Raw genomic sequence first — 57,111 nt, forward strand, 5'->3', positions numbered from 1 at the left:
TGTTCAAACCATACGGCAAAAAGACCAAATGTGAGAAGACAAAATGAAAGTCGCTAGAATTCCCTTTTGAATAGCGCTTATTGTTTGTCCACATTTGATAGTACAAGGGACCTTGGTACAATTGTTTAAGCGACCCAATCATGTCGGGGAAATGGGTTGGGTTCATTGAATTACGTACGAAATGGGTTGAGGGTTATAAATTTTAAAACTAATTTTATGATAAAACTCTATCAATGTGTTTAGTAGGTGGGTTGAATTGGATTGAAATATTATTAATTTGACTACAACTCACCATCCACAGGTACAAAATTGTAGGGGTGGGCTCGAAAAGTTGCAAACCGAAAAAATCGAACCCAAATTGTAAAAAAAAACTGAACCAATAACTAGTGGTTCGGTTTCGACTTTGATGGTTTAAAAATGAGCCAAACCAAATGAGATATAAATTAATATTTTTTATTTATATAGGTTGGGTATTCATTTTCGAAACCCAATTGCAAGTCAACAATTACCCAACTTCAATTCAAGGTTGGTTGGAGTTTGTATGCATATATATATATATATATATATATATATATATTATCAAGATACTTGATATTTTAATCTTCATATTATTATATATATATATATATATTATCAAGATACTTGATATTTTAATCTTCATATTATTAGTAATTTGGTGCAAATATTAATATGTTATATGGGTCTATTGGTAAAAGACCGAACAGGTATTTGGATAGGCCAAATTCAAAATTTCATACTCATCACTTCAATTTGAATTTGACTTATGCATGCAGTTTCTTAACTTCCTAATACCTATTGGGAAAGGATACTTAGCATCCTATATAATACCAAAGAGGTCAGACACGAAAGAATATAATAATTATAGACATCTACTGCATATAATATACAGATTATTTGGAAGAGAAAGCATTCAAAAGTTTGCTAGAATTCAAAGTTCTGGTGCTGGAACTTTGAATTATAGATGGTTGGATCCTAGGGGACGGATGTCCGTTGAACTACAAGCACGGAGTAGGGCACAATTCTATCTTTAGGACACTGCAAAATTTGCAGGCCTCTATCTTTTTGATAAGTCAGTTTTTCTACTTTCTTGTTTCTTTTAGTTTACAATATTTCAATTATGAATTGGTTGTAATACAATATTGGATTATAGTTATTTCAGTTGTATATTATAATTTGTTATCGACAAAGTTGTATTTTGATTGTTTGTTCCAACAATCTAAAGGCAGAATTGTGATGGATCAAACATCAGTGAATGCAATAGGCGTTAAGAATCCTCTTCATGAGAAACTAGAGAAATTCAAGGGTCTGGACTTCAAAAGATGGCAACAAAAGATGTTGTTCTTCTTGACCACTTTGAACCTAGCCCATGTTGTGAAGGAGGAGGCTCCTGTGGCCACTGAACTACCAGCGGATAAGGATATGTTGTCTGCAATAGACGCTTGGACTCATTCTGAGTTTCTTTGTAGAAACTACATTTTGAATGGGCTGGATGATTGTCTGTATGATGTATATTCATCATGCAAGACTGCCAATGACCTTTGGGAGTCACTGACCAAGAAATATATCACTAAAGATGTTGGATCTGTCATTTGTAAATTTCTGAAATTCAACATGGTGGATTCCAAACCTGTCATAGGCCAAGTTGAAGAACTCCAACGCTTAATCCATGATTTACATGCTGAATGATGCTTTATTAATGAACACTTCCAAGTTGGGGCAATCATTGAAAATTGCCTTCATCTTGGAATGACTTTAAAATCTATCTGAAGCATAAGCACTGGGAGATTGTCTCTGGAAGATTTAATTCTCAGGCTAAGGGTCGAAGAAGATCACAGGAAATGCGACAAAGTTGATGAGTCTTGCATGGAAGCCAAGGCCAACTTCATTGAGGCAAGCAATCCAAGGCCAAAGCATTTCCAGAAAACAAGGAGAAGAATGCTAAAAAGAAATACAACTCTGCTATCCATGCACCAAAAGCAAAGGACTTTAAAAAAATCAAAGTAGCATGTTGTGTGTGCGGAAAACCTAGGGCATAGAGCGCAAGATTGTTGCTACCGAAAAGATATGAAATCTACCAATTCAAACACCAATAATGGTAGGACCAATTAAGCCAATGTGACTGAAGAAGATATGTTGGTTAATGTTGTTTCAGAAATCAACATGGTATCTGATACAAATGATTGGTGGATTGACACTGGAGCAACGAGGCATATTTGTGGGGACAAAAACTTGTTCTCTACCTATGAACCAAATTCAAGTGGTGAAAAGCTTTATATGGGAAATGCCTCCGTTGCAGAAGTTGTTGGAAAAGGAAGAGTTGTACTAAAGTTCACTTTTGGGAAGGAACTTACCTTGCTGAATGTTCCTGAAATTAGGAAAAACTTAGTTTTAGGGCCTTTGTTAAGCAATAAGGGCTTTACGTTAGTGTTCGAATTTGACAAATTCGTGCTTAGCAAGGGAAGAATGTTTGTAGGCAAGGGTTATTTGGCTAAGGAATAATTCAAACTCAATGTAATTGTTGATGTTTCTATTAATAATATAAATAAGGCTTCCGTTTATACTATTGAGTCTATTGAATTTTGGCATGCTAGATTAGGCCATATTATTTATCGATCAATGCATAGAATGGCTAACTTAGGACTAATACCAAAACATGTTATAGATGTCAATAAAAAATGTGAAATATGTGTTGAATCAAAGTTTGCTAGACAAACTTTTAAATCAGTTTTTAATAAGTTCAGTGAGTTGCTTAATTTAATACATAGTGATTTATGTGATTTTAAATCAACACCAACTTGAGGAGGAAAGAATTATTATATTTCTTTAATTGACGACAACAGTAAGTATTGCTATGTTTATCTAGTTCATAGCAAGGATGAAGCCTTGAATATGTTTAAGACATATAAAGCCGAAGTTGAAAATCAACTTAATAAGAAAATCAAAGTCCTACGATCGGATAGAGGAGGCGAGTATGAATTTTTTGCCTTTGCAGATTTTTGTAATGAACATGAAATTGCACATCAAACGACGACATAATATGTGGGGTGAAGCTTTGCTTACTACAAAATGGTGTAGCGGAAAGAAAAAATAGAACTTTAAAAGATATGATCAATTCCATGCTTAATAGTTCCAGGCTTCCACATAATATGTGGGGTGAAGCTTTGCTTACTGCAAACAAAATCTTAAATCAAATTCCACATAAGAAAACAAATCAATCTCCTTATGAATTGTGAAAGGGAATGATATCCACATATAAAACACTAAAAGTGTGGGGTTGTTAGCTGAAGTTCGAGTTCCTTTGCCAAAGAGAACTAAGCTCGGACAAAAAACTGTCGATTGTGCATTCATTGGCTATGCTAATAATAGTGCAGCGTTTAGATTTTTAGTTGTAAAATCTGAGATTGTGGATATACATGTGAACACAATTTTGGAATCTATTGATGTTGAGTTCTTTGAGAAGATCTTTCCATATAAAGAGAATAAATTAAGTTCTTGTAAAAAGAGATCGCATGAACAAATTCATGATGATGCTCCACCAACATCTGATGTCCACGTAAAGTGTTTTTGGAATCCACAAATATTTTCTCTAAAAGCTCTTTCAGTCATTTTAAAAGCATTTTAAAACGAGCTCGAAGTTTCCAATAAGTTTGGCAAGCCATATAAAGGATCGAATTGTATATATAATATAATAGAAATTGTTTGATGCTCATATGTACTAATTATGCACCGAATAAATTAAACTGGTCCCACCATTTTAATACACATCACACCCACTAAGTTATACTCCCTAAAACCTCCGTATAATTTAGTCGAGTCACAAGTTCAACCTTTATGCTCGCATCGCGAAACCTCATCCAAGTATTCCTATCTCTTTCTCCCTCCCCACCTTCGATCAACATCATACAAACAGAAAATCAGAGGTGGCAAACCTAGGCTATGATGTCCTTATTTAGACATTCATGGTGGCGGATGAACTAGAACTGGAGAGCTGCACCCTTCTATAGCCGTCTTCACCACCTAAATCAACTTGTTATGAGAACCCGCATCGTCGCCGCCAATTACCCACTGCTTCTCTATAACTGCTCGCACCATCATCTTTGACGCTAGTGTGCCATTGTTATTGTATCTTGAAACGAGATCCCATGATTGCGAACTATTGCCGCCTTGAACCACTGCATGAACCCAAAACCAAAAAGCACAAAGTCTATTGTGTCACCCCCACATCGTACAGACCTGATTGCTTCGAACCATTGCAGACCACTGCTCTACCAAAAAAAAAAAAAAAAATTCTTAATTAACCTTTTTTTTAAAGAAAAACTAATGAAAAGATCATGAAAACTTTGAGTTTTAACGAAAATGACAAAATAAAGAGTAAAGTAAATAATACCAGACTTTTTAGTGTAAAAATGTGGTTTTTCGTTAAAGTGAACAGTATCCGGAACTTTTCGTTAAAGTTCCTATTTAAAAAAAAATTAGGTTTTGCTCTCATTTGGGGGCTTTTCATTTGCTTCCTATCGTGAAGATAGGATTAGCTTCATGTCAAGATGGAAGAGGAGAGGCTATGGGAACTTATTTTTTATATTTTAAATTCAGTTCAGTGTCAAACATAGTATAAATAAAACGGTCATTAGTTTGATTTGCATCAAACACTCAACTAATTTAATCAGTATTATCCGATGATTATTTATACTATCCAATTGAAATAATCATTACAGTTCGAGCTGCCAAACAAACCCTAAGTGTCTAACCCCAACCGAACCAGATTCCCATAGCACCATTGGCCAACACTAAAAATTCACCTTATATCTTCTCATGTGTTAAATGCTCGTCAGAAGAGAGAAAAAAAGTAAGAAAAATTAAGGCTGGTTTGGTATTGTTGTGCTTTGAAAAAAAATTGCTTCTGCTGTGCTGTGAGAATAAGTAGTTGTGAAATAAAGCAGCAGAGTGTTTGGTAAACTTTTTTGTAAAAGTGTTTTTGAAAGAAAAAAGCAGTATTATAGTGTTTGATAAACGTTTATGTAAAACAGATGTGAAAAAAGCTGGTTTTTCAAAGTTGGGTTTTGTAGCTTTATGTTTTTGGCTTTTTATTCATCCAAAACTGTGAAAAAAAATCGAAGCTGAATGTTTACCAAACATAAAAAAGCTCCCAGCTTTTTTTGCTAGCCACTTTTTTTTTTTTTTCAGAATCACCTCACTATCAAACTAGGGCTTAATTTCATAATATTATATTCTAAAGTAATATAATAAATTAGTAATAAAAATCAGTAGAAAGCGGGTGGTAAGATCAAAGGGCGACAACTGGCAATATAAACACATAAAATAATAAGTGACCTAAAATTTGTGTATTTCGGAGGAATTATTTCGTGTGTGGGTCCAGAGACAATGATAGCGCAACGTAAGCGACGGTGTTGACACATGCCACACATGTAGGTGTTCACCTTGTGGCACCGTGAAAACTCCCCTCATCACCGTCCAATCTGATGACTGCCAAATTCATCGACGGCCCGGATGGTTTCAATTCGCCGGTCTAACTTGTTGCCTTCATAGTCTTCAACCTTAATCAAAAGTTTATTTGATGTCAAAATTACACAATTACTTCCTTACAAAATGTATTTGGCATTTTTGAGAAAAAACGAACGTCGGTTTGGCATCCTTTAGAACTTAAACAAACAAATACATAACGCACCACGTGGGGCCTAGAAAAGCTAATTAACTGAAATTGTTTTAGTAATTATTTCACAATGGTCCCCAAATAATTTAAGACAAAGTTATTATTAATTATTTGTGAGAAAATTAGAATTAGATGCCTCATTTTAGACTTTTGTAGACTAAACATTTATGTTTTTTGAGTTTTTGATTAAGCTTTTGAAACATTTGATTAAGATACTCAGACTTAAACTACTTTAGATTAATTGAAATTAATTTACATTTAAATATTTGCTATATATTTTAAATAATTTCAACTATATTTAAGTCTAAAAATTTAAACTTTTCAAATCTAAATGTAAACCCACGCCAAATGGAAACGTACCAATATTAAATGAAAACGTACCAACATCAAACGAAAACGTACCAACCCCAAATTAAAACGTACCCAATTATAAACTATATTAAAATGAATATTTATCTTTTTGGAATGTTTAAAAATATGTTTGATTCATACACAATGCTCCAGACAGTCTTATTTTTTGGTAGATAAGTTCTCTTGAACAACTTTTAGTTGATCGGAGATAAATCCTTATTATTGTAGATAATGCTAAATAATAACGATAAATCATATAATTTTGAATTAACAAAAAAGGCTATTGTCCGTTAATTAAAGTAATTTAAACTTTTACATTGTTAACGACTCTTTCTATAAAAGAAAAAAAATTTAATTAAAGTAATTCCTCATTATTAGGACAAAAAGTAAAAAAACTTATGTTTTGAAAAAAAATGTACCAAAAATTACCAAAAACTAAATGTACCAAAATTCAAATGTACTAAAAATTCAAAGGAACCAAGAAGCCAAATGGACAAAAAATTCAAATGTACCAAGTAACTAAATGTAATCAAACGTACTAATTTAACCAAATGTACCTAACAACGAGTTTTGTTACATTCTATTTAATTTACTAAAATAAATATTGTAATAAAACATAAAAAAATCTTAAATTATCATAATAAGAGATGCATAAAAATAGGAGAAAAAAAAAGGGAATGCTAACGTGAATAGACTTCTAATGAAATAAAATTAAAGTATCCAAATTGTAGAGAAAATGTTTAATCAAATTTGCAAAAGGAATAAATGTTTAGTCTATGACATTTAAAAACGATGCGTCTATATCAAAACGTCCCTTAATTTGTAGTAACGTTGGTGAGCAATTACTCTATCATTTGAGCATGAAATGAAGTAAATTAGAATATTAAATATTTACCAAACTGCATAAAATAATTAATTTGTAATTAGAATGTTCTTTCTTTAGCTAAATTAGGATCTTTTATGCTAAAAAAATAAAATTAAGATATTCTCCCGATAACAAATGATGACATAGCCCTTTCAACAAAGTTATTTTATTTTAATCTAACTAATTTGAACTTGTAGTTTAAAGTGCAGGTCATGGAACCCTAAACTATGATTCTAAAACTCAGGACCTAGCTTAGGGCACTCGAGTCGACCTAAGAGTTGGTCAGAAGATTTTGAAGCCTTAACCTGACCTTGAAAATTAAGCTTATAAAAGCATGTGTCAATTGAGTCAACTCTAAAGTCTTCGTAGCATCAAACACAACATTTGAATAACGTTTTTCTCTCCAATTCAATCCCACCTCCTTTTCCACTCCAACCTCATTCACAATAATCATGACTAAAAGGGATTAAAGTGAAATTAGATAAATCTACTTGGATACAAATTTAATTTAATTTTTTCTTCATTTTTTATTATGAAAATTAGCAAATTATAATTAAGAAAGAATAAAAGAAAAATAAATAAATAAAATTAGAGGATGTGGCATGATGACCCATCAAATCCATTAAGAGAGAGAAAAATAAAAAGAGTGGACAAGAAAGAAATAAACGTAATGAGTCATCGGTTTCAGACTCTCTCTCTCCTTCTTTGTCCAAGCAGCTCTGAAACAAATGCAGAGAAGAATTTATACGCCTCAAAATTCTCATTCATCTTCCGCACGGTAAGTCCCCAATCCAATCCAGCTTTCTCCTTACTTTCTGTTTGGTCTCCCAGTAAATACCCACAAAACCAAAGTCAACAAATATTGGATCTTATTAACTGTCGCTAGTCTTACACAACAAACTGTATATTTATTTTACTTTATTTTATTTTTGTGAAAATTTAGTTAAAGTTCTTGCCTTTTTGTATAATCTGTGTGCTTTTGTGGATGATTGAAGGTGTTAAAAAGGGAGTAATGATTAGGGAGATGAGCAAAGAGCAGCCACCTGAGCCTCTTGATTTCTTCATTTGGACTGTTGAGGTAAACCAATTTCCAAGCTCCCCCTCCTTTTTTCATGGAATTATGTAGATCTTGTTTTGTGGGTATTGGACAATTGTTGTTTAATTTTGTTGTTTGTTCATTACATTTTGGTGGGGTTTTGTTGAATTACAATGGACAATTGTAAAGTGCTAGGTTTTGGTTTTGGATGATTGTGGAATAGAACCTATTTAATCTGCTAATCAAATTAGAGAAGGCTTTGATTTAATCTGCTAATCATCTTTAATACTATGAAAAACTAGGAAATAATTTTGGGTTATTTATGTAATAGAATGATTTACCAGCAAGCAGTGACCTTTTGAAATTCATCGATTTCGTTGGAGTACATCTCATGTTGTTACTACTAGGAATAACACCTTCCTTCACTCATCAGTTCATCCTTCTCCAGCTACTACGATGCTTTAGAATACACATGATTTTCTTTTTTCGGAATATGGTTCTTTGAGGTGTCAAACGTTTGCGTCCTTTGTAAGCTTACAAATTTGTATATAACAATCCCAAAAGTGATACAGAACAACATTTGGTTGCTGGTACAAGACCTTATTATCCTTTCTGTTTACTTTGCCAGTAGCTCAGTAGTCAGTACCCTCCTCGTATCGGGGATTTGAAAATTGTTTTTTTCTGGTTGTATAATGATGGAAAATGTTCCTTTGTTAGTCTGCTCAAGAAAACAAAAGCGATGACATAAAGCTTAAATTTTGTCTCTGACTTTGAACTTGTGCAACAGATTGCCATACCTAACAATTAGAAACCAATAAATACGTTACAGTGAAATCGTGAGATAAACACGCTACCTCTTGATGCGAGTATTTGGTGACAAAAGAGGGTTATTGAGTAGAAAGCAATTATTCTGATGAAACACAGCTAAGTTAGCATTGTTATGTTTCCCTTGCGCTGTACCATGTCAAGCAGTGTCCGCTGATATTGATCAAGTCTGATGAATTGAAAAGAGAAAAATAAGAGTTCAGTTGCTCTGAACTCTGTGATCAATGCCTTATATTCATCCTTCTTGGCCGTTGATAAATAAGATGTATATGGCCGAGTCACATGCATTCTCATGTTTTTTTCCCTTTGTGTACAGGATGTTGGTTTGTGGTTGGAAGAAATAAAACTGGGCAGTTACCGGCAAACTTTTAAGGAAAATGGTGTCAATGGAGAATACCTGGAAGGCATGTCAATGTTTACTACTGAGCAGATTCTTCGGTTTATAAGACGTTGCCACATGAAATGGGGAGACTTTATCACGCTGTGTAAGGAACTAAGGCGAATTAAAGGTCTGTACTTGCTCTTCCTTCCATTTATTTTTTGCCTAATCTCGACAAGGTTTAGGATCATCTCTGCCATATTTTGTTTATGCGCAACTACAGATGACATCTGATGCATGCAAAATAGAGTTGTTCAAAGTAAAACAGAAAAGCATGTATTTATTTTGATTGGGGAGATCGATTAACAATGCATGCTTCATTCATCTTATGCATTCAATTGGTCTACCGATAGCATAACACCATAACATTACAAACATGGTATTGTATGCCTCATTCAATAGCATTGCCAAACTCACTCTTGATATCGTTATCCTAGCAAGTTCAGACTTGAACCTATCTGGAATATCATCCCCTTGAGCTACATTTGTATTCCTTTTTCCTCTTAAATTTGAATTGCACCTAGATTCCATCTGTGTGTGCACTGAAATCAATTTTATGTCTAGTGGCTTGCCTAAAAGGGGAGCAAAAGGTCCGCAGACCATGGTGGGCTCCGTCTTGCCTCTCAGTAGTATTCGTCAAGGTGGCCAAGCGTAACAGACAATCACGAGTTGTTTCCTTGAAGCTGGAACCGTAAAGAAAGATCTTCGTATATGTACCTACTTAAATTTTCGTTTTTCCTTAGAGAACAGAGAAGTAGGAAAGTACTTTTTTTTTTCTTCCTTTTTCTTGAATCTGTCAAGTTACCTGTTCTTCTTTGGAGAACCCTGTTTAATATATCTTTTTATGTATCTATCGCTGGTCTTTCGATCTTTATATGATTGTTTTTCTTTGAAAACCAGTTAGGCATTTGCTGCAGATTATCCTAATGCTGCTGCTTCATACAAAAGTAATGACATAGAAAGTGGAGTTTTACTCTGAAAAATTTGTTCTTAGTAGCGATTTAGGCCACCTTAATTCGATAGGAAATGTATATGGTCAACTCAACTTCATTACCGAGAGGTTCTTGTATATCTGCATATGACCGCCCTCTAACTAGGGGATTCGCGTGCGGAGCTCCCCTACCATTAGAGGGCTGCCCCAGTGGCGGGCGTATACAAGAATTCCTCCTCCAAGACCAAAAGTTTACCTCTTTTAAGATCTTGGAAGTTGGGGTCGATTAGGTTCAGAGTATGTGCTGATTGAGCATCTGGATTCACTCAGAAACCGATGCCTCTGGCAAATAAGATCATAAGAGACACGGAAGACAAAGACAACATGGTTTGATTCCGCTGTCTCTACGTTACCTAAAAAGGGGATGTTGAGAGATTTGCTCGAATGCTGAGTTGGATGTCGACTCACATCGTCAACACATTGCTGAAGGGATTATGTCTACGTACGGAGAACTTGTATGTAACGTGGTGTATACCCGAGGAGAAAAGTAGCAAACACCCGCAAGTTTTTCCCCTACTCGGGCGAGCATGGAAATGGTCTGCTACGATTCACTTGTGTTTGTTTTTGTCGAAGTCGTAAATTATTTCGTTTCGTGGAGAAGTACGGTTTATCATCTTCGGCTAAAAAAAATGACAACATAGAAATGTACTCTTACTAAACAATTTGGTAAGTTATGTTGCCAAATTGTTAATCTAGTTACTGATATCGTGCTTAATGATTTTGAACTTAGTGGCACTTAATCTTTACTTTGTAAAAAAAAGTTTCTCTTTTCATTTTTTTTCCATAGGAACCGATTCTCTTTGCATTTTTTTCCATTTCCCTTCCTCCCTCTGTTTGAACACTCAGGATTTCATCTTTGTAGAGAGAAGAAAAAAAATACCGCAAAAGGAGAGGAAGGACAGGAGGGAAAAAGGGAGAGGATAGAATCCCGTCATGGACTACTAATGACGATAGGATAATGGCAAAACATGATCCGCTATCCAACCGAAATATGTCACCTTTTTTCGACAGATGAATAATCGTGTGGGGACTTCTCAACTCTTTTTATAGGGAGCACATCTCAATTCAAAGGGACCAAACAAATTAAAGATCTATTTTCATGTAAATCATTAAAATTAAAAGCATATCTCAATTTTTTTAGTTATGCGTAAAGGTACGTGATTGATTTCTAATCACAAATATACATAGAATACATTGAAAGATCCGTAAATATTAGTGGCTAAGAAAGTCACAACTTGCGCAAACGACGGATCTAACATTCTTCAATTGGCTAATTATTTGGATGACAATCATCTTTTATGTAAGTGGTTAGGGTCAACTATTTTTTTAGACCTAGATTCTCAAATAAGGAAAAGGATCCCTTTCCTGGGGATTTGTTTGGACCTGATTTTACACTATCGGCCTGAGTAATCGAGGCCGTTTGAATGTGTAGAATTTTATACCGTCAGATGATTCTAAATATTAAGAGGTCGTGATTTTGTACAGACTCGGCCCGTATACTTTGAGTCATTTGATGAAAGTAGACCATATTTGATATTATCATTTTGTTAGGAATTTATTAAAATGGTAATTATCTTATAGTTGCAGCTTGAGAGTCAAATAAATAAGAGAAGTTGCATTGTACAAGGACTCTGTGTGGTTATGCATCGTGCAACTTGGTTGGTTTGCGTTCCTGATCAATACAGAAGATGTTACTTATCAAAATCTAAAGATAAAGACAACATGCAGAAATATGAGATGTGATCAGGATGAACTTTTTGATAATGCATGGTTTGCATTTGGTTGGAAGTAAAACGATATGGATGAAAGGCATTTTGGTTAAATGTCTACATTCTTATCAATATAAAATGAGTGCTTATCTTGTTTAAGCACGGGGCTGCATGTGGAGTGAATGTGAATCTGGTTGCATTTTTGACTAAGTTCAGAAGGCTGGTATTGTAGGATTCGACCGAAACTTGAACGGTGGAAGAGTTTTAGTAGGATGGTGGAACTTCAATCAGCTTAGAGCGTATCAACCAACACGCATTCAGTCCCTATAAATAGGAGGCACCATGCAAAAATCAAGGGACCTCTAATTCAACACACAACTGCCCTGCGCAAAACCTCTCAAACATCTTGAGATTTTTTATTTTCTTTTTTCCGCCAACACATCTTCAGTGTGGATAAACAATACTGTGAAGGCAACTGGCGAACACCTTCAGTTTGGATAAACAACACTGTCGCCGTAGAATCAGCCGACCAAGGAGCACCTTCAGTTTGGATAAACAGCACTGCGTTGAGGCCGACTGGTTACCTGTCCAAGTCTCGGTCGAGAAGGGTTTCCGAATCCTTATTGGCAGAGGTCATCTTATTAGCCTTCTCGGCGAAGTAAGGTGTTACGAGTTACGGCATTTGGCGTATTGAACGCCGAGTGATTTTATGATTAGATACTCATAAGTGAGTTTCAGAGTTCGGCATTCTGACGGCCAAACCACATTCATCATCAAAACATACATCACCTTTGAATACTTGTGTCCGTACAGTCTGGTGTCTATCCAACGTGCTTATACTCTCATGGATATAATCATTGTGATCGAATCTGGCACCGACGGTTTGTGAACTTTGCAGAACTAGCAGCCTTGTCTTTAGGTTCAAGAATCCAAAGGCCGAGATTTGTTCCTTACTCGGCCACAGTTGTAAGATAAAGAAGTCAGTAACGCGCTCAACGCAACATCAACAAATTTTACTCATCGGCCGACGAAGTTGGCACGCCTCGCATTCAACCGAAGGACGTAGTTAGCTTATTAGTAATTCTGTGATTGGGACTGTCCATCGTGCAGTAAAAAATCATTTTAAAATTTAAAATTTAGTATAAATAGTATCTAATGAAAACTAACCGTACGATGTATGATGAACGATCTCGATCACATGATTCCTAGGATCCCCAAGAAAAGGATCCGATGAGGATCCTTTTCATGCCGGAACCTTTTCCCTCAAATAATATGTGGACAAGAACCACAAAACAAGAAGTAGGTTAAAGTTATAAACCATAACTAGAATTGGAAGAGGGAGAGCCTAGGGTACCCTTTTGGAAAGAATCCAGTCATTGTTATAAAAAGGCAAAAGTTAGAGAGATAACCTTTGCTATGGAGAAGAGCGAGACTGTTGCAAAATATTACACAAATTGATAGCAGATTAGAGAGAAATAAGAGGATACTGAAAATATTCTAACTTATCTTTCTTTTCTTATTGCTTTTGTATCATATATTTTGAACACTCGTAGTGCTCTATTTATAGAGTAACTACTTTGAAAACTTACAAAAACTTCACTATTTAGCATATGAATCTTTACTGTATACATGTGGGAAAACATACCCACTGTTTACAACACTTCATCTTGGATGCCCACATATCAACATCAATTGCCTCGTTAAAACCTTGCTTGGAAAAACCCAATGGGAAAAAATCATAGCGAAGGAAAAAGAGTACAACTTTACTAGGTTTGTTGATATGGTGTTGAGCATGCTTATGTTGCCTTGTTAAAACCTTGATAAGAAAAACCCAGTGGGAAAAATCCTAATCGAAGGAAAAAGAGTACAACATGCATGTATTATGGATGCTCCCCCTGAATTGTATCTCCCCCTGATTCAGCATTCTTCAAATTGTAAGTCGACGTAATCTGACTCCCTGCACTAACTTCTGAAATGTACACTTTGGCAGAGATTTGGAGAACAAGTCTGCCAAATTTTCATTGGAACGGATTTGTCTGACCTCAATCACTTTGGCCTTCTGAAGCTCATGTGCACTGAAAAATCTTGGAGATATATGTTTAGTTTTATTGCCCTTGATAAATCCTTCCTTCATTTGGGCAACACAAGCTGCATTATCTTCATGGATGACAGTTGGATTGTTTGTCTTTGAAGGTAGACCACATGAATTCCGGATGTGATGGATCATTGATCTTAATCAAGAACATTCACTATTTGCTTCATGTAAAGCAATTATTTATGAGTGATTGGAAGATGTAGCAACTAATGTTTGCTTTGTTGATCGCCATGAAATTGCAGTATCTCCATTAGTGAACACATATCCATTTTGTGAGCGGGTTTTGTGCAGATCAGAGAAGAAACCAGCATCTGCATATCCAACAAGAATCTGGTCATTTGTGGATTTCTCTTAGTAGAAGAGACCCATGTCTGTTGTTCCACGAATGTATCGTAATACATCTTTGATTCCCTTCCAATGATGAATTGTTGGAGCAGAGCTATACCTTACTAACAAGTTGACTGAAAAAACTATATCTAGTCTAGTAAATTGTGCTAAATACAATAAAGCACCTTTTGCACTCAAATATGGTACTTCTGGACCAAGGACGAGTTCATCATTTTCCCTTGGACGAAATGGATCTTTCTTAATGTCCAAAGAACGAATGACCATTGGGGTGCTAAGTGGATAAGCCTTGTCCATGCCAAATCGCTTCAATATTTTTTCAATGTAAGTTGATTGATGGACCAAAATTCCATTAACACAATGCTCAATCTGCAGGCCGAGACAATATTTTGTTTTCCCAAGGTCTTTCATTTCAAATTCGCTTTTTAAATATTCAACAGTTTTATTGAGCTCTTCAGGGGTTCCAACGAAGTTCATGTCATCGACATATACTGCCACTATAGCAAATCCAATATTTGATTTCTTAATGAACACACAAGGGCATATGACATTGTTGGTATATCCTTCTTTAATCAAATACTCACTGAGGCGATTATACCACATTCGTCTAGATTGTTTCAACCCATATAATGATCGCCTTAATTTAATTGAGAACATACCTCGTGGTTTGTTAGTTGCTTGAGGCAACTTAAGTCCTTCTGAGACTTTTATATATATGTCAGTATCTAATTCTCCATATAGATACGCAGTGATGACATCCATAAGTCGCATGTCAAGTTTTTCTGAAACCACCAAACTTATTAAGTAATGGAACGTAATTGCATCCATTACAGGAGAGTATGTCTCTTTATAATCAATTCCAGGTCTTTGTGAAAAACCTTGTGCAACGAGTCATGCTTTATATCTTGCAATCTCGTTTTTCTCGTTGCGTTTCCTTGTGAATACCCATTTGTAACCCACGAGATTTACACCAGGCGAGGTTTGGACTACCGGTTCAAGAACACTTCACCTTTCCAAGGAGTTTAATTCTGCCTGGATTGCATCTTTCCACTTAAGCCAATCTTGTCTTTATTTGCATTCTTCAACAGAGCGGGGCTCAATGTCATCGCTTAATATAATTTCAGTGGCTATTGCAAATGCAAACAAGTCGTCGATGATTATTTCATTTCAATCCCACAATTCATTAGTACATGCGTAATTTATGGATTTTTTTTTTTTGCTTTCATGTACTTCTGTCTCTTAAGGGACAGATGTCTCTTTAAGGACATTTTCTTTTTCTGGAGGTACAAAATCATGAATTGTGGATTTATCATTCATTTTCTTTTCCCGAATGATTTCATTTGGGTTTAACTGTGCCCTTATCTTTCTCTTTCGAGGGGCTGAATCTTTTGAACCTGGGGGTCTACCATGCTTCAGATGTGCACTAGATGAATCATTCGCTGCCACTTTATTTTGTCCAACAAGGACATCAATTCTTGTAGGTGCATTTGCAGCTGGTACATGTGACTTTGTCACTTTCGAAGCATCATTAAATGCATATGGCATTTGATTAGCAATACTTTGAAGATGAACGATCATTTTCACTTCATTTTCACATTGAATGCTTCACGGATCAAAATGAGACAAGGTGTGAACAACCCATGTCAGCTCTTGTCATTCTTCTAGAATGGTCTTTTCTCCCCCTAACGACGGGAATACTGTCTCATCAAAATGACAATCAGTAAAACGAGTTGTAAACATATCACCTGTCAAGGGTTCTAAATATCTAATGATAGATGGTGAATCAAAACCTACATAAATTCCCAGTCTACTGAGGTCCCATTTTAGTACGTTATGGCGGTGTAACAGACACATAAGCAGCACAACCAAAAACTAGTAAATGTGAAATGTTTGGCTGATGTACAAACACGAGTTGTATTGATGAATATTGGTGGTTGGTTATGGGTCTTAATCTAACCAATGATACAGCATGTAAGATGACATGTCCCTATGCAGAGACTGACAATTTCATTTTCATGAGTAGAGTGCGGGCTATTAATTGAAACCACTTGGTAAATGCCTCTACTAAACCATTTTGAGTATGAACATGAGGAATAGGGTGTTCAACATCAATGCCCAGTGCTATACAGTAATCATCAAAGGTTTGAGATGTAAATTCACCAGCGTTATCAAGTTGGATTGACTTAATAGGATGATCTGGGAACTGTGCTTGCAACTTAATTATTTGAGCAAGAAGTCTCGCAAAAGCTACATTTTGAGTAGACAATAGGCAAACATGTGACCATCAGGTATATGCATCAACCAAAACCATAAAATATCGAAATGGTCCATAAGGTGGTTTAATAGGCCCACAGATATCTCCTTGAATTCTTTGCAAAAATGATGAGGATTCAGCATCAATCTTTAGTTGTGATGATCTAGTTACCAACTTCTTTTGAGAACAAGCATTGCAAGGGATATCATTTGAGATAATAATGTGCCTACTCAATAATGGATGTTCATTAGAGTTGGTAATGATCATACGCATCATGATGAATCCTGGATGACCTAGACGGTCATGCCAAAACATGTAAACTTTTGAATCTATGAAATTTTGGTTCATGACAACATGCACCTCAATTGTCTTTATGTTGTATAATACAATCCACTCGATAAATCATGCAACTTCTCCAATATACGCTTCTGGGTATCATTAGAAGTAATGCATAAATATTCCACATTTTTTGCACTTTTCATTTCAATGTGGTATCCATTTAGACGTATGTCTTTAAAACTCAACAAATTTCGAGTATATTGAGTAGCGTACAACGCATTCTGTATGAACAATATTGTTCCATTTGGTGACATAATTTGGGATTTTCTTGAGCCTTTAATTACATCTAATTGCCCTGATATTGTTGTTACCTTTACTTTTGCAAGTACCAAGTTCGAGAAATACTTTCGATCTCGAAGTATTGAATGCGTGGTTGCGCAGTCTACAAGACAAAAATCCCTGCCATTGCTCTTGTTTTGAGAATAACCATAATTTTTATCCATGTTCTTTGAGTAAAGAAATTACATTTAAAAAGCAGTTTATTCATACTGGAATACTACTTTTATTGAATTGAAAATGCGAGCATTAAACCACAAGTACAAATAACAAGAGTACGTTAAATATAACTAATTCAATCGGACCCATAAACTTCATTTCCTCTTTCAGTAATAAAGTCTGAAACATTCAGGTGGGTTGTGTTCAACTGTCCTGATAAATTGGACACTAGATCAGGTATTTCCATTAGTTGAGCCTTGTCGAGGAAATTGGTCTTGACAACCTTTTCCTTAAGGGAGGCTTGATACAGATCCATCAGATGTTTTAGGGTACGACATGTATGCGCCCAATGCCCATTGCCACCACACCTATGGTAAACTCCTTCAGGATTTCTAGGAGTGTTCATATGAGCTTTCCTTTTCTGGCGATTTGCATTCTTAAAGCTCGAGCCTGTATTATGCCTTGGAACCTGGTTGTGAAACTGGACACCATGATTTTTGCCTTTTCCTATTCCATCGACCTCGCTTGTGGCTATGTCCTTGTTTGTAATTATTGCCACGAAAGGATGTGGTATTCCCTTCAAGGGAAGTAGCATTCATTTCTGGGAATGGTACATATCCAGTAGGCCAGGACTGATGATTCTTCATCAGAAGCTCATTGTTTTGCTCAGCTACAAGGAGTACAAATATCAGCTAGTTATACTCAATAAAGCCTATTTCTCTATACTGCTACTGCAGGAGCACGTTGGAGGCATGAAATGTGCTGAAAGTCTTTTCCAGCATATCTTCCTCAGTTATTGTTTCTCTATAAAGCTTCAATTGGGAACTAAGTCTGAATATTGCAGAATTGTATTCAGCCACTGTCTTGAAATCCTGGATCCTTAGGTGAGCCCACTCATAATGATTGGAAGAATCACCATTTTCTAGTGATTATATCTATTTTTTCAGTGTCTTCCAAAGGGTTAATGGATCTTCAACTGTGAGGTACTCGCTCTTCAGTCCCTCATCAAGGTGGTGACGGATAAAAATTATGGCCTTTGCTCGATCTTGAGAGGATGCACTAGTATCTTTCTTGATGGTTTCCCCAAGATTTCCTATCTCCAGATGGATCTTGGTATCCATTACCCATGTAAAGTAGTTCTTTCCAGTAATATCCAGGGCAACAAAACCAAGTTTTGCCAAGTTCGCCATTTTCTTTTCTGAAAGAAAAATGAGGTGCGTAAGAACTTGCAATAATATGTATTCTAGAGGAATATATTGTTAGAACTTCTGGTTCTTACAAATTTTGATCTTCAGGCCAAAATAATAAGTACTCGAAACTTCAGGCTCGAGATTTGCATGATTAATGAGAAGGACGATTGTATCGCACCATTCTCATCTAAACAAATATAGGATGAGCGATTATTCCGCACCAATTTAAACAGCAGGAAAATTTAAATATGCAGAGCAGGGTGGACGATTATACTGCACCACCTAAAATTGCGATAAAATTTAAATATGCAGAGCAGGGTGGGTGATTATTCCACATCACCTAATATTGCAATAAAGTTAAATAGCAGGAAAATTTAAATATGCAGGATAGGGTGGGCGATTATACCGCTCCACCTAAAATTTGCAGTAAAATTAAATCTGCAGTCCACGATAGGCGATGATACCGCACCATTTTGGATTGCATAAATAAACATTGGGTTAGTAGTCAAGAGTTACACCAAACAAGAAATCAAAGATATAAGGTAATTGTTAGGTTGAGAACTAGAAGTAAACATGGTGCAAACAGTTCTTCGCAAGGGTATATCCAACAGTTGAGGCAGAGGAAGAAGAAGAACAGTAAAAACCTTAGAGGAAACATTTTTTTTTTTTTGGGCGAAGAGAAATGAGAATGTTTTAGGGTTAGAAAGTCGTGCTGATAACGTGTTATAAAAAGACAAAAGTTAGAGAAATAACCTTTGCTAAGGATAGGAGCGAGGCTGTTGCAAAATATTACACAAAATGATTGCAGATTAGAGAGAAATAAGAGGATACTGAAAATATTCTAACTTATCTTTCTTTTCTTATTGCTTTTGTATCATATATTTTGAACACTCGTAATGCTCTATTTATAGAGTAACTACTTTGAAAACTTACAAAAACTTCACTATTTAGCATATGAATCTTTACTGTATACATGTAGGCAAACAAACCCGCTGTTTACAATAGTCACCAACTAATTCCAAATTAGAAAAAGTGGTTCCTAACTGGCCAATTCTTCTAGTCAAACAGTTTGAAATAGGAGAGGGATCCTCTTCGGATCCCTTCCTCCTAATCCATTAAGTCTAGTGATCCGGACCATTGAAATTTGATCAAATGGGTAAAGTTATTTAACTTTTAAAGTGGCCCCTGGTTTGTAGCCGTTAGATCAAATTTCAATAGTTCGAATCCCCGAACTTGGTGAATTAGGAGAAAAGGATCCGGGGAGGATCCCTTTCCTTTGAAATATATCATTCATGTCTACTTTGGGTTATGTATTATTAATTAGATGTTGGCTACAACAGTACCATCTAGGTCAGCTGAATAGTGTAAAGCACCTTTCATTCTTGATTAATCCGGTCGTTCCACAAAGATAGTGATTTTGACACTCGTTTTTAGAGAGAAATTTTGATCGGACTGTCATACAGACAATTTTCGCATCGTGTGTGATCAACCTTGCAAGGCCAAAGGCCCCGAATGCGGGAGGCTCCATGTTTTGTGGAAGGAGTCTTATAGATGATGTGATCGAAGAAGAGTGTAGAAGGGTAATCACAATGCTAATTTTGATTAGTGACACCTCAAGTTGAAGTTAGTCAAATCTAAACAACCCAATAACAGTGTGTATCCAGCTGATGTGATAATGGTGTTTTCCATGCCCAGTTGAAAACATGAGAAATGGGAACAGTAAGTTATGCAACAATGTCAATTACTCCTGATGAAATAAAATAAAAACAATGCTATTTACTCACAAATTTCGGTTATTTTTTTATCCACAAAATTGTTTCAGGATATAATGTGCAACAAAAATAGAAGAACATATCACTCCCTCCATGCAATGCAACACTCACTGCACCAATAACTTATTAGGCCAGAATATCTGGACGTTTAGTTGAGTAAAGCCATCACAGTGAAGTGCCTCAAAGGTGGTTGCTAATTAATAACATTTAGGTTTAGACGACAATATACTGCATGCATGCATGTTGCTGAGGGGTTGAAGTTACGTAGACACATTCATATATATGAATGGTTGGATGTGTATGTGGTCGAAGATTCAATGAATAATAATTTAACGGTGAAAAATTTTGATGTATACACCAGTGCACACTAGAAAATTCTGCTTCATAAGTTCTGGAACTGTCGGGTAAAGATAAACTCTATCTCACTTGTGTACGTATGCTTATGTTAGGGTGTAATACTAGAGTGAGGTCACATGCTATGCATTTCAGGTAGATGGAGAAGAGAAAATTTAGGGTGTTGGATATTGGAGGAAGTGAGTAAACTGAAACTACTATACTTCTCTTAATTACCTTCTCAATTACGTGGAGAGCTCTCTGCTATTTTATAGAACCGAACGCTTAGGTGGCTTGACACTATTGGCTCTCATCGCAATAGGTGATGGCTCAGGAGTCTACTTCTCCAGACTCCAGTCCATATAAATAAAAACCAGTAGGGTTAGGGTTTGCAGGAGGGCTTTAAAATTTGTGTGTTTCAGGGAGGAAAAAAATGTGCGACACTAATCTCTCTTTTGACATTATTGCTGCTTCTACAGTCACTGAGTCTTGTACGGAGGCCGATCTCGATGAGCGAGGTGAATCGTTCAACCCGAATCCAGAAACGATCTTGATCAAGTATTTGTTTAACAAATTGGCAGGACGGGCAACGCCCGTGGAAGCTGTGATCAGACATATTGACTTGCAGAAGGGCATGCCTCCAGATGCTAATTCCTCTAACTAAGATTAACCCTCCCAATCAAAGTAAATAACCACGACGTATCAATCAAATATCTCAGAGATATCAAGGCATGCTAAAAATTGGATTATCTTATTAGCCGAGATTTGAATATATTTAGGGTTGGTGGTTTAATTTTATTTTGTTTCTAGGTCTTTTCTGTCATGGGGATGAAAACCGATCAGCATATTTCTATATATGTGCCAAGGCAGTTCTTGGTGATGTTAAAACAACAAGGCCAATTTCTGATGGGTACTGGAAGCTGCTTAGTAATGAACAAGTGCACATTTAAACGTCCGGTGACGGTGCTGCAACTGTCTGTCATGTTGGTAATGCAAGGACATGGAGGTATTACGGAAGGGACCTTAAGAGGCCGATGAGGGCAGCGTCTGAGACGTGTTTTAAAATTCGGGAATACTACCTGAATCCAGAGCTAGAGCCTACAGAGCCGATTGTGACGGGACTATATCTTACCTGTTTTTTCAAGAAATTGTGTGTTTATGAATTCATAGATGAGGACTCAGAGTTGAGACTGAAACAGAAGGGTGAAATAGCCTCATTAGCGGTACGCGGGGGTGATCCGCTATTTATCTTGCCGGGATATCTGCTGATAGGCCCCAGACTAATACGTGCACTGTTAGATGCCGGAGCCGGGGGGAGATCCTCTTGATACTTTGTTCATCGGTGCTCCTCCTCCCTCTCCTTCTCCATGGGATCAGGAGAGTGATGATGATTAACGACTGACTGTTCATTTTGCATTCTAGTTCCTCTATTATTTAGTTACCTTTTTTTTTTGATATCCTCGACCAGTATCACCCTTCACGTTTGATACCATCCATCAATTTTGTCCTTGGCATCCTGAGATTTGGTTGACTGGGATTTGAGAATACTGTAATCTCAATTCCCTCTGGCATGCATGTATGCATATATACAACCACCAGCAAGTTTACTAGATGGGACTGGCTGCATGAATCTTGCCATTGCACTCAATTTTGAGTCATATTTTTTCTTAAAGTCTCTCTTTGAAGTCTTTTTAGGTCTTTGTCTATTCTATTGAGCTGAGCATCTCTCTCGTAACAGCATATTCTAAATGGAACATCTGTAGGTCTTCGATTTACATTTCCCAACGACATATTCTCATGTCCACTAAACTCATTTATTTTCTCGTGTATGCATGTATACAATGAATATATACGTGCGTGTGTGTGCCCGCATTACTACATACCGAGATTCTCCCCCATGAGCGAACGGTTGGCCATTCTCTTTTATCCTTTGTTGCGCTGGAGAGCAAAAGCTCAACTACATATGGTGAATGGAAGAAGTCCAAATTGTACTAATTAGATGGAATAGATGCCAATTAAAGAAAGCTGATCAAAGAGGGAGGAGTAAGTCTGGTTTTCTTTCACACAATTGTCGCATCACAACACAAAAATGAAAACTAATAAGGTAAAAGCGAAATTGTTATCAAACCGCCCGAATATTGTCATTCCACAAAGATAGCAATCCGGGACTCCTCTTTTTCTCCAAACCGATTGAGGAGATCTACAATACTAGCCCTTCCATAAGCACAATGCCATTTACTCCTCATTTAAAAGAAGAAAAAAAAAAAAAATTCAAAGAACAATGCCAGCAGTTGATTACAAAATTGTTTCAGGATGTACCATTTGATCTGCAAAACATATAACTTACCTCCAAACTTGGGAAACACAAAAAAAAAAAAAAAAAAAAAAAAAGCCGAGTGAAGGAAGGAAACCCAAAGTTGCTTCAGCTCCATCGCATGTTTCTATAGTTACAAGTCGTCATTAAGTCACAGCTGGAATAACTGCTGGAGATCAAGAAGCACCTGTGGTTCCATTAGTGGTTTTGCTGATCACCCCCTTCCCAAAATACTCGGCGATCACAGAAAAACCGTCCTTTGAACTTTTAACTTGCTGGAAGAACCGATCCTGATCTTTGGAGTTCTGCTCTAGACTTCTTTTTGTTTCAAGAACAGATTTGTATTCAGGAGCACACACAGGACATTCCTTCTCATTATCGCCGAGGCAACGCTGATGGAACGAGTGGATACACATAAAATGTACAGCCGGGAGATCGAGGGTGAAAGTGCATGCGGTACACTTGCTGAGCTGAAAGATTCTGGCATTTGTCCTAAGATCCTGAATTTCATTTCTCATTGCCGATGTGGTTTCCTGAACAATTAAAGGCTTCATTAGTAACCTCTATCAGACGCACACAATAACACAACAATTTGAATTAAAACCTAAAAGAGCGTGAAGTGTATTTTGGTTCTGCAAATTTTATTTATCGATAATACACAAACCCACCCCAAAGTTATACTCTTATCAGAGATCATGAAGAGCACCATCATGCCTGGCCTATATCGTTTACTTTATCTGAATGTTTCTTTCATGACAAAGACTCAGCTTAACCTACTGGGGTAGCATCCATATCAATTCCTACCAGCTTAGATATTCCGTTGAACGTCTTATATCAAATTAGCATATTTCAGTTCAATGTAACCCTATCCAAGGGCCCTGAAGAACTATTATCGCTATATTTGTGATGCAACTGTCATATCTATAAAATACTACAGCATTTTTTTTCATTCTATCTGTGCAGTTTCAGACCTAACTAGAATCCCATGCAACCATATTTGATACATTGCTTTGACAAGATTACATTCGTCTCATTACAAAAGTTTCCAAGGAATGCATAAATAAGAAACATAAAATGTTAACCAACTTATACTGGAGGCAGGTGAAATGAACAAAGAGGTACAATAAATAAATTCACAATGACAGCTGCAGTAAGGACTAACCTGATACTTCTCAATTGCTCGACGGTCCTCTTCAATCAATTTTGATTCTTGTTCAAGCTTTCTAGCAATGTAATCCTTAATGACAGAAAGTGTGAGACATGGATTTCTGGATAGTGTTTGAAGAACAATGATAGGAGGCAATATGTCATCCCTTTCTATATATGTCAAAACTTCCTTCACTTCTTTGGAGCAATCTTCTCCAAGTTCACCAAAATATTTTAGCAGATCTGCCCAAAGAGTTGGGTCCCCGCCCTTACCTGAATCCCCTAGTCGTTTGCAGCATGCAATCAAACCCCCATGGTCATGAGCTTGCATGTAGCAAGCAATCACCTCCTTATAGAGTTTCAATTTTTCATAGAGATATAGAAGGCCTTCCTTAAATGCATTCATTTCACAAAGAATTATGGCAAGGTCAACATCATAAAGCGGATGTTCCAGGTCAGATGGCCATGCGCTCTTAAGAAGTTGTAGCCCTTTCTCTTGCTTTTCCAAACGGTCCTTTTCCTTGTTTGAATCTTTGGTATCAGCAAACAATTTCCCATTGGACTGGCTTCTTGACGTTGCAGCTGCACCTGATCTAGCCCTGAGATGCAGACCTTCGCCATTGCTAGCTTGTGATAATGATGGGAAGCTCAAGTCATTGGACAAGTACAACTCCAAGAGTGTGTTATGGATTTCTACTTGAGCAGGAGAGTCCTTGACCTTGTTGGTATATTTTTCAAGAAAATCCATAAGCCAGGGAAGATGATGAATGAAGATGTTGAGAAAATCAACTGGAGATGGCAGCATTGTCAAGTACGCACCATTAGCAGCTCCTCTCTTGGATGATTCGCCATCCTCAGTGCACAGCCTTATGAGTATCTCAATTGTTTCCACAGGCTTGTGCTCTATAAGAATCTTACCATACTCTTCCACTGTCGCTCCAGCTTGGCTTGGTTCAAGGCTTGAAATATATTGCAAGGCTTCCTCATATCGGCCAAGATCTTCAAGTAAGATCTTTAAATACCATTCGTGCTTCCCAGCCTTTTTAGCAACATACATTGCATGCTCATGGTAATTGGTAGCACGGCAGACTCTTATTGCAGTCTCCACATCAAATTTATGTTCCCCAATGCCATCCTCACTTTTAATGAACACATTTAGCTTGTCAACATCTTTCAATTTGGTGTAGCAATTCAGTAGAAGAGTGGTATGATCTTTGGAAGCAAGCCCCTTCTCATGCAATTTTTCCAAGTAATTTGTCAGGTTGTAGATTCGTTGTGCATCTAGAAACTTCTGTATCACATAAGAAGGCTCAAGGTGACCAATGGTATGGATATACTGGGCCATTGCCTCATCATAATCTTGCTTACTATATAGATGATCGCCATACTTCCTCAGCACTTCTGCAGTTGCGGCAGCATCCGCTTGCTGACTTTGAACAAGGTTGATGGCAACAGTGTAAAGATTCTTCTTAAAGAGCATATCTAACTTGCTCTCCATATCCTTCTCCCCAATGCACAAAGCTGACTTGTCAGCCATGATAAGTATTATATTACCCCATTCACAAAGCATGTGAGAAACCTCTTTAACCACTAGGCTGTGAGCAATTAAACGGTTCTTCAGGTCATAAATGTTGAAAGTGTTGCTGCTATTTCTTTGATCTGCAATAACACAAAGAAGGTATCCACGAAACCACCCTAAAAATTTCTTTTCTCCTTCAAAAGCCCAACATGGTCCACGCCCATCAACTTCATAAAAGTAAACCGCCTCAGGTCGACCAATTATCAACTCCTGTCAAAGTAAGTAAAGAAATAAGATGCTAAGGCATACATAAACATACACCAACGGAAAAAAGGAGGTAGAATTGCATACCGAGCGATCACTCATTGCAACACTGTTCACATTACTTCCAATCTGATCTAGGGTCTGCCTCCTTGTGTTTGAGGGTTGATTCTGCAAGATGAACAAGCTCACAGAAGACGGAGTCACAGCAAACAACTGAAGCGCTTGACCGTCCACTCTGAACCCCAGTCCCGTAACGAGGATTGGCTCTTGTCAGAAAGGTTTTCCACCTGAAGCTTGAACCGGGTGATTCGCTCTCGTGCAATATCCCCTTTAATGCAGTAAATTGAGCCATTATCTAATCCAATAGCTATAAGCAATATCGGAGGTGCTTCCTCTAGTACTAAAAACGATGTAATCTGCAGTAATAAACAACGACTTGATTCAAAACCTATTGTTTCTATCGAAAATGGGGGTTCACAAATTCAATCATCTGGCAAAGACAGTACCTTTGCTTCAGGAAATTGGTTAGTGAATATCCTTAAGATTCCAATGCAATCAGGGCTCGTTGTGCTTGAGCTCGAGCCCTCGGACTGCATCCTATCCAGGTCGAAAACCTTGAGGCACATTGCCGATTGCTGCGGAGTAATTTGTTGATCTTCTCCAATTGTCACCAAATAGTTGCGTTGCTGATTTGACAATAACAGGAGCAAAATTAACACATTTTTCACCTCCTAATCACTCACTAAACAAACTAAAAACTAATCCCAATATCGAAACACCAAAGCTCAAATTTCTTTTTTTCTTTTCTTTTCCGTTTCTCACATTTTCCCGAGAAACAAACAGACAATTGACCAAATCAAGACAAAACGTTGCGAGAGGAGGCTGACCTTGAGCTGCTGAAGGAAGAGCGCGGAGGAGGAGTGAGCTTGGAATCCGTAGCTGAAGTTGAGGCCGCGGTCGAGGAAGCTGACTGTGCCGTCGTCGCAGCCGATCACCACCTTCCCTCTGCCGCTCGAGCAACACTCGATCTTCCCTTCCACTTCCTCGGGAATCGCGCACTTTCCCGCCAATTTCTCCTCGAAGAACTCGAATTTCCTCCACTGGTACATTGCGAGAAGCTCTTTTCGGTTTTTTCAGCAAATTTGACGAGCTCGCCGGATCGGACGGCTCTGCTTTCAAGAGCTGAGATCGGCGGCCAAAAGCCGAATACTTGGCGCCAAAAACTCAGAAAGACAATACCTTTCTCTCTCTTCTCTCTCTTCTCTCTCTCTCTCTCTCTCTCTCTCTCTCTCTCTCCTAACTCTGAAATTCGTCTTCCTCGTTCTCTCTGGAAATCGGGTCGGGTTCCACGGCCGTTCCAGAAGAATGATTACTGCCAAAACGGTGGTTTGGATCAGCAAGAAAGCCTCGAAACGACGCCGTATGTGTAAAGGCGTTCAGTAAGCATTCTATTTTGGCATGTATTGATCAGCCTTCTTATTGGGCAATTGAAGCCCAGTTTTCTTCAGTCGGCCCATAATAAAACCGAGTTTAAAGTGACTTTCTCAGGTCAGTTTTCTCTCACGGTATCTAATTGACTTTATTTATAATTTTTAAATAATCGATTGTTTTTTTGGAATAAAATAATTAATTAAAAATTAAAGAACAAAAATGAATAGAAGGGAAAATTTTTGAAATGTCATATAAACTTGTACGCATTTTTTAACTTGTCATATAAACTAAAATTTTAAGCAATTTGTCTTACCAATTTTTTGAAATCATTAATTTGTCATCTCTCCCTAATTTCGTTAAATTTTCCTTTCAATATGAGTCATACATCTCGCACATGACGTTTGTTTAGGGTTACTTCGAACGTTCTAATTAGGAATGGGCGAATGGATATAGAAACCGTGGTCGGAGAGAGTATGAGCCGATTCCAATTTTTAGCAGCGGGCCGGTTCCAAATGTATAGAAAAAGGGGGCCCGAAAGGCCCGTTTGTAACTCGCCTCGAGACCCAACCCATGAAATGGCAGTTAGCAACTTAGTTGGACTCCAGAAGACTCCCACCCACTCGCATCCAGATTCCCACCCACCCACTCTTCTCCTCCTCGATGAAACCACTATCACAGAAGTCACCGAGACCATCACCACCGTCATGACCACCACGACTGAGCCGCCGTCACGATCGAAGACTGAAATGGATTCCCATGGCCGACGACGAGTTCGTCGGCGTCGCGTGTCGTAAGTTTCAATGAAACTGAAGCTGCACAAGGACTGGGGAAGCACTCATGCTGCAATAGACAATTATTTGGCTGTTGGAGATCAATATGACGTCCAGGTGGTATATTCTTTATATTTATGTGTGGTCCTATAGGCTGATCTTACGAGTTTCATCTTCAAATATCAATTCTGATCTTGATAGTTAACATCCATACAGACACCTTGAATGGGTATGGATTTGAAGAGCATACAATTGCTGCTTTTAAAGGAAGAGAAAGGGTGGGTTTTGATGAATTTTTATTGTTGCAGAAGAGGTGGTCTCTCGGAATTGGGAGGAAGAAACAAGGTGGATTTCTAGTGGATTTGCAGAAGAAGTAGAGATGTCCCTCGAGTTGGACACATGGACCCGTCCGGTTCGTTTCAAACGGGTCGAATTAGGTCGGTTCCAAATCTCAGAATCCTTCTACTCGGCTCGGCCCGCCCTGATGTATTTTAAAGTGGATCTGGTTCAGTCCCTTCAAATTTGGGCTGGTCTGGTCCGTACCCACCCCTAGTTCTAATACCTCCCTTCCCTTCCACACAAAAAATGCAGGGTTTCTCAGGCAATGGGACAATATTTTTGATATGATAGCAATAAAATGATCATGCAATGGTAATGCACTGTCTTCTGGTTATTCCAAATATGTAATGATACATCAGTGGGGGTTTGCATTTTAGCATGTCAAGAAGACATAATTTCATACAGGCTCTATAAATGAGAAACATGCTGACATTTTGTGCCATAAATGGAGTTGTAAATGCATATGCGCTAAAGAAAAGTAAAAATTTAAGTGTTTGTACTAAAGAAAAATGAAAAACTTGTAGAAAGATGTTAAAATGATTTGAATAGCCCTAAATACAAGTCTTTCACATGATTTATATTAGATGAAAAACTTAACGAAGTTAGGATTAAAGGACAAATTAATGATTTTGTAAAGTTGGTATGACAAATTGCTTAAAATGTTAATTTATATGACAAATTAAAAATATAAACAAGTTCATATGACATTTCAAAAAAAATTTCTTAAAATAGAATTATGAAAAATGAGAAAAATTATGTGACAAATAATTTATATAAATTAATTTTGAATTTTTTTCCCACTAATACTTGTCGGTTATGAGATTTAAATTTAGTATTTTATGTTACTAAATAGAAACTCAGTGTCATTAAACAAATGATATTTAAAGGACTTCCTAATTTTCATTTCCTCTCTTTTGCACCAAGCAAAACTTAAGAGCTTATATATGAAATTCTAATTATTAAAGAAATATTACAATAAATCATCATGCACCATTTTTTTTCTTAATTTTATTTTACCAAATAATCATTTTATAAAGTTTGTTTGTTTGTTTTTTTTTTTTTTTTTGGGAAACTAGAAATGAATTACCATGGCCAACAAGCCAAAGAAAGTACAACGAAAACCTACACAGAGACTAACACACTAGACAACAACAAAACGCGAAGCAGTGAGGGGATACAAGTCAAGACAGTCGAACCAGTTTGAATGTCTCCCCAACAACTGCCAACCCAAAATCAAGGGGGACAAAGGTAATCCATCTTCATTGAGAACATGCACCAACGAAGATACGAAGATGGGGAGCTGACCCAAATGATAATGCACATCTCTGTACAACGACACGACGCTAAGGTATGCGCCACCATATTGGCTGGAATTTTATAACAAAGTCCAAACGTACACAATACAAAGATAACAACCCCATAAATGGGGTAGGTAAAAATAAGTCACTACTTATGCAATCACATGAGTAAAGGTTCCTATTTATGCCTAAATATTCAAAGTTTACAAATGATGTGGCTCGGCCCAAAAGCCAAAGCCCACCCGAAGAGGCCCAAAAGTGAGCGCATTGAAAAATCTAATAACCTTGATACCAAATTTTATACAGTATTTGGTATTAATTTTAAAGTGTCAATAATACTTTTTTTATTTGACAAAAAAAATTAATAATAACTTTTTTTTATATATATAAAACAGTGAAAGAAATTATAATTTTCGGTAAAAAATAAATAAAATGTAGGATAATTGGCCAAAGGAAACTTAAGAAAATTAATGAAGATGATCATTTCCGGATTCATTTTGTGGGGATTTTAGGGATTCCCATATCCTAGTAGTTTATTGTATATCATGCGGCTAATTTTCGTTAGGTACTATTTGTGTTTAATTTTAGATTAAAAAAATTAAATTATTTCTAATCGTACGATGCATGATAAATAATTAAGATGTAAAGATTCCTAGAATTCCTACAGTTTGAATCTAAATGAGATCCAAATCCAATTAATGAGGCCTTGCATAGGAAATGAGTGGGTCTGTGACCCCGGCATCACATGTACATGAGGCGTGGCCTTCTAGTGATTGTCCTACCACATCGAGTCGTCGCTTTGCAATGGATGAAGAGCCATCGGTAACACTCCAAGTTGTCGATAGAGCTTTCAAATTACGAACGCTAAACATTACACAAACACGTTTAATTTATAATCTCCAACTTCAAATTGTTATGTGTCGACTAGCGTTCTCGTTTCGTACTAACAAACTTGACAACCCGACAACGGCAGAGTTTTAGTGTGATCATGGGAGCTAGTTAATTCTAAAGTTATTCTTTAAAGTAAAAGGAAAAATGTATGATGAAATGCATTATAAAGTTCATCGTAGTATAAAAACCTCTTTAAATGGCCTCGTTATCATAAATTTATACCTTCGCTACTATAAAAAATTCTTTACAAACGAAGAAATGTCAAAAGGACTTCTTACCTTCCAAACAGATCTTATATATGGTCTAGGTACAAGAAACCCTGATCTCAAATCATATAAAGAGTTGTAACGTGTATCACCGCAGCCAATTACATTACAACAAAATCACAAAAACCAATAGTGTGGCAGAGTTATAATGAGATTGTTGGAGCTAGTTAACTCTAACCTTTAGGTTTTTCTCTAAGTAAAGAGTAATGCTAGAGAAATCAAAATTTTTAAACTAAAATTACAAATAATGTCGATAATTTGGAGTATTAATTAAATGTCGATTAACGTGCTTATTTTTTTTGTTGGTAACATATCATTTGATTTAAAAAAATTGTCCCCTATAACGTTACTCTTAAGTAAAAGGCAAAATGTTTGATGAAAAGTTCATCGTTGCATAGGAACCTCTTTTTCATTCCCTCGTCACCACATTTTCATGCCTCCGCTACTATAACCTATAACAAATACAAGTTACATATGGTTTAGGGTTTAGCAGAAAGAAAAAGAAAAAAAAAAAAGATCTAGGGTTAAATCACGTCAAAAAGTGCCACACTTATACGTACCACCGCAACCAAATACCGTACAACAAAATCACAGAAACCATATCCAGATCGGATTGCAACATGCATTACAAGTGGATTCTATCGATCTGTAGGTCTTTGCAGCTAGCTCAGATTGTAACCTGGAAACCTGCAGTCATGTTTCAGCCAGTACCATCCTGATAAGGTTGCCTTAGACTGCCACTCAATTACTCGATGTTACAAAAAGCTTCAAAGTCAGTCTCATGTATACAAACACATATATGTGAACACAAAAATAATAAAATGAGAATTCGTGTATAAAATAAAATTTTATGTTAGTGTCGTGATTAAGGTTACAATCTCTGTGACTTATTATTTTATAAGAATAATCCTCTAATTCGATCTCCAAAGTAGAATTTAACCTAAAGATTATGAACAATCTTGAATTAGACTTAAGATTTATTAGGACCGTTGATGTTTTATCTTGAATTAAACCAAGGAGCTTTCACTAGTCAAACGATCAAATTTTAATTAGTTGATGGCTGAAATATCAATATCTACAATGAATACATTTATAATATGTACAGTACAATATATACATATATAATATGCACAGTAAATAATTCAAGGGCTGATCGATAATGTTGCAAAAAGATATAGATAGATATGACAGTTGTTGTGATCTGATCAAAAGTGGGCCTAAAAATTTCTGCTTTCTGCATGGTTTCACATCGCTTTTGCCTCTGTGCTGTTCTTCTGTAGTCATGCACATGTTGCCGGGAAAAGAAAAGCAAGAAAAAAGAAAGCTCGAGACGATTAGTTGAACGCATGTGAAAAGATTATTATTTTTCTGAGTTTTCATCTTCTTTTTGTTTAAATATTATGGTATCCCAAACAATTCTAGACGATCGCAGGCGGAAAAATTATCGTACACTTGTTTTCTGGTTTTAAAACTATACGTTGACTTTATAGCTTGAGTGATTGAAAGCACATCTCACGTCTATTATAATTTAAGTAATTGAGAGCACACCTCACGTCTATAATGCTCAAATCTTTATTTTCTAATTTCTCAAGCAAAAGAAAACAAGTTTATATCACGATGAAACTATTTAAGTATTGTGTAAGTTGATAATGGTGTTGTGTTGGTATAACTATTGATGTAATTGTGACATTATGACTAATAAGCATGTTGTGCACTTTAAATAATCATGACAACCATGCTTTCTTTTTACAAAGATACGATATCTATTGATACAAAAAAAAAAAAATAATAATAATGAATAAATACATACATACGGATGGATATGGTGGATTTATTTTGGACTCCGGTAAAACGTTAATGGGAATTTCAACCATGTTAAAGAGGAAAGAGCATCTCGTAATCCCCTAAAAAATTCTAAGATTGTACTATCCGTAAGAATAAGATTTGTGATTACATCGAAAGATTCATCGAACCAAATTAGCTGTTGATCTAATGATAGCCATAATTTTAAAATTATTTTAATGAGATTATTGTATTAGAACAAGCAAGTGCAAAATAAAGTTGGACATCTGTTTGGGATTTGGATCCCATTCGGATCCAAATTGTGGGGATCATGGAAATCCTTACATCTTAGTTATTCATCGTGCATTGTGCGATCATAAATTATTTGACTTTTTTATATTTAAAATAGTACATGACAAAAATTGGCGGCACGATGTACGATAAACGATTAGGATGTGGTGATCTCTAAGATCCCCACAAAGTGGATCCAGACAGAATCTGGTTTGGTTCAATTTAATTATGTTTGCTGATATTGATAATGACTAGGGTGTCAATATCACATTCCTCAATCATATTAAGGGTACCATGTACTTATCATATTCCCCTTATGTTTGCTTGTTCTGTTTTGCAAGCTAAGACTTTAGGTTCAGCTTTAGAGGAATTAGGTTTCATGTCCCCATTTTTTTCTTAGGCCATCTCTAACCAAATGAGGGCCAGATGGCTCGTTTTAGCCCTATGGCCCTCCAAGAAATTAATATTTTAATGAATAGTGCATGACCAAAGTTCTTACCATCTCCTATCGAGGGCCAAATGGCTATAGGGCTCGTTTTAACCCTATTACAAAAAACCATCTCTAACCGAAGGCTAAAGGGCAATAGGGTCAAACATAATTTATTATTTAAATTTAACAACTACAACAACTTAAATTTAAAAACTATCAGAAAGAGAAAGAGAGAGAGACAGAGATAGAGAAAGAGTTGTAGAGAATAGAGGAGAGGGACAAGGAAGAGAGAGGTCCGTGAGTTATGTGAAGGGGAAAAAAGGCACGGGAAAGGGAAAAAAGAGGAAAATGGACCCCACTTGGCACACCATTTAAGATTCAAATAGTAACCTTTTCAAAAATATCTTACAACCCAAAATGGAAAGACGAAAATGCCCTTCCATTTAGTTAATTCCGGGACAAGTTGTTACAATCTACCCGTTAAAGAAAAATTCATCCTGAAATTTGAAATTACTTACAAAGGTAAAAACTCGAAGGTAGTAAGAAAAAATAAAATTATATATATATATATATATATATATATATATATATATAAGAAATCAAGTCAGAGCAGTTGCATAAAAGGGAAAATGCCACATCGTCGCGAATGGGTTGCAAAATCCTCTTTCGTGCCTCCAAGCTCCTACTTTCTTTTCCCATCAGTATAAAAGTAGAAAAAAATACTTTATAACGATATAAAGCCAAAAATTTATAATGACATAAGGTCAAAAATATGTACATATAGTAGGATAACGTCAAAATACAAATATCTAACCAAAATAAGGTAGGTTAAAATACTTGTACTGAAAACCAAAACCGAAAATGAAAATGGGTCTCGCCTAAGCATTCATAACGTCACGTACTTCGAAAACAGGTGTGCGTCTTTGGGTTGAGCCCCAACAATAACTAAACAGTAACAACTATAGTAAACGGGTCTACCTGCCCACTTGCTTAACGAACCCAACGAATATGACATCGATATTATAGTCGGTAGCCCATGATATCAACAACACATGGTTGTCTTGATAAGCAAGTAGTAATTTCCTAAGGTGCAAACATACCAATTTGTCCAACCCCAAGTCAACAACAACACAAGCACATAGTTTCTCAAATCATAAAATCAAATATCCGAAAACCAATTCGTAGAATTCCATTGTCCAAACAGTGCTGCAAATAAAATCTATCAAACCAAGTTTCAAATAGTGCCATACACAAACTGAAAGTAAAACTATCGTCGTCATTACTCCAAAAGAGATCGGTGCAAACTCTAATCATTTAGAAACCAAAAATAAAAAAAAAACGTAACATGTCTTTCAAGATCTAGGTAGTTTGTTCAAGACTGTCCAACAACTTGTAAATAAAAATATGATACAAAACAATAACTTAGTACTTAAGATCTTTATGCAAACTTCACAAAACTTAGAGGTGAAACGCGCATCACGAACAACAAGGTCCTGGAGTGAAGTAGTCAAAAGATGCGTAGAGGCGAACACATATTGTAAACATGTCTTTCATGACTAACCGTGGTCATCGTTCTCATGGCTGAAAAGTACAAGGTTCGAAACTTATATTAGAAGAACAATCATTCGAACTACTTCCTTCGAATAACGACTGCCGCTACAAACCATTCACATAAACTAGCTCATAATTACCAGACTCGGAACCCAAGGTGGAATTCAATCTTAGTTGATGTATATAAAAGGTATGTTAGGGTTGGGTGGAAGGTACCTTTAAAATATTTGGGCAAATGAACTTATATATATATATATATATATCATTGGAAAAGAACTACTAGAGTACGATATGATGCTTATAAATTGTAGCAAGATAATATGAGGTGGTTATTCATTCCCGCATGAAGATAGTGATTGGTGATGCAATCTGCTAACCACCCATACCACTACCTTCCCTAATCCTTACTAAAGGGCGGCTCAAACCTTAAGGCCACATGAAACTCTTCTTAGTAAGTCTGGTAGGCTTGCTAGAACGTTATGCTCCAAATATTCCTGCTAGCATCGATATGAAATTGGGCGCACGCATCCGCCGAGATTTATCATAAATTCCTCACTGATTAAGCAAGAAACCATGTCGAGAAGACTAAAAGAACACTCTAGGATTTGAGGGTCAAAACAAGTCCATTAAATCTAGAGTACAAGATATCTGGATTTAAATATACAACTCTGATGCTTGAGTTCATACAAGTACCTAGCTTGATTGGGTAGTAACAACTTGAAATGGTCGAACCTAGAAATTAGCTAACTCGATTTCTTGATGATCCATAGCCATGTCGCAAAGTATCCAAGAGTTTCATAGAAGGGGAAAATATAACTGATTGAGGAATATTTGGGTATTGGTGTGTCTTTCTACTGAGGTGTTCAACAACTACACTTGCACAATCGGGGTGGTACACGATGGTGCAGTTATAGACATTTATATGCTTTATCAATCACCGTCACCAGAGACTTAGCTCATTTCGACTGAGAATCTAAGTATGAAGTTTTGCGAGGTTGATAAATATCTTACGCGTTTTACCATGGTGAAGGTGTCCTTAAATTTTCAAGTCAGACAATAATTGTAGACCCTAGGTCGGAAATAGGACAAGTTCGCATCAAGTGGTCCCAACCGTCGAAAAGTAAAAGCGTTACCCAATATGCTGCCTCAATGTACAACGACACCTTCAATAAAACATCACCGACAAATTCAGAATTTATTGGTGTCATCGAGGAGTATATAAACAATGGTAGGGTGAGACAACATCTTGAACAAAACTGATTTATTCCCTAGCTGAAGATGAGGGTTTGGGTTTTGGTCGAAGAATCGTTGGCAACTGTCTATAGAAATCGACAAGACCAATGATATTTTGTAATTCACAACACTCGAGAAGATTCTCGATTTCCAACTGTCACAACCTTGGTTTTGGTAACAATAACTTCTGCTACCAAAGAAACTCCCAAGAAAAGTATCTACTCTGGACAAAACAACGTTTGAAGAATTTGACGTACAACTGACAATCGATATTTAGCGAACCTGACTTCGTGATTGAAGTAAGCAAGAAAGTTACCGATAGAACAATCGCCGAGAATTGTTCTAAGAATCCACATGATTTCTTCAACGAAAGCGAGTCCAAGGACACTGATTCGATCTCACCAACTAACATTTACTAAACTTCGCAACACCTAGCACTTACTCGCATTCTTCAACACACATTTTGAATGTTTCGAACATTTTCCTTTTAGACATGACTCTGCCGGCCATTCCTAGGGAACGTATGTTGCAAAGTGACATCACCAATTTAGGTCTTCCAAATTCAAACCACTTAAGATTTTTCTGTTTCACCACACTCTTGTGTAAATACGACTCTGCTCGCAATTCTTAAGGAATGCATGTTGCAGAGTAGCATCACCGTTTTGATTCTCCAGTTGGTCTTAACCAACTCATACGATTAAAAACTTTCCGTTTCCAGACACTCATATGTAGATCCGACTCTGCTCGCAATTCCTAAGGAACACATGTTGTAGAGTATTGGTCCGATGTTAAAAGTCGTCCAACAATCCATTTCGTCACCACTGAGGCACAATCCCGACACGAAATTTCATATTCTTCAATAGGATGTGACTATTCACGTAGAATGAGGGTTGCACGACCATGCCGAAAGACAACAAATCCGGAAATATTGACATCCACCAAATGATGTCATGATCGATACACTACTACCGTGATAGAAGATCCTAAGTATGCTTTTAACAAACCATGCTTTGATACCAAATTGACATGCCCGACCCTGATATTCACCAAACACCAGGGTAGGCACGTGCTGGCCGACACACTACTACCGTGACACAAGATCATGCTTTTCATCTATGCATTTCTAATAATAAAAACATGCATTTTGGAAGGGGACCACTCACCTTACTCTGTCGTCGAAAAGCCGTGCAAACTAACGAAGACAGAAATATCATAAACAATTGCACATCGTAGCTACTTGCAAAAACCCAAGATTGTATGGAATTTCCCCTATGATATGATTATACGATATATCCAGGATCTCAAAGCTTGTGCAATTTCCAATGTTGTCTGGGATTGTGCCAGTTAAATTATTGCCTCTAACGTCAAAGTACCACAAGCCTGTTAATTGACACATATCAAGTGACAGTGATCCAGTTAATGAGTTTCCGCGCAATCCATGGTACTGCAATACTTCGTTCCAATATATTAGCCTTAGAATCTCACCAGTAAGCTCATTTTGAGCAAGATCAAGAGTTTTAAGGTTCAGAATGTGCGTGAGAGTCGTAGTGATAAGACCAATCAGCTGATTGTTCTTCAAATTTAAAAGCTCCAGCTTCTTAAGCTTCGACATGGAGAATGGTATGTCTTTATACAAAAGATTGTCAGACAAATCCAGATATATGAGAGAAGCATAGTTGCCAATCTCATCGGGGATTTGACCAGTCAAATTATTCCCTTGTAAGTCTATGTATTCCAAGTTCCCTAAGTCTCCAAAGGCTGGCGAAATCTCTCTGCCGAGGTTCAGATTAGACAAATTCAAGAAGGCCACAGAGAGGCTGACATTGTTGCAGAAAACCCCATGCCAAGAACAGAAATCGCCGTCATAGGCATCATTCCAGTTGAGCAACACATTAACGATGTTGTTGAACGACGCCTTAATTGACATCAATGCCTTTCCTTTGTTGTTGAGTGGGGAGCCGAGAGGAAAGAGAACCTGCCATTAAAGCTAACCCAAAGCAGAAGAAGAGCTCCGTCTTCTTCCTCCATAAAACCTTTTTCTCCATTAATCTCCACAAAGGTTCGCAATTTCACAAAATCCAAGTCGCAGAAAGAGACATTGGAGAAGACATTACTAGAAAATATTATTTTGTACGACAAGTTCTAAGCCGACAAAGCAAAATTTTGTTGGCACAAGAGTCCTTTATCGACTAAAATTTTAATTTATCAGCTAAATATGAAAGCCAAAATCAATTTATATCATCAATTTTAAAATAGAAAATTTGAATGTTAACCGACAATCATTTTGTCGGCATAAATGCAAGTATTCTTCCTTCCTTTGCCTACTCTTCCATTTTCGCTTCGGCTTTCCTCGACCCCATATATTTTCGGATATGTTGCCACAACCTATCAACGTGTTTTGACGTAATTTTACAGGGAAGTGCGTAGAGTTTCAGCTCAGGTGTTCACACCACCACCTCCTATGAGTTTCTCTTCGGTGGCTTTGTTGCCTTCGATGACTTTGTTGCTAGGGGATCATCTATCACTAGCTTCCTTTGGTTTGTGGTTGTGGTTCCGTGTTGTGTGGTGCTTTGTGGAGGATGTTGGAGTCATGTTTTCCATCACTTCTGCGAAGTTGGTTGGCTGGATCTACGGAGTTTGTTTGGAGATCAGGTTTCCAGCGAGATCTCAGAGATGCTTCAACGACGGCGGTTCTTGCAAGACTAGGGTTTGTTAGTTTCTGGGCTCAAAATCTTTTTTTGGGCTCTGTTTTGGGGGTCCATATCTTATGTTGCTTTTCTTGTAATTGGACCATTCCTTTGTAATTATGTTGTGTTGTTGGTAATAATATTACCTTTCTTCCAAAAAAAAAAAAAAAAGCAAATTTAATTTTGACGGGTAAACTGTCGTTCTCTGCTGTCTTAGAATACTAGATGACGATTTTAGGGCAACAAAAAGTATTTCTTTGGCTGAGGGAAGAACTATTAACCAAAAATGAGGCACGAAATAAAAGCGTGGTTTCAAATTAGAAGCTCAAAGTTAGAATAAAAAAGGAAAAGAATTAAGCACTTTAGTAAAACACGAAGCGATTGTTTCCCTACATCCCACTCCCTCTCCCTCTCCCTCATCGCTGCAAATACACAGATAGCTCGACTGCCTCATTCCGCTGGAGATTAACACCGCTGTCAAATTAAAAGCACTAAAAAAGGGTTTTTTTTTTTTTTCTTTTCTCTTTTCTTTTTTCTTTTTTCTTTTTTCTTTTTTCTTTCCCTTCTAATTGTCCTCTTCAATTCAAGTTCTGATGCATAAGCCCATCAGTTGTCTCTGTAATTCATTTGGGTTTTCAATTTTGTTTTTCGATTTGTTTTGTCAGAATTGAAATGGAATTTGTGGGCTTGAATTTGTATTAGGTTGCGAGCCTATTGTGTGTTATATTTATAAGGGTGGATGAAAAAGAAAAAACCCATCAAAGGTGCCCAGAACTCGAAGGTCAGTGATCTCTTTAAGTGGTTATCTTCATTCTCCTCTCTAATTCTACGTCTGCCAGTTGAATTTGTAGGATTTAATTTAGGGTTTTAAGTTGGAAAATTTAATTTAACCTTTTAAGTTGCAGGGCTTGGTGTATCCGACAATTAGGGTTGTTAATTTTGATTGCTGATCCATTTCCTAATCCCCACATGTTATTTGGGACTCGATCGAGCATAGAGCGGCGAATGTTTTGTAGAAGGGATTGAGGAACAGGGCGAAGGTTTTGGAATTTGCACTAGATGATGCTGATAGTAGAGGTTCGTGTAATGCCACATCTTACCTTTTTGTTCCAAGTAATGTTGTAATGTATTACTTTTTCAATAGTCGTTTCCTGTTATCTATGATTGGTTATGATGTTAATGTTAAATTGCATTCTTTTTGGTGTTCTAGCTATGTTGATCGCGGTTTCTAGTTTTTTATTGTGATGTGTTGTGGTTGAGTCTTAGTTTACTATGTAACACGCAGGATCCGACATTGAAGAATCGTGCGAGGCAAGTGATGTAGAGAAGACGAGAGCTGCAACTGCGGTTAATAGCATCTTGTCCGGAGTGAACGGCCATATTAGTTTGTGGGAAGAGATCCAGCTTATCAGGGGTGGGCCTTCTCAGTTTAGCCTTCATTTTCTCTCTCACTGATGATTGTACTTTTTGTTTGCCTCGATATGATTGAACTGATCCACACTTACCAAACATGCCTATAGTTTATGCAAGTGATGGCTTCTTCAAATTGACAGGTAACGTTTACAATGTTAGGCTATTTGCCAGGATCTCTCTAAACCATTCTAAACTCCATGTTTACAAATCTTTTGAATAATCCAGCATATGTAGTTGTTACTTAACTCATATGTAGATGTGGTAACATGTACAATGTTGGGAGGGCTGTAACTATGCGTGCATAAGTAATCTTGTTCTCAAGAGTGGTTCAGTTTACTGCTGCAACTTTCATGGTGTATTGTTGACAAATTGGTTAAGCTTTCATGGTTTATCGTAACACTATGGTGTTGTTGCAGCTCTTCCCCATTTTCTAATATTTAACAGCTTGTTGTGTCAAAGTGTCTTCCATTGAATGTGTTTTCTTCATGCTAAGGATGCCTTTTCTTGTGTTGTCATATATAATAATTGCCACTTGTATTATTTTTGCAGGATATCACTAAGTCGATGTTGAGCGAGGAATGAGAGTAGGATGCGATAGTTTTATTGTATAATAGAATACTTTTGTATAACCACTGTACTTATACATTTTTTATTACCTATCAATGAAGCATTATCTTTGAACAATTTTTGTATCTTTCAATTTTTTTTTTTTTTTTTTTATAGATTGAAAGTCTCAGCCGATGAAATTAATTTTGTCGTTGGAGCAAGACTGTCCCGACGAAATATATTTGCCGACAACATCTCGTGTTGGCTAAAAGATGCATTTTGTAGGCTTGAAACACCCTTTGCTAATGAAATCGCAACCGACAAATACTTTGCCGACAAATTATTTTGTCACAAAGTCATCGTGGTGACAAGATAGTTTGACAACTGAGATTTGTCGTCTTAAAACTGAGATGAGGAAATATAAAAAATCGTTGAGAAAACTCTTAGGCGACATGCTTTGCACAACAAAATGGCTGACGAATTTTTTCGTTGAGAAAGACACTTCGTTGACAAAATTTGATTTTTGCCAACAAACTAATTTTGTCGGAAAAGTCGAAATTTCTAGTAGTGAGAAGGAAGAGAGAACAAGAGTAAAATGCTAAAACCAGAAGAGGGTGGATGAGCAAAGCCCTCTCTGTTCTTCACACTCACACATAATACCACTATCAAAAAGAGAGACAGAGACGAAGACAGATAAAGAGTTGTAGAGAATAGAGGTGAAGGATAAGGAAGAGAGAGGTCCCTGAGTTGTGTGAGGGGGAAAGGAAAGGCATGGGAAAGTGGGCCCCACTTAGCACACCATTTAAGACTCAAATAGTAACCCTTTCAAAAATATTTTATAACCCAAAGTTGAAAGACGAAAATGCTCTTCCCTTCCGTCAATTCTAGGATGGGTTGTTACAAATGTTGTTTTATGTTACTTAATTTAATTTAATGTTGTTTAATGGCTTATGAAGTTATAGGGAAAAAAAAATTAAATTAAAATTTTTTTTTTAAATTTTGTTAAAAAAAAAAACTATGAAAAAAAAAAAATTCAAATATAACGGCTAGCTGACGTCAGCAACTAGCCGTTGCTTTTGAATCTGTGGCCTAACCCGAGGCTAGCTGGCTGGCTGGGTTGGGCTAGTCGGTTGGCCCTTCGGCTCGACTCTCGATTGGAGACGATTTTTGGGTTATTTTCGACCCTCTGGCCCTCTAGACCCTTTGATTGGAGATGACCTTATATAGTTGTTGTTTTTGTTTTTAAAAGAGTAAGGTTTATGTCCCCTTTCTTTTCATGTATTTTTTATCTTTTTTTCTTGTATTACGAGGGATTAGATTTTTGTTCCCTTGACTAGGTGTATCATTTTTTCGATATCAATAAAATTTTCTCGTACCGTTAAGGTTTTCTAAAAGAAAAAAAAATCCCTTAGATGAGTTAACATATTAACTAGTCCTAAATAGCACATTTGTTCAATAATTGTAATTAGTATATGGAAATAAAAGAACAATAATTGAAATTACTAAAAAATCATTCGGCCTGACTCATTGGCCCTTTAACGCATGTCTAAAAACAAAAGAATCCGATGAGGGAAGAGAGCCGCTCTGTAGCTTGTTCATTTGCAGTTCGAGTACCTTCCCTTTACTCCTAATTAAGGCCCCACCTTCCATTTGTATTTTCTAATAATCAACAAGATCCTCTTCGGATTCTTTTGATGAGAATCTATAAATCGTCTAATTTTCACGTATAAGCAACTTTGCTCACCAAATGAAGATAGAAAATAAGACAACTAATAATTTAATGGTCTGTAGTTTTCACATATAAGCAACTTTGCTGTCCAATCATCCCACATCGTGTCACCTAAATATTGGCTGCGAGACCAAGCCTACAGGTTTATTTATTAAGTTATTAACTAATCTCCGACTTTAAAGGGCATCAACTCCTGTATAAATACCATGTGCAATATCACGAAGTTGTGCAACTTCCTAAAACTTCACTTGCTCTAAATTAAGCTTAGCAGCTGAGAGAGACTGCACATTTTTATTGCTGTCTTTCTCCCCCTTCAAACTTAATACAGAAACGTGGATACAAAAATCCTCTCCCTCCGGGAATACGGTGTCATATACTCCCACTTGCCGGAAAGCTATGTCAGACCAGAATCCGACCGGCGTCGCTTGTCCAAAGACTCCGAATGCAAAAACATTCCCGTTGTTGACCTGGCTTCTCCCAACAGAGCTCAAACTGTGCAGCAAATTGGTGATGCCTGCAAAAATTATGGTTTTTTTAAGGTACCCTCCTCCCTATATCATTAATTAGCAACTTATATATATGGATCGATCCCTATCTCACTCTAGTTAAGATATAAGATATTGCAAAACTCAATAATTGCATTTTTCACAAACTCATCATTACACGTACATGTGCATATGTGTGTGTACATATTTGTTGATATTCGGGTGATTTCGGTGCTAGGTTATTAACCATGGGGTGTCAACAGAAGGAGTGGAAAAAAATGATAGGGGTGGCCAATGAGGTATTCAACCTTCCTTTGGAGGAAAAGCTGAAGCTGTATACTCAGATGACCGCCAAAAAAACCATGAGACTTTCTACAAGTTTTAATCTGTAGAAAGAGAAGGCTCATAACTAGAGAGTTTACCTCCGCCTTATGTACCTTCTCTTTCTTTACATTAAAAAAACCCATAATTTTTGCAGGCATCACCAATTTGCTGCACAGTTTGGGCTCTGTTGGGAGAAGCCAGGTCAATAACGGGAATGTTCTCGTACTCGGAGACTTTGGACAAGCGATGCCGGTAGGATTCTGGTCTGACATAGCTTTCCAGCAAGTGGGAGTATGTGACTCCGGAGGGAGAGGAGTTTTGTATCCATGTTTCTGTATTAAGTTTGAAGGAGGAAACAAAGACGGCACTAAAAATTGCGCAGTCTCTCTCAGCTGCTAAGCTTAATTCCGAGCAAGTAAAGTTTTAGGAAGTTGCACAACTCAGTGATATTGCACATGGTGTTTATACAGGAGTCGATGCCCTTAAAGTCATAGATTCACCATTGTCTTGTAGGCTTTGGTCCGGCAGCCAATCTTTATGTGACGCTTGATGTGGGATAATTGGACAGCGAAGTTGCTTATATGTAAAAACTACCGACAATCAAATTATTAATTATGTCTTATTTTCTATCTTTATTTGGTGAGCAAGCGATCATGTCTAATTACAAATGGAAGGCCTTTTTTTTTCTTTTCGAAATAGCACTCCATTAATGTAAGGGAAATTAGAATTTGTGAAAGATGGGCCTAGGTTTAAACAAAACACAAAGTCTTACATAAAACAAAGTATGACATAAAAGATAAAACAGACCCAAGCAAAGTAGAGCTACAACTCAAAACACATAGAGAGGCCCACACATATGTAGACCCATAGGCAACAATAGCAGAAAAACAACAAAAACCCTAATCTTCAGCATCCAAATGACTGCTGCTGTCGCCACCACTTCCACCACAAAAAAAGCCGTTGCTCCAAAAGAAAAAGAGTACCTAAACCATAAACTAGATTTGAAAGTATTGCGCAAAATCCATCCACACAGAAACAAAGCCTTCACATCCACACCTGCAAGGAAGGTCACAGAACGTAACAGGAGGATGGGGAGGGGCAAAGGGGGTGTATAAAACACCCTTGTTCCAACGTGAATCGTTCCACACTTCGTCCAAATTTTCCGGTAAGCCGGTTCGGCAGTGGGCTGGGAGGATTGGGTATTGTGTGAAAATAGAGTCCAATACTCCAAGATCTAAATCGTGGTTCTGGGTTGGAAAATAAGAGTGGGAGCAAGAGGAAGGATGGAAAAATGGGTGTGAAGGTGAGGAGAAAAGGGGCAGGCATTGAGCAGCTTTTGAGTGAGAAGTAAGGAGAAATCTGAGACAAATACTCAGAGATCTGAGACAGAGCTTAGAAGAGAACATAGAGAAGGAAACAGAGAAGAAATGATATACTAAAGCAAGCGAAAACAAGAGGCTGCCACCGGACCCTAAAGCCAATGGCCTGGGGCCGACGGCTGAAGATTGGCTTTTCTTCCGGAGCTTTTTAGAGATAAATGGAAGGTGGGGCCTTAATTAATTCGTTTATAAAGAAGAGTAAAGGGAACGTACTGGAATTGCAAACGAACAAGCTATAGGGCGTCTCCCTTGCTTGATCAGATTCTTTAGTTTTCAGACATGCATTAAAAAACCCCACCTGAAGTACTACTTTCATTTTATGCATGGATTGCTAATTGTTGGTTGTATTCTAGAAGAGAACCTTTGTCCGAACTAATAAAAAAGGTTTACTGTATCTTTTCGAGAGTTTTCGCTTATCATTTTTAAGTTGTATTAGTGAACATTACCAACACATTAACTATTATTACTATTTAATTCTCTATTCAGACCTCATTCAACTACAGTGTAATGCTCAGAACCACATAAGCACTAAATAAAAAATGAACTCTATCTTTCAAAGTCAGTTAAAAAAAAAGTGCACCATTTTCCACGCATCCTAAAACCCCAAGGACTCATTTGATAGAGAGGATTAGCTTGGGAATGACTATTCACTATATTGAAGTCATTTTTAAAGAAAAATGGGTGACAAATTTCTTATTTTGTCCATGTTGAAAGTTACTCATAAATAAAAGATATCCCTACTAATCTCTATACAAATGGTTAGATTAAAAGAGACCACTATTCTTTATATGTGACCTTCAACTTTGACAAAATAAGGAATTTGTTATTCATTTTTTCCTTTAAAATCCCTGTAGTATAGTAAATAGCAAGCCAATCATTTCTATCAAACAAGGTTTAAGTGATCATTTATAGAGGTAATTGCATTGCAAATTTTTCGCATATTAGTCATATAAAGAAAGAGAAATGCTAAGAACTTTCCTACTTATCTTCTCTCTTCTCTTGTTGCCATGTATACTCCACTAGCACTCAAAATTAAAGTAAGAGGTCTTAGGTTTGAATCTCATGGATGACGAATTCGATATCAAATTAGATTGTCCATTGTGTCGCTTAACCGACCTCTCGCTCCCCTTTAGTATAAAATATATCGTTGTACTCAAAAATTAAAATTCCACTATTCTTCTTCTTTGTTAGTGTAATTAAAACTTTAGTTTGTCAACCTAAATGGAATTTTTATTGTCTCCAAAAATCTAACTGTGCACTCAAAACTTGTTATATTTAGAAGGAAAAAATAATACTTTTATGAGGAGTGCATAATTAAATTTTGGTTGCCAATAATAGTTTCCAAACAAAAAATTAATTGCATTCATAATTTTTCGTGCAAGTGAAAATACATGTGGTATGAGTAAAAGTGAGAAGGTTGTTGGTAATCCCATTGAAAAAAATCGCTTAACTGCATTGTGTCCAATTTTAATTTACTTTCACTTTATTACGATACTCAACAAACGCCATATCAAATATGTATTACGGCACACAGGTATGCCGTAATTATTTGCAGTATTACGACACTCCATGAACGCCGTATCTAATATCAATTAAGGCATGCAAGGCACACCTTGAAGAGCATGTACAACGTGTTTTACTAAAATTGTTCACGACTACTAGAGTACGTCGTATTTGACAAAACATTTTTTACAATAGGGGCTTTTATTGCTTCAGGGTTCCCATGCTGTAAATAATCGTTTACGATGCCTTTGTGCGTCGTAAAAGACTAGTTCTATTGTAGTGCCTAAAGTTTACTTACACTTGAGATGCCATCGTAGTGAAATTCCAAACCCTTAAAACACTATTATATATATAGAAAAATAAAACACATGATGATGTATGATTGACTTGAGTTACCATCATAATGATATGCCGAGTGTTTTGTTGGTTCAGTTGGGCCTATGATTGCATTGGGAAGATATTGGTGATGAAGACTGGAATTACAGTTCATATGCATTTGTATCTTTCTATCCCAACATCTGCAAACATATCCCATGCATTATTTCAACTAATTCACTGCACAATTTAAGCACGGCATGCATTACTTAGTCATGTTATGAATTATGAATAAAGCCATTTTTTCGTACTAGAAAAAGATGGAACGTGCCTTTGAGTTGAGTTGCCTATAAACTAAGACTTGTTTACAAGTTGGGAAATTACCTACCAAAATTAGTGGGGAAAGAAATAAGGCAATGATGAATTTTTGGACACCTGACGACTTTCACAATGTTTTTGGAAAGCATGCATGTAATTGTAAGCTGTATCCAAGACGACGATGCATCTCTTTATATCTATAGGCTGTTTTGGCGGTGGAAAATGGTTTTGCGAAGAAATTTGAGGTTGGACTCCAAAATCAAAACTTTTGCAAGATTTCATAACTTTGGAAATGGAATTATTCTTCACATCCCCACACACTTTTTTATGTCTGATAATATTTCAAGCTTGACATATGAGTCAACATACTCTGATGTTGAGAAAGAAGTTGAAGTTTGATCCAAAAACTAATCAGTAATAGAAACGTGGCTTAACTCTTTATAAGAGCTGGCAAAGTTTTCAAACTTTCCGATGTGGATAATTCTTCGCATGCTCACATTGAAAAGGGGCACTCGATGTTAACAAGGGGGTAGTAAACTGTGGTTAATATACTAATTATACCTTGTGGTTCCCTCAAATTATATTGTTAGTAATACTAACACAATCATAAATGATCAAATGAAGTTTGTGTACCAACTGAGATTTAAATCTTGAATGAACAAACCTAAGAACAAACCTATGTGATAAGAAACAAAAATAGAAAGACTAAAACATCCCTAGGAACAAAATATAATCTTGAATGAACAAACCTATGTGATAACAAATAAAATGGCTCCGCAGACTCTCCAGAAGTCGTTGTCATTTTTTGCTCCATTGCAGACGATTCTGAAGGCACAGAGCAAGTCCAGACTGTCGAATGCGGTGCAGCCAAAAATTATAGCATCAACTGCGGTTGCTTTGTCGCTGGCGGTGATACACGATGGCGTCGATAGAGAGAGACTTACTGAAAGATTTAGTTGCAAAGCATCATCAACCCGCGAAGAAGAACAGGACCCGTTTATTTTCATTTCAATATTTCCAAGATGGGGTGGGCTATGCCCTTTCTTTTCATTTCGATATATGGAGAGGGATATTGCCATTCGTTTTGATATTTCCAAGATGGGTATTAAAACTTGGAATCAATAATATTAATTTGCATATCTTCAATAAGAAAGAAATTAAAATAAATAATAATATAGTATTGAAAACATTATTATTTTCATTATCCCGCTTCTTAATTTCACTAAATTAGTCCAGTTTAGTGTAATTTAAGTCAATCCAACTTAATCACTGAAGTTAGTCTAATCTGAAATATTCTCGTCCAACAATCGTACCCTTAGGATTTATTTTCCTATTTTGGAATTGATTTAATTTTTTTTATAGAGCTCTCAAATATTGACACATGCCATTTTTGATAGCCTTTTTTATTTGATGAGTCATGTGCCACATGTGTTGGGTGGGACTAATGAATTAGACTAGCGACCTTTCACTATTCAAATGATCAAATTTTAATTAGTGGATCCCCGAAATATTGATGTCTACAATATATACACATTTAATATGTACAGTCTACAATATATACATACATAATATGCACAGTAAATAATTTAAGAGCTGACGGATCAAGTTGAGTCGAAGATACAGATACATATGATAGTTGTTATCTGATCAAAAGTGGGCCAAAATTTTTCTGCTTTCTGCATAGCTTTCACATCCTGAAAGTCCTAGGATGGGTACTAACTTAATCTATAAATGACAACTTAACGCTAAAGCAAATTATGATTTCGATTAATCAGTTATGCAAAATTAATCCTACACAAATGATCAACATGAATATAAAAAGCAAACACATGATGTAGGATTTAACGAGGCAAAACCCACCACTGGGAAAATCCTCGGGCTACCAAGCCAGGAAGCACTAAGAAAGAAAGAATACATAAAGACTTACAAAACTCATCAACTAGATACTCATACCAGTTGGCAGCTTTGTCTTCGCGCTTTGCTACTTGATCTTTCTTCAGTCCTCGAGTTGAAGTGGCACGGTACTAACGCAACCGTCAATCACCTTTCCCTCGAACTTTGCACGATGCTAACTCGATCATGCAGAATGTTTATATGATGAAGTGTTTGTTTGGAAAATAATCAATTACGAAAATCACAAGGCTCATTTCCATAATTGATATTCAATTTAAAACCTCAAAGAAAACAGCATGAAAAATAATATCTTATTTTAAAAACCCATACTGTTGGAACCGTAAGCTAACAGCAGCATTCAAAATGTTTTTTTTTTCTGCACACACAAAAAACCAAGCTGAAGCTTCTTAACAAACCTATTCAATAAAATCAGTTTTCATGCATATATGGCTCCCTTTAAAAACACATTCTAATGAAACCACAATATGGCAGCCACTGAAAAATAATGTTATATTCTTTAAAATCACAAAGCTGCTGCCCATCTATCTTTTTAGAAAAAACATGCATATATGCGGCTTCAAAACCAGCACGTCCCTGACTTCCCATATAAATACCAAAATGCACCGCAACCGTTTGAATTGATAAGGACGGCATCCATGAGTTAGATGACTCCCACCAACATGCAATCACTTAAGTTTCAAAACACGGTTTGAACACTCAGTTTGATGAGTTCCAATACAATCAGATTCTTTTGCATGCGTATTTTATTAAGTGATAAAGAAAGGATAAGTTATTTGAAAAGATAAACCACACAATGGTTAAGAGTCTTATCTCAAAACAATAATATGAAATATAGATGAATGTAGTTGGATGCATGCATGCAAACGTACCTGAATATTTATCGCGTGTAGGTAACATCTTTGCATCGAAAGTGTGAGAACCCTTCCTAGACTTAAACTAATACAATTGAAAATATATAACAAGTCTAAGCTATTACAGACTCATGCAATTTGTCAGGGATTGCCAATTTTACCCTAACAATCTCCCCCTTTGGCATTTCCTTGACAAAACCCTTAATAACAACATTTTAGAAATCTTAATCCTAATGCACTGAAGTCTGTAATCTGCACACAGTTAAACAAAACACCCGTGACGTACAAAAGATAGATGTTGCAAGAATGTTAAGATAATCATTCAAACATATCAACATCCCTCATCGTTCAACAATTAAAAAGAGACTTTATTAAGAAATCCAAATAAGAACATAAATATGGAAACTCTCACAACTAAAAACTAAAAGGTAACTGCTAGCTAAAATCTCTCCCCCTAACTAAACTGTCTAGCTAAAGTCTCTCCCCCTAACTATAGGCTCTCCCCCTTTTTGACACAGGAAAAGCCAAAGACGATAGTAAATTAATCATGCTTGGCGAAACCGTCGTCATCAGAAATCCAGTAGAGATCTTCTTCTGGATCCTCTTCGGGATCCTCTTCGGGATCATCTGCGTGATTCTCTTGGGGATTCTCTTCTGGATCATCTTCTGGAGTAAGAGTAGGCAGCGGTGAGTGGTCCTGAATAGGTGGACAAGGAGTACTAGTAGACGGTGGAACATAATCAGCGCGGAAGTCAACCTCGTCATCAGATGAAGAAATATGAATAAGAGGAGCAAATAAGTGGTTGGGAAGACGATGAAAACATTGCTCCAAATTAGAAATACAATGACTGAGATCATTTGTGGAGGACTTAATGAAACGTTCGAGCAAAGAAAGTTGCTTGTTCAGATCAAGCATTTATTGGAAGACCGCTTGGGAAAAATTAATATCAGGCGAAGCTGAACAATCAGGTGGGGAAGAAAACAATTTACGTTTCACAGAACGTGTATGGGGAGGAGAGAAGGAAGGATTAATAACAAGAGTCTTGCCTTTCAGAACAGGAGGAACTGCAGACTTGCGTGAGGATGCCATGACAAAAAAAATGTTTTGTGTACAACGTGCAAAGAACAAGGAGAAAACCCGACTATAAATAATAGAGAAACACAAGGTGACTCCAATTGCAAAGCAACCAAAAGACCAAAAAAATAAAGAATAAAATAAAATACACTATGTAATGTCCACAGAAACATAATACGAACGGGAGACTGCCAAAACAATCGAAACCATAGGCATGCAATATGATGAAAGAAGCCAACTTACCAGCAACCCCTAGATTCACACGGAATAGTATCAAATATCACTCAAAGTGTTTGGGTTAAAGTGTATACACTAAAAAAGAATCATTATGTGAATGCTTTACCATAGGCTTGCAGATCAATCTCATCTCCACACATCAACAACCTACCCTCAAGAGATGAAGTAAGTTCTTACGAAGGATTGGAATAGGGCTTAGGCACTGGATGAAGTTAGAAGGGAATAAGGAGAACAGAAGTTCGAGAAGCTATAGAGTCCTTGAGACTCAAAACTGGAGAGAGTTTGATGCAGAGAGAACCACTAGAGCAATATAGAGTGGTATGCACAGTGGATATATTCGTGGTCTTCAAGTACAACTGGACCTTTGAGGATTGTCAGAGATAAACACCCACTATGTATGTCATACATACACCTTTTGATTCCCTTTGTCGTGTTCCTTTGTGTTTTTTTTTTTCTCGGAATCTTTTCTTAACTGGGGAGGGTGCTATCATCACAATATTGTGGTCTTCAGTAGTGAACCAACCGTGAACCTTTCTTAAAAAAAAAAAATTTGATGCAACTGTCTTTGATGTTGCAACGAATGTGAGAATCAGTGTATAATAATGGAAGAGGGTAAGATACACTTAAGGAGAGGCTCAATAATGCAGATAGGAAAAATAATAAGGCATTGGCTTTATAGGATAATGATGAAGAACGTAAGTCCTAATTTCATCTCAAGAGGAGAGTAAAAAGTGATACAAAGCCTTGAGAGATCTCAAAGCAAGTTCTAGAAAGTCAAATCACATAAGATATAGCACACAGAAACAATTAAGAGTGTATGAAAAATGCATACACTAATGGAGGCTCAAAAGCTCACAGGGTGCAGAGATTCTGGCAAGTAGTCATGTTTAATCAGAAAACATACATATAGTATCAACCACCAAGGCAAAATATATCATGTTTAGCACAAAGCAAAGAATTTTGTGGACAAAAGTTGTGCATAAAAAGATATGGAAAACCCTTTTTTTTTTTTTTTTTTTTTTTTTATGAAGCTAGAAAAATGAAAAGAGAGAAAAAGAAACATGAAAAATGAAAACCAGCAGAAGTTAAGACACATGACATATTCCTAAAGCCTTGCGAAGGATTTCAAAACGATGAGTGTCTAAAGGCTTAGTAAACAAGTCTGCAAGTTGATGTTCAGTGGCAATGTATTCCAGCACTAAAACCTCATCTTCAACCAAAACACGAATAAAGTGATGACGAATGTCAATATGTTTGATACGAGAATGTTGAACAGGATTCTTGGAAATGTTTATGGCACTAGTGTTGTCACAGAAAACAGAAAAGGAACTTTGATGAATGCCATAATCACGAAGCATTTGCTTCATCCAAAGCAATTGCGTACAACAACTACCAGCAGCAATATATTCAGCTTCGGCAGTGGATAAAGACACACAGTTTTGTTTCTTACTATGCCAAGCAACGAGATTATTTCCAACATAGAAACAACCTCCAGAAGTACTTTTTCGGTCATCAACATTTCCTGCCCAATTGGCATCGGAAAATCCAGCAATTTCAGAATTGGTTTCAAAGGAATAATGAAGACCATAATCAATTGTACCACTCACATACCTGATGATTCTTTTGACAGTTTCCAGATGCGATTCTTTTGGATCAGCTTGATAACGTGCACAAGCACCAAAGCTGAAAGAGATATCAGGCCTACTAGCAGTAAGGTACAACAAGCTTCCAATCATGCTTCTGTAAAGTGTTTGATCAACACTTTTTCCATTTGGATCCTTGTGAAGTTTTGTGGTTGTTGCCATGGGATTTGAGACGGGTTTTGCTGAATGCAAGCCAAATTTTTTAACTAGGTCACTAGCATATTTTGTCTAAAAGACAAAAATACCATCTTCACTTTGTTTGACTTGTAATCCCAAGAAAAAATTTAGTTCTCCACACATGCTCGTTTCGAATTCACTCTGCATGACCTTAGTAAATTCTTTTACAAGTGTGGCAGATGTGGAACCAAACAATATATCATCCACATATACTTGTGCTATCACCACGTCCTTCTTGATTCTTTTGACAAACAAAGTCTTGTCAACAGCTCCACGTGTATAACCTTTCCTTAACAAGTACGATGAGAGTTTGTCGTACCATGCTCTCGGAGCTTGTTTTAAACCGTACAAGGCTTTCTTCAAACGGTACACATAATCAGGATGCTTTGGATCAACAAATCCCTTTGGCTGCTCCACATAGACTTCTTCTTGAAGTATTCCGTTTAAGAAAGCACTCTTGACATCCATTTGATATAATTTGAAACGCAGATGACAAGCAAAAGCCAGTAACAACCGAATGGACTCCAATCTCGCAACGGGTGCAAACGTCTCATCAAAATCCAAACCACTTCTCCCTGAGTAGCGGATAACCCATCAATTGATTTGCTTTGAAAGAATTCTTCATCTGAGGCAGGTTGTTCAACATTTAAGAGAGAGTCATTCACAATGACATTAATGGACTCCATAACATTTTGTGTTCTCTTGTTGAACACCCTGTATGCTCTACTTGTGAGAGAGTATCCTAGAAAAATTCCAATATCACTTCTTGAATCAAATTTGGCTAACATTTCTCTATCTCTGTAAATGTAGCATATACTACCGAATATTCGCAAATGCTTAACATTTGGCTTCTTCCCTTTCCAGATCTCATAAGGTGTGCATTTTGTACCGGGTCTAAGATAGACTCTATTTGCCGTATAGCACGCAGTGCTAACTGCTTCAGCCCAGAAATGCTTTGCCAAACGAGCGCTTGTCAGCATGACACAACTCATGTCAAGTAAAACACGATTCTTTCGTTCCACAACTCCGTTTTGTTGAGGAGTAATAGGAGCAGAAAAATTGTGATCAATACCTTTTTCATCACAGAGCTTAGAAAACGATATGTTTTCAAATTCAGTTCCGTGATCAGTTCTGAGTTTTACCACATGATCATTTGAATTAACTCTATCATTTTGAATTTTATTCAATAAACCAAAGAATGCAGTGAATGCATCAGATTTCTCTCGCAAGAAGGCAACCCAAGTAAAGCGTGAGAAATCATCCACCAAGACAAGTATGTATTTTTTTCCCCCAATGCTTTCGGTTTGTACTGGTCCAACCAAGTCCATGTGCATCAGTTCTAAAGGCCGTGAAGTTGAGATGTAATTTGTGGATTTGTGTGCACTCTTTGTTTGCTTTCCCACTTGACATTCTCCACAAATTCCAAGTTCTCCAGTCAACATCGGTAAGCCTCTCACATACTCTTTCTTGGAAAGCTTGATCAAATCCTTACAGTTCATGTGACATAATCGTTTATGCCATAAATCCAAAATATCATCAGTTGCCTTATTGCATATGTCAGGCACATGTAACTCATTTGCATTCACACAATAACAATTGTCCTTAGACCTTTTCCCTTCAAAACTGTCAACCTCTTTAGCAACCTTTACACTACATTTTAATTTATTGAAAAGTACTTCAGCATCATCATCGTCACAAATTTGACTAATGCTAATTAGGTTAGCTTTAAGCCCATCTACTAACATGACATTTTTTAAGCATGGAATTCCTAGTGTTTTGATTTCTCCTTTTCCAACGATCCTTGCTCTTTTTCCATCTCCAAACGTGACTGCTCCATTTTTACAACCCTCGGTGAAAGATGTGAACCATCTTTTGTCTCCAGTCATGTGCCTTGAGCAACCACTGTCTAGATACCAAGTATCAGACTGACAAGATGAGAGAGCAGTGAATGCCACCAAGCATGTAAAATTGTCTTCCTCAGATGAAGGTGACACCTTATCCAATAGACAAATTTGAGTTTCTTTTCTTCTCCATACTTGCTTTAAGTTTGGAGTAAGGAAGTTAGGCATTATTTTTGAAATTCTATTCATTCCCTTTGGGTGAGCCACAAATCTCCCTTTGAGATTTGATTTTTCAGAAATCCAAGAAGTTTTAGTCTTATTTTCCTTTTGAAGCTTGTAACACCTAGGTCTTATATGTCCTATTTTTTCACATAAGTGACAAATAGGAATAAAAGTTTTTGACCTAATGAACTTCTTTGGTCCAACAAAATTTCTTACGAAATTTGACTCTTTTGTAGTGATACACAAATTTCCAAAAGGTTCATCACTAATCACTTTCATGCTAGGTTCTTGTAACGCTTTAACAAACTTGGTAACAGAAGTGGACGAACTTCCAGTTATATCAAAACCTAGACCGCTTTTATCACCTGAAATCTTTCCATAGCTCAACATTTTGTCAATTTTGCTTGAGCCAATGCTAAACTCTTCAACTTTCTTCTTTATGTTACTTAATTCATTTTCAAGACCTTTGTTGTCTGATGCTAGCATATGTAACTTCTCCAACATTGACTCTCATAGCTTTTCTGCATGTTCCATTTGAGATTGATGCTCGATTTCGGCTTCATTCTTCTCACTTTCAAGCTGCACGAGTTTATTTTTCAGTTCTTCATTTTCCTTCTTCACTTTCATGGTGATATCATACAGTGCAGTGTACTTTTGTAAGACTTCTACGGAATCAGGCTCTTCAACTTCCGAATCATCCGTCTCATATCCATCAAAAGTTCCAAAAAATGCAACCACTTCCTCATCATCTTCAGATGCCGTGTCTTTCTCTGAATCACTGTCACTCCATGTGGAAGTTAAAACCTTGTTCTTTTCATCTTTCAACCTTTTAAGAGTATTGGCACATTCATGAGCATGATGTCCATACCCTTGACACTCGAAACACTTATCTTTGTCATTCCAACTTTTCTTTTCACCAAGTTTGACAGACTTAGAAGTATTTCCATGAGAACCATCTCTAGAACGAGGGACTTTGGAGTTTGAATCAAAATTGTTTCGATTTTCTTGTCCCCTAGAACTTCTAAGTTTCAAAAATTTCCTAGCTTGTTTGGTAAGAAGAGCAAATTCATCTTGAGTCAAGGTTTCAAATGGATCCTCATTCATTTTTTCATTATTGACTTTAAAGGCAACATTTTTCCCTTTCTTGCCTTCTGTAAAGTCGGACTCATATGTTTGTAATGATCCAATCAATTGTTCCAACTTGTAAGTGTTCAAATCTTTCGATTCTTCTATAGCTGTCCTTTTTGCATGAAACCTTGAAGGAAGAGATCTTAGAATTTTCTTAACAACCCTATGCTCTGGAATGCTATCACCAAGATTGTGACAACCATTGACAATTACACTAAGCTTAGCATAGAAGTCAGAAAAACTCTCATCATCTAGCATTTTGATATTTTCAAATTTAGTGATGAGATTTTGAAGCTTGGATTCTTTGACAGTAGAGTTACCTTCATGAGTAACTTCAAGAATATCCCAAGCTTCTTTCGCCGTTATGCATTTACTAATGTAGTTAAATTGCTCAGGCGAAACGGCAGTGAACAACGCATTCAATACCCTTTGATTAAACGTGCTAGAGCTGCGTTCTTCTTCGCTCCATTCCCCTCTAGGCTTAAGCAACGACATGGTTACCGAAGACTGTCCTTCGTCTTTGGTTTCTTTAACTGTTGGAGGTTCCCAACCTTCTTCAACCGCAAGCCATACTCTGTCGTCAAGCGCCCAAAGAAATGAAATAACGCTAAAGCAAATTATGATTTCGATTAATCAGTTATGCAAAATTAATCCTACACAAATGATCAACATGAATATAAAAAGCACACACATGATGTAGGATTTAACGAGGCAAAACCCACCACTGGGAAAATCCTCGGGCTACCAAGCCAGGAAGCACTAAGAAAGAAAGAATACATAAAGACTTACAAAACTCATCAACTAGACACTCATACCAGTTGGCAGCTTTGTCTTCGCGCTTTGCTACTCGATCTTTCTTCAGTCCTCGAGTTGAAGTGGCACGGTACTAACGCAACTGTCAATCACCTTTCCCTCGAACTTTGCACGATGCTAACTCGATCATGCAGAATGTTTATATGATGAAGTGTTTGTTTGGAAAACAATCAATTACGAAAATCACAAGGCTCATTTCCATAATTGATATTCAATTTAAAACCTCAAAGAAAACAGCATGAAAAATAATATCTTATTTTAAAAACCCATACTGTTGGAACCGTAAGCTAACAGCAGCATTCAAAATGTTTTTTTTTTTTTTTCTGCGCACACAAAAAACCAAGCTGAAGCTTCTTAACAAACCTATTCAATAAA

General features: G+C 36.8%; 3 protein-coding genes and 2 long non-coding RNA genes across 7 annotated transcripts; 4 read left to right on the forward strand and 1 right to left on the reverse strand.

Annotated features, from left to right (window-relative positions):
• Positions 1–7,530: 7,530 nt before the first annotated feature.
• On the forward strand, positions 7,531–9,999 carry LOC103935436. Of its 2 annotated transcripts, none has more exons than XM_009345204.3 (4): positions 7,531–7,686; positions 7,904–7,986; positions 9,086–9,278; positions 9,713–9,999. In XM_009345204.3, the coding sequence occupies exons 2-4, from the start codon at positions 7,921–7,923 to the stop codon at positions 9,841–9,843; spliced, it is 390 nt and encodes a 129-aa protein (XP_009343479.2). In that variant the 5' UTR covers positions 7,531–7,686; positions 7,904–7,920; the 3' UTR covers positions 9,844–9,999. The 2 variants fall into 2 exon arrangements, with proteins under 2 accessions (XP_009343479.2, XP_009343480.2); XM_009345205.3 differs by lacking the exon at positions 7,531–7,686 and adding an exon at positions 7,741–7,810.
• Positions 10,000–22,701: 12,702 nt separating this feature from the next.
• Positions 22,702–27,101, reverse strand: LOC103935437 (vacuolar protein-sorting-associated protein 11 homolog). The gene is given in 6 exon segments (XM_009345206.3): positions 22,702–23,458; positions 24,088–25,860; positions 25,942–26,112; positions 26,115–26,270; positions 26,361–26,540; positions 26,742–27,101. Coding segments are annotated over 6 exon segments (2,859 nt in total). The 5' UTR covers positions 26,964–27,101; the 3' UTR covers positions 22,702–23,101.
• Positions 27,102–27,899: 798 nt separating this feature from the next.
• On the forward strand, positions 27,900–28,809 carry LOC125474731. The gene is made up of 2 exons (XR_007256148.1): positions 27,900–28,172; positions 28,272–28,809. It is a non-coding gene; the product is annotated as an uncharacterized LOC125474731 (long non-coding RNA).
• Positions 28,810–38,997: 10,188 nt separating this feature from the next.
• LOC103935433 lies at positions 38,998–40,920 on the forward strand. 2 transcript variants are annotated; one of them, XR_007256149.1, is made up of 5 exons: positions 38,998–39,324; positions 39,526–39,604; positions 39,729–39,900; positions 40,109–40,376; positions 40,786–40,920. It is a non-coding gene; the product is annotated as an uncharacterized LOC103935433 (long non-coding RNA). The 2 variants fall into 2 exon arrangements; XR_665456.3 differs by having other exon boundaries at positions 39,013–39,604.
• A 1,770-nt stretch (positions 40,921–42,690) lies between these two features.
• On the forward strand, positions 42,691–43,955 carry LOC125474976. The gene is made up of 3 exons (XM_048579264.1): positions 42,691–43,050; positions 43,235–43,295; positions 43,475–43,955. Exons 1-3 carry the CDS (start codon positions 42,908–42,910, stop codon positions 43,574–43,576), a joined length of 306 nt encoding a protein of 101 aa, XP_048435221.1. The 5' UTR covers positions 42,691–42,907; the 3' UTR covers positions 43,577–43,955.
• The last annotated feature ends 13,156 nt before the right edge of the window (positions 43,956–57,111 follow it).

Source organism: the organism of the source record quoted next, unplaced genomic scaffold, assembly GCF_019419815.1.
Source record: "Pyrus x bretschneideri cultivar Hongxiangsu unplaced genomic scaffold, Pyrus_bretschneideri_v1 Contig13, whole genome shotgun sequence".
In the NCBI taxonomy this organism is placed as follows: Eukaryota; Viridiplantae; Streptophyta; class Magnoliopsida; order Rosales; family Rosaceae; genus Pyrus; species Pyrus x bretschneideri.

Bases quoted from the DNA above. Each gene is read 5' to 3' on its own strand.
- LOC103935436 (XM_009345204.3), top strand. From the start codon at position 7,921: ATGATTAGGGAGATGAGCAAAGAGCAGCCACCTGAGCCTCTTGATTTC. The intron at 7,987-9,085 runs GTAAACCAATTT...CTTTGTGTACAG, and splicing joins TCTTCATTTGGACTGTTGAG to GATGTTGGTTTGTGGTTGGA. The intron at 9,279-9,712 runs GTCTGTACTTGC...TTTTATGTCTAG, and splicing joins GGAACTAAGGCGAATTAAAG to TGGCTTGCCTAAAAGGGGAG.
- LOC125474976 (XM_048579264.1), top strand. From the start codon at position 42,908: ATGTCAGACCAGAATCCGACCGGCGTCGCTTGTCCAAAGACTCCGAAT. The intron at 43,051-43,234 runs GTACCCTCCTCC...TTTCGGTGCTAG, and splicing joins AAAATTATGGTTTTTTTAAG to GTTATTAACCATGGGGTGTC. The intron at 43,296-43,474 runs GTATTCAACCTT...TAATTTTTGCAG, and splicing joins TGATAGGGGTGGCCAATGAG to GCATCACCAATTTGCTGCAC.